A 72,089-nucleotide genomic window follows, 5' to 3' on the forward strand; every position below is an offset into this window, starting at 1 on the left:
GTTGGGTCTCATTTTCTTATCTAATCATTTTTTTATACTTTTATATATTTTTCTCGCATCCATACTTTTTATCTAGAATTATAATAATAGAACATTCAATTTTAACTCTCTTACCCCAACAAAAAAAAGTATTTACATCATATGGTCCTTTTCTTTTTCTTTTTGAAGGATGCTCCATTGGTTGATTATATTAGAGACGCAGCAATAGTTGTTTCTTTGTTTGGAACTGTTAGTCCATTTGCATGTTGAAGCATGCTTGCTGATCCTGTGGGTGTTGATAGAATCACTACTACAAAATATGGAAAAAATAGCGCCCTTTTCATAGCGCTTTTAACACTAAAGCGCTATATATAGAAACACGGAGACTTTAGATAGCACTTTTTGTAAAAAGCGCTACCTTTGATACTAACTCAAAATAGCGCTTTATTTAAAAAACGCCATCATAGGTTCATTAAAACATAATAAATATAAAAAAAATTCATGATTAATTGAATATGGCGCTCATTTTAGGAAGCGCTATTTATTACGATACCTGAAATGGCGTTTTAAAAGCGCTATTGTATGTTCGAATAAAATAGCGTTTAAATATCCTAAAAAGCGCTATTTATTAATTGATGTTATTCACCCAAGTGGTAATGCGCGACTCCATTTGCCTGGATGTCCCTTGTTCGATCCCTCTTTTGAGGAAAAATGTGTTACTTTTTTTTAAAAAAATAATGTTCGATCCCGTTCGATCCCTCTTTTGAGGAAAAATGTGTTACTTTTTTTTTAAAAAATAATGTTCGATCCCTTCGATCCCTCTTTTGAGGAAAAATGTGTTACTTTTTTTAAAAAAAATAATGTTCGATCCCTTCGATCCCTCTTTTGAGGAAATTAAAAATAATGTTCGATCCCTTCGATCCCTCTTTTGAGGAAAAATGTGTTACTTTTTTTAAAAAAAATAATGTTCGATCCCTTCGATCCTTCTTTTGAGGAAAAATGTGTTACTTTTTTTTAAAAAATAATGAGGAAAAATGTGTTACTTTTTTTTTTAAAAATATTAATTTTTTTTTTGCAGATTAAAAAACACTATATATTAATAAAACTATTCGATCCCTCTTGAGGAAAAATGTGTTTTTTTTTTTAAAAAAACATTAATTATTTTTTTTTGCAGATTAAAAAACACTATATATTAATAAAACTATTGTATACGTGCGCGTTTGCCTTCCTCAACTCCACTGCAGATCGTGATTTTCATTATCACCATCAATCTTACTGACCCTCTTCGGTATCACTCAATCGTTCCAGAACCCTTTTCATTCTCACAATCTTTCTTCTTCTTCTTCATACGTCTCAAGGATTTTGCCATAGATACGTTTTCCCCTTTTATGCTTTTGTGACTAATTTTAGGGTTTCTTCTTTTCTTCAATCGATTCAATCACCAATTTAGGGTTTCTCCTTTTCTTCAATCGATTCAATCACCAACTCTACAGTGATTATTAGTTGCGTTGAGAAGCAAAAACCAGATGTTGCCGCAGGTAAGTACAGCCCATAATTGTTTTTTTTTTAACGTATGTTATTTGTCTTTTAATTATTAGTAGTTTATTTTTGACATAATAAGACTCTATTTGATGTTACTGTGCAAGTGTTTGTGATCTCTTTCTTGCAAGTGTTTGATAAATTGCTATTTTTAATTTTAATTTTTATAATGGAAATTACTAGTTATTTAGGTGACCAAAGTTTGATGGTTAATGGTTAGTTTAAATTTTGCTTAGGTACACTTCTCGAATTAGGTGTGTTTCGGTGTAGACACTCCTTGAATTAGATGTATTTCAATGTCGCACACGCGTCGGTATCGACGCCGACACAACATGACATATTTGGTTACACTTATGTCATTTTTTAAAATATTATTGGTGTCAACGTGTCAGTTTCACTATTGTGTTTCGTGTTCATGTCTATGTAGATGTTTCCTAAGGTTTGGCTCTGAATTGTAAAAGTTATTATATTTGTGACAATTGCAAGTTACTTAATATGTATATTTGTCGTTGGTATTATCAAGGATTACTTGTACTTGTACTAGTAATTCTTGAATGTGTGGTACTTATTTGGACTATTTGATTTTTTTTATTGTGATATAAATTTAACAACATATCATGGGTTCGAATACAGGTTTAATAATATAACATAACAACCTTAAAAAATTAGTGTATGAATATAATATATATAATTTTATTGAGACAAACTTATTTTATTTTTTGTAGTATCCTCGTCAAGAAAATGGTATAGATTGCAGGTACTTTGTGAGGCTTATGAAAGAGATTCTCATTTCAAAACTAAATGAGATTCTAAAGGTGGTATGTTATTTTTATATTAAAGTATAATATTTGTTTATAATTAAGTTTATTAAGTAACATGGTTATTTTTTGCTATAATATATGCAGTACATTGATGGTTTCAAGTGTGTGACATACTAAAAAGATAAACTAAGAGAAATCCAAGAAGAATGGTGTCAGTTCGTGATCAGCCTAAAAGTTATATGATATTTTTATGATAAGGTGAGTTTCATGTTTCTAAATATATTTGGTAGAAGTGATAGTGTTTTTAATTTATAATCTTGCTTTAATTTGTACTAATGTTCAGTAGTACTTTGAATTTGTCTCTAATATAATATAGTTGATTATTGCTTAATGGTGTTTTCTGCTATATATGCAGGTGGTAGAGAGTGATCGAAATTTGGAAATGAACAATGATTTGCCTGCTTGTTTTGGATAAAAATGTTGGGACTACCAAGAAGATAGATGTAGACTGCATGCTACCATAGAAGATTTTGATCTTTATGTTAACTAATTAGTTGTAACTTAGAGATATTCATGTTACCATATTAGTGGCTATACATTTCTGACTTTTATGCTATATACACATACATTTTTTATGATATATGTTTAAGTTTTATTTGATAAATAATAGTCTCAATTGTAATGTGCCAAAAATATATATATTTCCCTTAGAAAATTTATATATATATATATATATATATATATATATATATATATATTAAATTAATAAAAAACGCTATCTGTCAAAATAAAAAAAAATTAATGCTTTTCCTAGCGCTTTTTTCATGTATAAAGCGCTATCTAAGGAGAACCTTTGCTAGCGCTTTTTGACAAAAAGCGCTATATAAACCCTACTTTAGATAGCGCTTTATACACGAAAAAAGCGCTATATTACTTTTACCAGCGCCATTTACAGTAGCGCTCTAAAAGCGCTAGCTAAAGCCAAAAAAAAGCGCTATATAAGCTCATTTTTGTAATAGTGAATATAAAATCCAGCGACTACTCCTTTGGCTTTATTTGAGAAAGTCAATTTATATTCCTTTTTATGGTTGAAAGCAAAGCAGGCCTCATTTAATTACTGTTATCATAATTGGTGGAGACATCCGCTATCTTGTATAGGCATTCATTAGTGCCTTGTTTTGTCTGTTTTGCTGGTGCCTCTTTCTTTGGCCTCTTGTAATTTGTAATTTGTAAACTTTGATCGGTGTTGTTCTTTTGCACTTCTTGTGCAGGGAGCATCACCGTTGCTGTTACTAATATATATCTCATTTTGATTTGTACAAAAAAAAATATTTTTTTGTTCTTATGTATATATGAAAATATAATAGTATAAACAAATAAAGACTCTCTGATCAAAACTCTTTATTTTATTCACCAAAAAAAACACTCTTTATTTTTTTATTTTTTTTTTGACAAAAACAAAACGATATTCATTCATTCATTCAAATTGATAAAGTACATCATATACAAACATCGCTAAAAACGTAAAGGGTGAATCTGTACACAAACTCACAACACCCAAGTTAATAGCATACAACGGAAAAATGTCTACCAATAATATGATAAAATCTAAGTCACTGAAATACCCATGTTTCCGGATCTGCAACGTTGACGCCCAAATCATTGATTGAATTTATAATTGACTGATGTTGATCTTTCAATAGGAACTAAACGAACACCGCGACAAGACGCAAAATCAAACGCTGCATAAGACGATGAACAACACAACGCCACACTTAGACGACGAAATAACAAAAAACACAAAACGAAAAACTTGATACATGTGAAAACCATTTATTTAAATTGAAAGAAAAGGGAAAAAAAGATGTAGAGGGATGGTTTCAGGTAAAAAAAAATGACTTAAAACCATCCCTCATCGATGAACGAAGGAGAAAGAAAGTTTAGAGAGAAGTTTGGAATTTCTCTCGGTATAAAACTAAGTTCGGCTGTTGTTTATAGAATTATTTGTGTCTCCTCAAAATTCAATTTTTTAGTTGATTTCATATATTGTTCGTAGAAGTCAATCAAAACTCTTTATGAAGGCTGGAAAAATGTTGTAAATAAAAGCAACTAATTTTCTCACACGTTTTTTCTTCTTTTATATTTTATATATTATATATTATATCTCTATTTCTTTCCACATCACCCATTATATGTCTATTGTCGTTTACTATTAAATAAATTAATTCTTTTTTATACGCCTCTCACATCACATCTTACTGAGGATCTGGGTTTCCATTGTATGCCACCATGCCCATTGTCTTTTATTTTTAAACTCACATCTTATATAATTCAAATATAATTAATTTTACAGTGGGAAACGTTCATTTGTATCATTCTTAATCAAACGATCATCGATATTTTAATAATATAAATTTGAAAAATTCACAATTTCATTGAAGTCGAATCCATTGTATTGAGGTAATCCGTTAATTTGTATTTTTTTCAATTTTAAATAAATTGTTAATTTAATTTCTAAATTATTCTCTATCTTAAATTTAGACATACTATTAAGATATTATATATAAACTAGATTACCTTAATCCAAAGTTAGTTTGGAGGGAAGGCATTTCTCAGCTTTGCGTTGAAAGTGATTTAAAGTTGCTTATTGACATGGTAACAAATAATTGCAAAATGAATGAGACAACCCAGTTGCTTATTTAACGTATGCAAAATGAATATTTTGAATCGTAATTGGCGCATTCAGGTTCATCACACTTTGAGAGAAGACAACATAAGTGTTGATTGACTTGCCAACTTCAACCTTACCATGAATTCTTGGAATAATATTCTTTTGGAAACCCCTCCTTGTGAGCTCAAAAGACTCATCTTAGATGACATCTATGGGCTTGAATGTCTAGAAATGTTCGTTTAATTGTTTCTTTTTTTTTTGGGGCTTCCACCCTCACTTGTACCAAAAAAAAACTAGATTGACGGATTTGCATATTATTTAGGATTAAATTAACGAATTTCCTATAATATTTACATAATTTAGAGAATAAATTTGAGAGAAAATGATTTTTGTGAGAAAATTTTAAAATATGATTTATGTTTTTTGGTCAAGTAAAAAAATGATTTTTAGGTTTATTTGTTAACTTAAACCTCAAAAGTGAAGGCCCACGTTTTTTGTTGTTGTCAGTTCATGCCTTTGCCTTGCTGTACAGTGAAGCAAGTAGCCCATATGCCGTAATAATCGCAAACAAATGCTTGTTGCTTTTGAATATGCCCGATTAGATCTAGAAGCATATTCTCTCAAGAAACCTCTTGGTTGCTTCTATATTCAAGTTAAATACTAGTATCATAATGTTCGCATGCTCAGGATTTTTTTGACGTAATATATATGATGATGACTTACTTAATTTGATGAATTTTGACAGAAATTTAAGTTGTGTGGAGTTGATGTTAACTGCAAACAGAAGAATACTTGTACATTATAATAAAGTCTAGGTGTATACTAGTACAATGGTTTGTTATTATTTCTTAGAGTGGTTGCTTTGCAACTTGCAAATATAAAAAAGTAATGCTAGTTGGCCCGTTGCCAAGCAAAATTTTTGTCGCAACTTGAGCAACGCATGAAAGATGCCAATTACGTTAAGCAACATGCCGATTCAACAAGAGAAATACATTATGGCTGCTACTAAATAAAGTGTGTAGGACATAAATAATACCGAGGGACAACCGTTTACACTATAACAACAGCATTAAACGTGTTTAAGTATAAGTATATTTGATTGCAAAAGTTGTTGGGTTGAAGTATGAGCGAATAGTCTTACGTCGTAATGAATGAGTTTAATCATAGATATATAAGAAAGGTGTCGGATACTTTCAATGCCTTAATATTTTGGATGAAGATATGACATCCAATCTCTTGGTAGTCATGAATCATTGGTTTGGTTCCTTAAAAAAAAGGGTTAAATATGTTTTTGCTCCCTATAAATATGTCAACTTTTCGTTTTAGTCCCTCTAAAATTTTCCTTCAACTTTTAGTCCCTATAAAATTTTCAATCTTCATTTTTGGTCCCTCTTTTAAAGTAAACTCATATGTAGAATTCATATTTTTTAATAAAATTTTTCAGAAAAATTCAAAATATTATAAGAATCACTCCCAAAAAAATTTAGAATTTTTTAACAAAACATGAATTTAATAAGAATTTTTATATTTTTTACGGTTAAAAATTCATATTTAATTTGTGTTTTGTTAAAAAATTCTAATTTTTTTTAGGAATTTTTGTAAGAATATTTTACACATTTCTGCACAATTTATTAAAAAATACAAAAATTAAATTAAAAATAGGGACCAAAAGTAGTGATTGAAAATTTTATAGGGACTAAAAGTTGAAGGAAAATTTTAGAGGGACTAAAACGAAAAGTTGACATATTTATAGGGACCAAAAACATATTTAACCCAAAAAAAAAATGAATCATTGATTTGTTGTTGCTTCCTTTATTATTTCAATTTTTTATGTTCATGTACTTTATTTTATGCATTTTACATATTTCAGTCAAAGCTTAATTGTTTTCTTTAACTTTCCTGTCATTGTGTATTCAAAATCTTTTCACATTTGAGTTATATACTTTTTTACGTTAAAATCGTTCTTTGTTCAATTTTTGCAATAACCAAGTGCATGGACACTTTTTTTTTGTGGTGGCCGGGGATCGACCCGGACCTTGCATATTTTATGCATTGTCCATACCAACTGAGCTAAGCTCACGAGAACACTTTGAAAACAAGCAAATATAGTCCATGAACTATATCACTTATTACCAATTTAATCACTCAGTTGCATCACTTTCAGGTAAATTAGTCTATGAAGTATGTCATTAATTAACTAGTACATTAGTCTATAAATTATATTTTATGAGGAATCTCCTTTAATATAAGAAAAAAACATGTTGTGGAAAACCCACTTATGCCCTAATCTCTTTTTAATGCAATCATCTCAAATTTTGGGGTAAAACTGATATTTTCTTCTTAAATATGTGAAATTTCCCATTATGTCCTATGCTTATGAACTACCACGTACAGGAATAAAGGGCAAATGAAGTCTTAATATGTTTTTAAAGTTACTTTGTTGAATATAATATGTTTTTAAACTTGCTTGCACATGCTGAACAATAAAAAAATCATCATGCCCATACCAATGTGAAACAATAATTACAAATATAGTGATTGTGAAGCACCAACCGCATTACATGGGAGAGCTTCTCAGCTGTCTTTTCTCCCAATAAAAAAATCACATATCATGCCCATACCAATGAGATAAGTTGTATAACTAATAAACTAATATGCCTATATCAAATTATTTTGGCTCTCAAATATCAATTTCAAATTTCAAATTCTCATACATAAGTTTTCAACATCTTTCATTCTTTCCTCAAACAATACCTCTTTCGCAATTTATTTCTCTCTCTCTACTAACCTTTCATTTCAAATTTCATTTACTTCCTCATGTATCTTCTTCTATCATTTTGTTCTTCATTTTCATCATGTCTTTGTAATCTTAAACTCCAATCTGTTTTTGCAGAAAAGTTGAAAAAAACATTCTTCTCTGCACAAACAAAAAAAACACCGGTAAGTACAATAACACCAATTTTGTATCTATACATATTCATTCTTTTTTTATTCTATTCATATCATCTTTAACAAACAATCATGTTTGTTCTTCCTTAGGTTCATAACCACACAAATTCTACAAATAGGTAAATAAGTTTCTATTTTTCTTCAACTTCTTCCTTTTCAATATTGATGCAACACAAAATTCTAATAACTGAACATTAATTAAAATACACGTCACACTTTCTTCTTTCTTCTGTAAATATAAAACAAAAGATGACAAATTATTGTTACAATACCTTTTTACGAATCAAATGAAGTTTTTATCTCTCCAACAAATGTTCTTTTTGCAGGTAACTCAATTGATGTTGTTGTTGTCCATCCAGGTAACTCATTGTGATATTTTTTTTGAACAAGAAACATGTCCATTAAGAAATCCGGAAATAGGAAAAAAGATAAGCACCAAATTTAAGTCCATTTAAGTTTAATTAATGAGTATTTTGTTCCAGTAGCAGGCTAACAGCAACACCATTTTTTCTCTACCAAATTATGTCTTTTTGTTAACAAATCATAACTATTAACAAAGAAAGTAGAGAAAAATAACGAGATAACAACATAAATCTAGATGTTTATTGTTTTTTACAGAACTCTAAAATTATTTACTGTGAGGGAAAATTCATAACATGTTATTACTTATTACTATATGATGAAGAAACATAGATCCAAAAAAAATTTCAAGAATAAAATCTTACACTTCTCTCATTAAGAGCTTTTGTTCACTTTATCCTCTTATACATTTTACTAAACTTCATATTCTGTTCTTCCACTTAATGTTGCAGGAGATGTACAAGTTGCTCATTCTCCAGTCAACAGTAGAGCCCGATGTTCTGTAAAATAAGCCGATGTTAATTTAATTGATTTAATCATAGATCTGAATTTAAACAAAAAAATACATATAGAACAGTTGAAAACAACAAATTTATTTAAACATGAGATCATTTAAACATAAAATCCAAAAAGAAATTATTTATTTCTGTTTTTAGTGTAGATGTAAATATTTTATTTTTATTGATTTAATCATAGATCTGATTTTAAACAAAAAAATATATATAAAACAGTTGAAAACAACAAATTTTTTTAAACATGAGATCATTTATACATATGAATATGAAAGCTGACCTTAAGGGCATATCAGCGGCGAACACGGTTTTTGCCATGGCGGTTTCTGGTACGGTGGTTGCCGGCGTACTTGCTTTGTTTAAAAAAAATTCTTCATGGGTTTTGTAGAGGAAATATAATAGAGTATTTCTATGGTGAAAGTTTTGTGAAAAAAGATTTGTGTTGTTCAAGATCTGCGTTAGAAGTTGGTGATTGAAAAATTAGAAATATCTCAGATATGAAAATAAATTTGATAGATAGATAGAGGATGGAGATATGATACAGATGACGCTGTTATGGTAGCCATCGGTGACCGGAATATGGTGGAGAACGTCCAATTTTCACATGGTGGCTGATGGTGGTGGCTGTTATCACTAAAGAGAAAGGAGAAAAAGTATCTAATATGAGAGATATATAAACTAAAATGTCACTGACTAAATTAATACTAATACACGAGACATGTTATCGTTGATACATAGTTTATAATAATTATAATGCACGGCCATGTGTAAAACTTGAAGACTATTACATTACAACACGTGCCATGTGGTTATTAATATAAATTTTTGAATAATTTAAGAGTAAAATCAATTGTAGAAAACAAAAACTATAAATTGTAGCTTCAAGTTGAATAATTTGTACAATCAAAATCAATTATACTTTAAATCATCCCAACATCATAAAATCAATTATACAACATGTGATAAGTTGTCTCTAATATAAATTTTCAAATAACTATTATACATGAGAAGAGTTGTCGTTAATAAATATCCATCAATAATTATGTTACACGGATAAATTATCGATAATAAAAATTAGAAACAAATATTATACACGGGATAAGTTGTTCATAATAAAAATATAACAACTTCTTACTCTTTCATAATGGGAGAAGTTGTTCAAAATAAATATTATACACGGGAGAAGTTTCCTCTGATATGCCTTTTGTACATGCTATTAATGCATTATTATCTAAATTTTCCATGAAATAATTTAAATATTAAACTCTTACTGAACCCGTGCGTTAGTAAATACAATACAATACAATATTTATATACAAATATCATATATTTTAGATAAGGACATAATTGTAATTGTATTGTATAGACGGGACAAATTGTCGTTAGTAAATACAATACAATACAATATTTATATACAAATATCATATATTTTAGTTTTAAGTGTATAAACAATCAATATCTAAACTATCATTATAAAATAAATTATAAATAAATACCATACATTCAAGTTTTTAAACAATCAATATTTTTATAAATAAATACCATATATATATGTTACATATATCAAACAAATTTTTATAAACTATCAATATCTAAACTATCATTATCCAAAAAAATTATAAAAAATAACATATATTCAAGTTTTTAATGTAAAAATCGTCCACCCCGACAGGTACCCGTGCGTCAGCACGGGTATTCTTACTAGTGAAATATAAGCAAAAAATGTTGATGAAAAATTGATGTATGTGGATTAAATTTTCCACTGTATGCATTATCTTTTTAATTACTATTTTTGCTTATATTTCATTCTAAAAGAATAATAAGCGATCGTCAAATTAGTCCTTAAAAGTTAATAGAATGATCAAATTATAAGGGGAGAGGTCAATCAGAATCATTTATATCAATAATTTCAAAGGTGTAAATGTTTTATCCCTACAATCTCAATGGATGAATCGGTAATTTACTCAATTATAAACGACTTTGGTCATTAAAAAAAAAATGTCCAACTTGTTCCACTAACGATTATGGTGCCATTTCGATCTCCCAAAAGCCAAATAAGGTATGTGGGGGCATAGCAAGGGTGTCCGTGGACCGTACATTATTTATTTTCCGGAAAAGTTTAATTAATTAATCATACTAGTATAGTGACCCGTGCCAAGCACGGGGAAATTAAGTTCTTATTAAAGTTTAATAAAAAGAAAATTTTACATTGAATTGAAAATTAATTTAAAGCAGTGTTTTAAAATCCGGACCGACCCGGCCGGACCGGTCGGCCCGCGAACTGGAGGGTGCAGCGGTTCCGACAGGCTACTGGACAGGATATGCAATTAACCCGTTGAAACATGTGTGACCTGTTCGGGTCAGTGGGCAGACCGCTGAACCAGTTGAGCCCCGACCCGTTTTTCATTTTTTTAATCAAAAGGCACGACATATATACAGACAAAAACTCTAGCAACACGTACTCCCAACCCAAATGCCATTTTCAACTGTCGTTCTCCTCTCCCATCTCAACCGATGAAGATGATGAATATGGATATCAAGACTATGACAATTTGACTCCATGGATATAAATAGTTTATTGATTAGTGAATTGTTATAACTTATTTGAGTTTCTGTTTTTTGTTAACTATGCAACATACTTGGATTTGTAAGTCAGTTATATATTGATTTCCAACAATGTTTAGAACATACTATGTTTTAAAGATGAAATCTGAATTAGAACTTATCTGTGAGGTGTTTTATGCAGTACTTTTGTTTAATGTATGAGCTAATTTGAATTTGGATTGGAATTAGCTTGAATTGTGCTGCACTTAAGAAATTAACTTGCAAACTTGCAGCTGTGAATATAATTTTTTTAATGTACGAACTTTAAATAGAGAAAAAAAAGACAGGATTTTTTTTTATCAAAATTTCATTCATAATGTAAAGTTTTGTCATAAATTTTTTTATATTGATCGGGTCAACTGTCATGCGGTCTGACCAGTGACCCACTGGTTCGACCAATGACCAAGCACCTTGATCGGGTCGATCACCGGTCCGGGTTTTAAAACATTGATTTAAACAATGTCTTTTTAAGAACAATTTAAACAAAGTTAAGAAATATGTAAGTTATTTGACATATACAATAGTATAAATTTAATATAAGTTTAGTATAAATTATAAAGTTTTTTGACGAAAAGTATAACTTGTAATGATGTGGATTTTTGTAAATAAATATTATATAGTTGTATTAAGATATTTGGTTTTACAAATATAAAGTATATATTCAATTTACAACTCTAATTTATTTTAAATTGTTTTGGGCAGTTGGGTAGCTCAAATGGTTTGAGTTAAGGAATAATGAGTTGGTGGTACATGGGTCAAACTCATACGAAATAGTAAATATTAATCTAACAACTAATTAATAACATTTGTCATCAAAATAAGGACAATTGTTTCAATATTTCCAACATAATAATATTTGGACCAAGAATATATTACATTGATATTTCAAATTCACCTTATATTTTCTTATATTTACTATTGTCAAATTTACCTTTTTGAAAATGGTTTTTCGATAAGATATATGGAACCCCATGTTCCTATTATGATTGGTTTGTGGAACCTATGTATGGATCAAAACCCGTACCCACAGATATACCTGACCGAATCCATCCCAATTTGACAGGTAAGACCCGTTTGATTGGGTTTGGGTTTTTCCCAATTTCAAAATACGTGTATGGGGCGGGTAATGGAGGTATAGATACCCACTTCAAACCTGTCCTGAATGTTGTAATTTATTGATATGCAACATGCAAGTTTCTAAATGTTATCCATACTTTTGAGATATTTGTGAACTTTTAATCACTGTAATTAGCTTCATTTTTCTTTCGATTTGGTTGTACATTGTTAGGCACTCCCTACATTATTGTATGTTTTTTGCTCGGATCCTCTGCTCTCTTTTTTGTTTTAATACCAAATTAGCAAATTAACAAATTATATATACTTGGACAGTTGTGCTAAGCGCGTGTCAGAAATTTTGCTATTTAATATTTCTGACAGTTTTAGTAAAATAATAAATAAATTGTTTTATCTCCATCTGTTATTGCTTCATCACTCGACGTAGTAAGTAGATCTCTTTTAGAGTTCACCTTCCAATCATAAAGCCAAAATTGATTATCTGTAACTCGAGTTTCTTTCCTTAGTGTTTGTTTAATCACTCTTTTCCATATCTTTATGGTATGACTCACAAGTTTAATTCCTCCATAAATTGCAAAATTTTGCATATTCCCATTCTTCTTACCAATCAAAATTAAAATGCTTTTTCTTCACTCATCTGGTATTCGCTTTGACTAATTTCATTATAAAAAATTGGTGAGCCACCCAATGCCTCTTTCTCCAAGGCTTTTTCACACTTATATAGGTATGTTTTCAAGCTCAATTGCCTTGTCATTACTCATCCTTTTCAATGCTTCTTTTACCTCGTGTTATTGAATTCGACGATAGTTATGATTTCTATCCTCCTCTCTAATGTCTATATTGCTAGAGTATGGTAAGATCTCATAACCTTCATTAAATAAGTTTTGAAAATACTACTTCCATTTATCCTTTAAATCTCTTTATTGAGCAATAAATTTACTCTCTTCATCTTTAATACACTTCACTTGATCTAAATCACTTTTCGTTCTTTCATGTCCCTTAGAAAGATTATATATAAACTTTTCTCCCTCCTTTGTGCCTAAGGATTAGTATAACCCATTAAAATGGTGTGTTCATGCTTCATACAATGCCTTCTTGGCCCCCTTTCTTATTTATCTTATAACTTTCCTGAATTTCTATACTTTTAACCGATACCACGTTTTAAAACATTCTCTTTTGATTCTCACTTTACTTCAAACAATTTGGTTCCACCAAGATTCTTTACTCCGAGGTCCAAAACCTATTCATTCTCCTAGTGTATCTTTTTCTAATTTTCTAATCTCATATGCCATCCTGCCGCTAGCTATGCCCTGCTTGGTCCCCCGGCACGGTGGAGGTCCCGTAGCGCGTCACGAGCACCGGGCTAAGGGGCGGTTGAGCAACTCAAGCGAACCGCCCTACCTTACTACAACATAAGGACAGAAGGGAGAAGGCACAACCTAACGATGCATCCAATACCAATGATCTGTGCCTAGAATGTGTTGCTAGATCTCTGCTCTAGAAAGCTATCCAGGCAACAACAAAGGCGGTTTGCGTGCAACCTTCCTTTAAAATCTTTTCTTGGAAACAACATTGTTTTTCATCTTTTAAATTCCACCACTTGATCCTAATAGCCCAACCGTGGCATCTCCTCTTTTCCCTCCTCTTAAGTCTTACGTCCATAACCAATACAATATGTTGGATAATCAAACTTTCTCTAGATAAAACTTTAAGTCCAAACAAATCTTTGTCATAATTCCTAATAACAAATAAAATTATCTGATAAGATAACATCTCACTCTTGTATGTAATAAGATTTCCCTTTCTTTTCCTAAAGCACGTATTAACTATAATAAGATCAAAATACAAAAAAAAAAAAAAAAATCTAGGATAGAATATTGTATTAAGAAATGAATTTTATTGAAATGTAATGATATAAATTTATTTAGAGACTCACTTTGTTAAAAGATCTTGAGATGATGAGTTGGAGAGATAAGGTTGTTGAGTATTAACATTAAAAAATAAATAAAAATGAGTGAGATGTACTTGTTGGATCCAATTAAGCACCCAATTTTGGGAGCTCCGTTGTTGACCGTCTTAGTTTATATTTTGACATCACAATGTTAGGCGTGTTTGAAGTCTAATTCGAAATGTTTTTGAGGCAAAATATCATATGATCCAAATATAAAATCAAACACGGTTAACTTTAACTTGGATGAATCTTTTAAAGAAAAAAAATCCAATCAGATTTAATGCAATATAATTTGGATCAATTTTTACATATCCAAAATAAAGTTTTAGAAAAATCTTTTAATGTTAATAATATAAAGGAACAATAGATTAATAGGTTTGATACAAAAATAGATTAAACTAATAAGTATTATTGAAAAAAATTGGAAACCTTTTTCATTTCATTTTATCACAAGTTGATAAAATTTGACACACGCACACACACTCATAAGGTAAGATGAAGTATCATAAAAAAAAAATAGCAAATAAAAGATTAATGTAATAAATTTGTAAAAGTTTAATCTAGTGGTAAAAAGACATATCTTAGATATTAAAGACGTATCACCAAATTAAATCAATTTGTGATAAAATGAAATTGACCGATTTTCCAAAAATGATTAATAGAATTGTTTTAAAAATGTCTTAGGTTTAATTTTTTTTACAAAAGATCAAAGTATTTTTATTCATAAATATTTTGTTTTTTTATGAAAAAAAAAGTTAGTTAACAAATTAATCAATTAATTCATAAAAAATCAAATACATTATACATAACAATTATTATTAGAATTTGTCATTAAGGATAATCTTCTCATTAAAGCTAATTATTATTTGAAATCTTATAATAAAATGACTTATTTGAAGACATCATTATTCCTTAAGAAAAATATTCTCATAAAAATTAATGTTTATTCAAAATATTACAATTCAATGACTTATTTAGGAAGTTTGTATCACATTGATTTTTTTTTTCGTTACAGAGGGAAATATCGCATTAATATATTTTATTAAATAATTTTATTTTTGTTATTACTTTATTACTTGCATTTATTTGATTGGTTGTGTATAACTTTTTTTTAAGAAATATTGGTTGTATATAACTATTAATTATTATGTGAGAGTTCACCGTAGAATTTCTTACGTAAAAAGTGTTACTGAGGGTGAGAAGTTGTTAAAATAGTTTTTAAGAAAAAAGGCACGTTAATGGTGTTAAAAAAAACTCGTGAAAAAAAATCTAAATTCATACACATGTATTAATATATTTGTATTGTTCATGTACATGTGATATACAATAAATTAATAATTGCAAATCATAAAGAAAAAAGGGCATTCACGACACACAACACTAAAATTTCCAATATAATAAATACAATCTTCAGTCAATTCTTTGTCATTCTTGTATTTGAAAAAAAAAAACAATTAAAGAAATAATGCACTATTTCTTATACAGTAAATTCAAACTCCTCATTATCAATGTCTTTTGCAATGCTCCATCATATGACTCCTTTTCCTCATAAACAAATTTTTGTGCGTCACAATTTCTAATCACTTTGTCTCCCTGTCTAAACTCAAAAAACAATAAAAGATATAAAAATAAAAGCTTTATGTAATCTAAATTAAAAATGAAAACGACAATATATGTTAATGAGAATGAGAGATTAACATTTTTCAATCACATAAACCAAAGTCTACCAACGAAAACAATGAAAATTGAAATGATTATTCGAATAGGAGGCATAGAAAATAATATGAAAATAAGAAAACAAAGAACAATTCAACAAACAAAAATAATAGGGGCCTCCCTTCCAAAATTAAAAAAAAATTGGGTTTAGAGAAGACTTTCAGAAAGTATCATAAACAATATTTATAGAAAAAATCATCAAGTAATAACAATAATCACTCCCTTGATTTCTTCAACAAAAAAAAATTAATCACTCCCTTGATTTACGGATAAAATAAATGTGAAAAATATCTATTAATTTTCAAAAAGTCACACATTTGAAACATCTTAGACAAATCTTAGACAACAGGTAATATCCGTAAATTTGAGCTCATATCTTAGCTATTAAGCAAAATATAATATATTTTTTTTAAATGATTGCATTTGAAAAAAAACTAAATAGCACTATGAATTTTACGCCATTCAATTTGTTTAATGGTTTTTGCAATTTTAGAGGAAAGGTCTCGAAATATTATTTTTTTATCAATTAAGCAATTCCGATTTTTTTTTGTTTAAGACTTTTTTTAAGGGAAGGTTTAACGTTTTTTTTAGCAAGTCCATTAAATAGAATCAACTGAATCATATTTTTTATATTTTTATATTCTTTGCCAATCACCCATTTATGATTTTAATTCCAATTAAATACCTCCAATTCCAATTTTTTGTCTGTCCTAAAATAAAGTATCCGATTCTTTTTTCTTTCATAAAATAAATATTCAACGAAATTTATTAAAAGAAAAAATATGGTGGATCACGGTCACTACTTGGCATAGGGAATATTATGATTTAACAAAGGTTATTATGGGTGATTTACATTTTATAAAAATGTGACTTACATTAATATTCAACGAAATTTATTAAAAAAAATATGGTGGATCACGGTCACTATATTATACAAATAATATAATAATACAATATAATTGGTCTTAAAAAAAATACATGGTTCCATATATTAATTAGAAAAATTAATGCACAACTCATATCTTAACTATTAAGCAAAATATAATATATTTTTTTTAAATTATTGCATTTGAAAAAAAAAACTAAATAGGACTGTGAATTTTATGTCGTTCAATTTGTTTAATGGTTTCTGCGATTTTAGAGAAAAGCTCTTGAAATATTATTTTTTTTAGCTATTAAGCAATTCCGATTTTTTTTTGGTTTAAGGCTTATTTTTTTTTTTTAGGGAAGGTTTAACGTTTATTTTAGCAAGTCCATTAAATAGAATCAACTGAAATCATAATTTTTATATTCTTATCCAATCACTCATTTCTGATTTTAATTCCAATTAATTACCTCCAATTCCAAAATTTTCTTCTATCCTAAAATAAAGTATCCGATTTGTTTTCTTTCCTAAAATAAATATTCAACGAAATTTATTAAAAAAAAAATGGTGGATCACGGTCATTATACTTGGCACAGGGATTATTATGATTTAACAACGGTTATTATGGGTGATTTTCATTTTATAAAAATGTGACTTACATTTTATATTTTGTCATAAAAATATGACTTATATTTTATATTTTGCGATAAATTATAAATCTGATAATCTTTTTAATAGGTTAAAAATATATGCAATTTATTCCGCACATATTTTTATTTATTCTGCACATATTTTTATGTTATAATTGAAATATCATATTATAAAAAACAATCTCGTTAAAATTTCATTCCTTAATATCAACTATAAAATATATGATACTAAAACAGTACATTACACGATTATACAAATAATATAATAATACAATATAATTGGTCTTAAAAAAAATGGTTCGATAGAAAAAATAATAATACAATATAATTGGTCTTCCAAAAATAAAAAACACATGGTTCCATAGGAAAATTAATATATAAATGCTTGAGAATGGAGCAACATTAGAGTGCCACATGTCGCTAGTTGAATGAAACTTTAAAACCTTGAAATCTAGTGACACATGTCAAGAATTGAAGAGAAGAAAAACATTTCCATAAAGGGCTATGGAATAGGCCGTAAATTTATATTATATAGATAAACGATCTCGTGTTCTCGACCAATTAATATCATGGATCTCCTCCCTCAAAAAAAAAAAAATATCATGGATCTCGTGTTAAAAAAAAATATCATGGATCTTGGACGCGGCAATCATTTCCCTCCTCCTACGGGACATCGTTTTAATACATAAATTATTAAATGTATGAACATGTGCGTCTTTTTGTAATTTTTTGTTAAAAGTGAGCTTATAGCGAAACAAAAATTAAAAGTAAGCTTAAATACAAACATCTTTTTCTTTAACAAGAATATAAATAAGCTTGTACCAAAAAAAAAATATATATAAATAAGCATGTTCGTCCTTAAATCTAACTAGATCGACCACCCATATTGTCGTACAGGTCTAACCGAGTAAAACAAACACAAATAAGTTATATCATGATAAAAAAAATTGTAGTGAAATGTCATATAATAAAAATGAACTAAAATAGTCATATCTTTTTCTTTGACAAGCATCTTTTTCTTTGACAAGAATATAAATAAGTATCTTCATCCTTAAATCTAATGATAAGATCAATTTCATCGATGCATAAGTATGGTATCTGTCAATTTTGCAAATCGTTCATCTTTGTCATGAAATTTATTTGACCATATTTAGTGGAATCTCCTTATCAACTACTTCTGCCAATCCCTGCTATGTGAACAAAATTATTTTCAGAGTTATTGAATAATTTATGTATTAGATATATATATATATATATATATATATATATATATATATATATATATATATATATACCAAATATATTAGTTATTTAACGAATCTAAAAAAAAATTATAATAATGATCGAAAGAAGTACAATTGATCTTTGATAAGGTTCGAAACTAAAACCTACCAAATAAGAGAGCATTTAATACATTAAATTTATAAGGAGAACGACGGTGCCCTTAGAGCATTGGTTAAAATACTAAAAGTAGTAAATTTGTCTTAAAAAGTTGTGTAATTATTGACAAAAATAACAACTTGTATTTTCAAGACAAAATTTTCGTTAATAAAATTCTTAAACAATGTCTTTAATGCACTCGTTAACAAGATTCATTCATAAAATAACAATTTTTTCATTAATAAAATTCTTAAACAATGTCTTTAATGCACTCGTTAACAAGATTCATTCATAAAATAACAATTTTTTCATTTAAATAAAAAACATAAACTAGTATAACAAACACGTTATAATTAGTGGGTCATAACTCATAAGCGATGTTCCAAAATTTTCTATTTAAAACAAGACTTCTTCTATAAACTTAAGGTCATATAGTTTTTTCTTTGAATATATGAGTCTGGCTGAAATTGTCACCCCTAGTTTAGATCTCATGAGCTCGGCCACTTTCCAATTTGAGTGCATCAAAGGAAGAAAAATGCACGTATTTGTCTTCGTGAACTAGGCATCTAGCAAACGTTTGAATGCTGAGTAAATAAGAACTAGTGAACATAAACGTTTTAATTCCCAAGAACGTAAAAATGGGTAGACGCATGAATCCGGTTACGATGTTTCGGCAAGAGTGTGTTTTGTGAACAAAATGAGTCCTCTTGTGAAAGGGAATATGAGATAGACTCTCATCTATTTAAAATGGTTGTAAGAAAAAGGTACTTGATAGTGAGAAAATTACATACAAAATAAGATTATTATGGTTTTATATGTTGGAACATGTGTGGAAATTGAGTTAAAAAGACTAAACACAAATTCCCATGTTGGGTAGAACTAGTGTTGTGTGAATTAAAAAAAGTGAAAGTCCTGCATCGGATGGAACACACACATTAGTAGTGTTTATATAGTGGGGGTGTACCTCTAATTAATGGGGGTACATAAGCACTAGAGAAAAAATATATATTGATATATATTTTATTATTTGGAAATGATAAATTAAATAATTAATTTAATCATTATTAGAAAGTGTTTTCTTAGTCCCCAAGTTTTGCTAAAATATTTTGGTACATAATATAATATATTTTTGTACTCAATATAATATATTTTGGTACTCAATTACGATATTTTTGTACTAGATCTAATATGTGAATTACTTAATCACAAAGTAATATGTTACTTGTTCCCAAAGTTTCTCACTTATTAGTTGTGAATTTTTCCTATAAATAGAGAACTCACATAGTGCATTCCACACACCGAAAAGAATTTCATTGAGTTGTCGGGAATTCTTTTCTTCTCTTCTCCCTCCGACTTGTGTTAACAAGTTTCTTCTGCTTCTACTCCTTTCTGTCCCTTTCGGTATCAAATAGAGCGGTTACGTACCGTATCGAGTGGCTTCGATCAATCGATTGAACCATATTTTAAGAGTGTTCTTAAGACCATAGTCCCTTTTTCGGTTTAATGCCCCTTCGAAATTAAGAGTGGTCTTAAGTTCATAGTCCCTTCGGAATATAGAGTACTATTAAGATCATAGTCCCTTTTCGTATAACTAATGTCCCGTCGGAATTAAGAATGATCTTAACAGTATATAAATTATTTCAATAATTTTCTATTTAATGAGAAATGGTGGTATCACCATATTTGAGTGGTCGTAGTGCCATATTGATGTTTTGGAGAAGTTAAAGTTAGAATGGTGGTAACATCATATTTGAGTGGTCTCAACACCATAATAGAATGGTAATAATACCATATTAATTTGAGTGGTTTCAATATTAAAGAGTGGTCTTAGTACCATATTTGAAGGTGTAATTCTCGAACGATTAACTACAGTGCAGTAGTTAATCGAACAGTTGTAGCTGGGCTTGTTTTATCCTGGAGGTGGCGTGGTTGATAGTCTACCTTGCACAATTTTGGGTAGTGCCACGAAACGTCTTAAAGAGAGCGACCTGGTCGTGACTCAACCTAGTAACAACTTCGGTAGATAATAGAATTTGGAAAATCCAAATACAACAGTTTGGAAATCCAAAAACAACAATTTTAAGACGTTTGGTACTGCTATGTCTACCGAAGAAGTTACTTATTGAGGTTAAGTTGTCCCTAAATACATTAAGGATAAATCAAGCTATAGAAATACATCTTTTGACTGAAACGATGAAGTGATTGTTGTTTTAAATAACAAACACAAAAAAATTCAAATACGTTGAATTTGTTTGAAATATGGTTTCGAAATCAGAGACATATAGTGAAACAATAATTTGTTACAAAACAAATTATTTGTTACAGAACCAAACAAGACGAGTTTGTTACACAACATTAGAAAAGGCATGGACCGAAAAATAAAATAATGTGAGGTTTGCCATTTTATTTTGATGAACTCAAAAGTCTTTCGGATGCAACACATCCTTACGTGTTGTTTTCTTTTGAAACAGTAACATGAAATGGTTATGTAAAGTTTATATATAATCATCATGATAAGAAACAAATTATCTAAAGTTGATCGGTCATTTTGTTTCTAACTAGAAATTATATGAGATATTTTTCCAAATATTTTTTATAAAAATAAGAAAGAATCTGAATCTCAGATTTCTATTGAATAAGACTGAGTTGACTCGGACTTAAAAAAGAGAGACTTGTGTATCATGCATTCTTGTGGGATAAGACTGCACTTTGATGGTATGTTAAAAATTAAATTCTCCTTCTATTTTACTAGTTGTGTGATTTTAATATTTGACATATCAAAATTTATCACGTGAACAAGCTTTTAATTTTAAATTTGAATAACTTGGATTTAATTCCAAAGTTATATGATTAGACAATTTTATTTGTTGCAGTCAAGATATATGAACCAAAAGTTCATATAAATGAATTTAGAGAATATGAATCTCTAAAACTTAAATAAATTATGATATGTGTGAACTCGATGACACATAAACTAGAAATGATAAAATGATATTTTATCATATTTATTGATGACTGTAAATTTTGGAAAATAAAATTGATACGCTTGATATGTTCAATTTTTATAACAAAAATTGAAATTTTTGTTGTAGAGAGAACCCAAGTCTAAGAACAAAAATTCTAATTAAGAAATTTTTGAAGAAAATACAACTCAACTTGTCTTATTTTTTGAACTTGGGATTGTCTGACATAAGTTCGGACTTTGAACCCAAGAGAGTTAAACTCACTAGTAGAACCTATGAATGTGTATTCATCGGGTATGCGATAAATAACGAAACATATAGGTTTTATGACCTAAATGTTAAAGTGATCATAGAATTTAAAAGATGTTGATTTCTATGAAGTAAGTACCCCTGTAAATTAAAGAATAGTGGGGGCACTAGTGGGGGTAAACAAAATTCCCCTTGTATATTAAGAACTAGTGGGGGCACTATATCTAATCACATTCATGTAATTAGAAATAGTTATGAAAACATCATACGAGATGTTATAGAACCTCAAGGAGGTAAGAAAGCTAGAATTGCTAAAGAGTATGAACTTGGTTTATACATTGGAAGAAGATCCATTAAGCCTTAAATAAGATATATCCTCATTGGATGCTGAATTATGGCAAGAAGCAATAAACGATGAAATGGATTTTCTAGAGTCTAACAAAACATGACACTTGGTTGACTTGTCTCATAGTTGCAAAACTAATCGCTTGTATTTGGATTTTGAAAAAAGGAACTAAAATCTGATGGTACGGTTGATGAATACAAGGCTCTCCTTGTAGTCAAAGGTTTTAGACAAAGAGAAAAATATAGACTTCTTCGACATTCATTCACCAGTCACGAAAATCATATCCATAAGAGTACTAGTCCCTTTAGCCGCCGTTCATAACTCGATAGTACTCCAAATGGATGTGAAAGTTGCTTTTTTTTATGGAGAACTGAAAGAAGAAATCTATATGGAACAACTTGAAAGTTTTGCGATTCATGGACAAGAAAACAAGCTATGTAAGTTAGATAATTCTTTGTGAGGTTTAAAAATAAACTCTTAAGGAATGACATGAAAAATTTGACATTCTAATGTTATCGAATGAGTATAAAGTGAATGAAAGTGACAAATAATATTTGCACGATCATATGTCTCTATGAAGACAACTTGCTCATACTTGGTTTAAAGATTCATGTTATGAATTATGTGAAATCATTGTTTATCAACAACATTGATATGAAAGACCTAGACAAAGTTGAAGTAATTCTTGGTTTCAAGATTACTAGATCAGAAAAGAGAACTTTTTTGATAAATCTCACAAAGTTGAGAAGATCTTAAGAAAATGTTATTATTTGAATGTAAACTTGCAAGCATATATTATGATCCAAGTGTAAGAACACTTGAGATGAAATTAAACAAATAGAATATGCGAGCATCATTGGCAGTCCTTAGGTAAGCCAGTGAATGTATTAGACCCGACATTGTCGATGTCGTAAAAATCTTGTGCAAGTTTACTAGTAGACAAAAGAAAAGCATTGTCATGCTATTGAAAGAGTCATGAGGTGCCTTAAAAGACTATGACTCTAAGATTACATTATGATAAGTATCCTATTGTACTTGAATGGTACAAGATACAAATAAGAAGTATCATATTGTACATGAATGGTACAAGATACAAAATAGAACATCCTTCAGATGAGTCTTAAAGCGACTAGTGACTGTACATTGAGCATCACTAGAGGAGTTGTTTGTTAAAACAAATGATATTGACTCAGTCCACTATGGAATTAATCTGGGATGAGAACACTAGAGAAAACTAGTGAAGAAGCAAGTTGATAAGATACTTGCTAGCTGAGAACCCTTAGTGGGTAAAACTGTTTCCAGAAGTGTTAATTTATTGTGATAGTCTGCAGCTATTACAAAATTGAGAATCGTTACTACAATGGCAAGAGACGATTATTAAGGCACAAAGACATAAAAGATTAGAGAGCTAGCTACTCTCAAAAGGAACAGTTGAAGTAGATCGTGCACGTACTGATAAAGAATAGTCAATCCTTTGACGAAAGGAATTACTAAAAAGAAAGTCCTAAACACATCCAATAGGATGGGACTAATGCCCAAAGGTCACAAGTGATGGTAACCCGACCTACATGACTGGAGATCCCAAGAAATAGGTTCAATGGGTAATAACAAGTCACAAGTGATAGAACATGCTATGATAAAAGTAAGAAAGCATGATTCCTGCAGCGATAGAAGGATGAGATAATAGAAACTCTTAATGAGATCTATACTCTATTTGGAGTAGAGTACATAGCTACAGGAGTGCTCTTGATAGACTCACCTATATGAATGTGGAACTAAGGGCCGGTTCCTATGGGATTCGGGGCAGAATACCTAGAGCGTTCGTTAAAAATGGGATACACGTGCAAGGCCATAAATGCACGGGCTTTTAGAATACACCTTATGAAAAGGTTTGTGTGTGGGTTCTATGTCTGAGATAGAGTTCGATGCTGTAAGCAACTCTTGTTAATCAGAATTTTACTCGCTATGCAAAGGTTCAAGTCGTAGGCGACACCTTTGTTTACTAGCAAATCTTATGGAGACGTTTTTGACGTTACTTCTGAAACCATTTTTTAAATTCAAGTGGGGGATTGTTGGAACATGTGTGGAAATTGAGTTAAAAAGACTAAACACAAATTCCCATGTTGGGTAGAACTAGTGTTGTGTGAATTGAAAAAAGTGAAAGTCCCACATCGGATGGAACACACACATTAGTAGTGTTTATATAGTGGGGGTGTACCTCTAATTAATGGGGGTCCATAAGCACTAGAGAAAAAATATATATTGATATATATTTTATTATTTGGAAATGATAAATTAAATAATTAATTTAATCATTATTAGAAAGTGCTTTCTTAGTCCCCAAGTTTTGCTAAAATATTTTTGTACATAATATAATATATTTTTGTACTCAATATAATATATTTTGGTACTCAATTACGATATTTTTGTACTAGATCTAATATGTGAATTACTTAATCACAAAGTAATATGTTACTTGTTCCCAAAGTTTCTCACTTATTAGTTGTGAATTTTTCCTATAAATAGAGAACTCACATAGTGCATTCCACACACCGAAAAGAATTTCATTGAGTTGTCGGGAATTCTTTTCTTCTCTTCTCCCTCCGACTTGTGTTAACAAGTTTCTTCTGCTTCTACTCCTTTCTGTCCCTTTCGGTATCAAATAGAGCGGTTACGTACCGTATCGAGTGGCTTCGATCAATCGATTGAACCATATTTTAAGAGTGTTCTTAAGACCATAGTCCCTTTTTCGGTTTAATGCCCCTTCGAAATTAAGAGTGGTCTTAAGTTCATAGTCCCTTCGGAATATAGAGTACTATTAAGATCATAGTCCCTTTTCGTATAACTAATGTCCCGTCGGAATTAAGAATGATCTTAACAGTATATAAATTATTTCAATAATTTTCTATTTAATGAGAAATGGTGGTATCACCATATTTGAGTGGTCGTAGTGCCATATTGATGTTTTGGAGAAGTTAAAGTTAGAATGGTGGTAACATCATATTTGAGTGGTCTCAACACCATAATAGAATGGTAATAATACCATATTAATTTGAGTGGTTTCAATATTAAAGAGTGGTCTTAGTACCATATTTGAAGGTGTAATTCTCGAACGATTAACTACAGTGCAGTAGTTAATCGAACAGTTGTAGCTGGGCTTGTTTTATCCTGGAGGTGGCGTGGTTGATAGTCTACCTTGCACAATTTTGGGTAGTGCCACGAAACGTCTTAAAGAGAGCGACCTGGTCGTGACTCAACCTAGTAACAACTTCGGTAGATAATAGAATTTGGAAAATCCAAATACAACAGTTTGGAAATCCAAAAACAACAATTTTAAGACGTTTGGTACTGCTATGTCTACCGAAGAAGTTACTTATTGAGGTTAAGTTGTCCCTAAATACATTAAGGATAAATCAAGCTATAGAAATACATCTTTTGACTGAAACGATGAAGTGATTGTTGTTTTAAATAACAAACACAAAAAAATTCAAATACGTTGAATTTGTTTGAAATATGGTTTCGAAATCAGAGACATATAGTGAAACAATAATTTGTTACAAAACAAATTATTTGTTACAGAACCAAACAAGACGAGTTTGTTACACAACATTAGAAAAGGCATGGACCGAAAAATAAAATAATGTGAGGTTTGCCATTTTATTTTGATGAACTCAAAAGTCTTTCGGATGCAACACATCCTTACGTGTTGTTTTCTTTTGAAACAGTAACATGAAATGGTTATGTAAAGTTTATATATAATCATCATGATAAGAAACAAATTATCTAAAGTTGATCGGTCATTTTGTTTCTAACTAGAAATTATATGAGATATTTTTCCAAATATTTTTTATAAAAATAAGAAAGAATCTGAATCTCAGATTTCTATTGAATAAGACTGAGTTGACTCGGACTTAAAAAAGAGAGACTTGTGTATCATGCATTCTTGTGGGATAAGACTGCACTTTGATGGTATGTTAAAAATTAAATTCTCCTTCTATTTTACTAGTTGTGTGATTTTAATATTTGACATATCAAAATTTATCACGTGAACAAGCTTTTAATTTTAAATTTGAATAACTTGGATTTAATTCCAAAGTTATATGATTAGACAATTTTATTTGTTGCAGTCAAGATATATGAACCAAAAGTTCATATAAATGAATTTAGAGAATATGAATCTCTAAAACTTAAATAAATTATGATATGTGTGAACTCGATGACACATAAACTAGAAATGATAAAATGATATTTTATCATATTTATTGATGACTGTAAATTTTGGAAAATAAAATTGATACGCTTGATATGTTCAATTTTTATAACAAAAATTGAAATTTTTGTTGTAGAGAGAACCCAAGTCTAAGAACAAAAATTCTAATTAAGAAATTTTTGAAGAAAATACAACTCAACTTGTCTTATTTTTTGAACTTGGGATTGTCTGACATAAGTTCGGACTTTGAACCCAAGAGAGTTAAACTCACTAGTAGAACCTATGAATGTGTATTCATCGGGTATGCGATAAATAACGAAACATATAGGTTTTATGACCTAAATGTTAAAGTGATCATAGAATTTAAAAGATGTTGATTTCTATGAAGTAAGTACCCCTGTAAATTAAAGAATAGTGGGGGCACTAGTGGGGGTAAACAAAATTCCCCTTGTATATTAAGAACTAGTGGGGGCACTATATCTAATCACATTCATGTAATTAGAAATAGTTATGAAAACATCATACGAGATGTTATAGAACCTCAAGGAGGTAAGAAAGCTAGAATTGCTAAAGAGTATGAACTTGGTTTATACATTGGAAGAAGATCCATTAAGCCTTAAATAAGATATATCCTCATTGGATGCTGAATTATGGCAAGAAGCAATAAACGATGAAATGGATTTTCTAGAGTCTAACAAAACATGACACTTGGTTGACTTGTCTCATAGTTGCAAAACTAATCGCTTGTATTTGGATTTTGAAAAAAGGAACTAAAATCTGATGGTACGGTTGATGAATACAAGGCTCTCCTTGTAGTCAAAGGTTTTAGACAAAGAGAAAAATATAGACTTCTTCGACATTCATTCACCAGTCACGAAAATCATATCCATAAGAGTACTAGTCCCTTTAGCCGCCGTTCATAACTCGATAGTACTCCAAATGGATGTGAAAGTTGCTTTTTTTTATGGAGAACTGAAAGAAGAAATCTATATGGAACAACTTGAAAGTTTTGCGATTCATGGACAAGAAAACAAGCTATGTAAGTTAGATAATTCTTTGTGAGGTTTAAAAATAAACTCTTAAGGAATGACATGAAAAATTTGACATTCTAATGTTATCGAATGAGTATAAAGTGAATGAAAGTGACAAATAATATTTGCACGATCATATGTCTCTATGAAGACAACTTGCTCATACTTGGTTTAAAGATTCATGTTATGAATTATGTGAAATCATTGTTTATCAACAACATTGATATGAAAGACCTAGACAAAGTTGAAGTAATTCTTGGTTTCAAGATTACTAGATCAGAAAAGAGAACTTTTTTGATAAATCTCACAAAGTTGAGAAGATCTTAAGAAAATGTTATTATTTGAATGTAAACTTGCAAGCATATATTATGATCCAAGTGTAAGAACACTTGAGATGAAATTAAACAAATAGAATATGCGAGCATCATTGGCAGTCCTTAGGTAAGCCAGTGAATGTATTAGACCCGACATTGTCGATGTCGTAAAAATCTTGTGCAAGTTTACTAGTAGACAAAAGAAAAGCATTGTCATGCTATTGAAAGAGTCATGAGGTGCCTTAAAAGACTATGACTCTAAGATTACATTATGATAAGTATCCTATTGTACTTGAATGGTACAAGATACAAATAAGAAGTATCATATTGTACATGAATGGTACAAGATACAAAATAGAACATCCTTCAGATGAGTCTTAAAGCGACTAGTGACTGTACATTGAGCATCACTAGAGGAGTTGTTTGTTAAAACAAATGATATTGACTCAGTCCACTATGGAATTAATCTGGGATGAGAACACTAGAGAAAACTAGTGAAGAAGCAAGTTGATAAGATACTTGCTAGCTGAGAACCCTTAGTGGGTAAAACTGTTTCCAGAAGTGTTAATTTATTGTGATAGTCTGCAGCTATTACAAAATTGAGAATCGTTACTACAATGGCAAGAGACGATTATTAAGGCACAAAGACATAAAAGATTAGAGAGCTAGCTACTCTCAAAAGGAACAGTTGAAGTAGATCGTGCACGTACTGATAAAGAATAGTCAATCCTTTGACGAAAGGAATTACTAAAAAGAAAGTCCTAAACACATCCAATAGGATGGGACTAATGCCCAAAGGTCACAAGTGATGGTAACCCGACCTACATGACTGGAGATCCCAAGAAATAGGTTCAATGGGTAATAACAAGTCACAAGTGATAGAACATGCTATGATAAAAGTAAGAAAGCATGATTCCTGCAGCGATAGAAGGATGAGATAATAGAAACTCTTAATGAGATCTATACTCTATTTGGAGTAGAGTACATAGCTACAGGAGTGCTCTTGATAGACTCACCTATATGAATGTGGAACTAAGGGCCGGTTCCTATGGGATTCGGGGCAGAATACCTAGAGCGTTCGTTAAAAATGGGATACACGTGCAAGGCCATAAATGCACGGGCTTTTAGAATACACCTTATGAAAAGGTTTGTGTGTGGGTTCTATGTCTGAGATAGAGTTCGATGCTGTAAGCAACTCTTGTTAATCAGAATTTTACTCGATATGCAAAGGTTCAAGTCGTAGGCGACACCTTTGTTTACTAGCAAATCTTATGGAGACGTTTTTGACGTTACTTCTGAAACCATTTTTTAAATTCAAGTGGGGGATTGTTGGAACATGTGTGGAAATTGAGTTAAAAAGACTAAACACAAATTCCCATGTTGGGTAGAACTAGTGTTGTGTGAATTGAAAAAAGTGAAAGTCCCACATCGGATGGAACACACACATTAGTAGTGTTTATATAGTGGGGGTGTACCTCTAATTAATGGGGGTCCATAAGCACTAGAGAAAAAATATATATTGATATATATTTTATTATTTGGAAATGATAAATTAAATAATTAATTTAATCATTATTAGAAAGTGCTTTCTTAGTCCCCAAGTTTTGCTAAAATATTTTTGTACATAATATAATATATTTTTGTACTCAATATAATATATTTTGGTACTCAATTACGATATTTTTGTACTAGATCTAATATGTGAATTACTTAATCACAAAGTAATATGTTACTTGTTCCCAAAGTTTCTCACTTATTAGTTGTGAATTTTTCCTATAAATAGAGAACTCACATAGTGCATTCCACACACCGAAAAGAATTTCATTGAGTTGTCGGGAATTCTTTTCTTCTCTTCTCCCTCCGACTTGTGTTAACAAGTTTCTTCTGCTTCTACTCCTTTCTGTCCCTTTCGGTATCAAATAGAGCGGTTACGTACCGTATCGAGTGGCTTCGATCAATCGATTGAACCATATTTTAAGAGTGTTCTTAAGACCATAGTCCCTTTTTCGGTTTAATGCCCCTTCGAAATTAAGAGTGGTCTTAAGTTCATAGTCCCTTCGGAATATAGAATAATATTAAGATCATAGTCCCTTTTTGTATAACTAATGTCCCGTCGGAATTAAGAATGATCTTAACAGTATATAAATTATTTCAATAATTTTCTATTTAATGAGAAATGGTGGTATCACCATAATTGAGTGGTCGTAGTGCCATATTGATGTTTTGGAGAAGTTAAAGTTAGAATGGTGGTAACACCATATTTGAGTGGTCTCAGCACCATAATAGAATGGTAATAATATCATATTAATTTGAGTGGTTTCAATATTAAAGAGTGGTCTTAGTACCATATTTGAAGGTGTAATTCTCGAACGATTAACTACAGTGCAGTAGTTAATCGAACAGTTGTAGCTAGACTTGTTTTATCATGGAGGCGGCGTGGTTGATAGTCTACCTTGCACAATTTTGGGTAGTGCCACGAAACGTCTTAAAGAGAGCGACCTGGTCGTGACTCAACCTAGTAACAACTTCGGTAGATAATAGAATTTGGAAAATCCAAATACAACAGTTTGGAAATCCAAAAACAACATTATATGCCGAGTAAGTAAGCCGGAAACGAGAATTATAAGCTGTTTTGTCAACAAAAAACATAGGAATTATGCTCTTCACCCAGCAAATTTTGCTCGAGCCCTGCAGCCGTTTCAAATTTACCCTTGCGCTAGTTAACTCACGCAAGTGTAAAACTATGCGCTAGTTAACTAACGCTGCGTCAATTAAGATGCGCAAGTGTAAAACACTGCGTGAGTTAACTCACGCATAGTGGTAACACTTGCACGAGTTAACTCATGCACTATTGATATATTAATACAACAATAAATGTTGTACTGATATGCATTGAATGCAATATGTGTCATGAAAGACCCGTAACCTTAAGATGCTCGTAATTGAACCAACTTATGCCAGTTTAACAAGATTATTGGATAATACGACACAATCGATCAAAATTACACAAAAACATCGTTTTTTCACAATCACATAATCACACATAACGATCCAAACGGTCCAAATTACACAAATTCGCCGGTAATGACTCGTAATCAATTAAACACACTTAATGACACGTAAACGATCCAAATTACACAAATTTGTCCATAAATTTATAAAATTACATAATCTCACATAAACGGTCAAACATTACACTATTACACTTAAATAATGATTACACTTCAACGGATCGGACAAAAAGATACAAAGTATTATTCTCAACCATTACCCTAAACATGAAATTAACGTCGCTATCATCTTTGAGAAGTTGTGGATAATACACGGTCTTCCAGAAGTCCTCTTCCTTATCCTCCCCCAAGTCCAGGCCTGGCACATTTACTATGACAAGATGTGTTCTATGATTTGAACCAATTTGGATAAAGAAGGCGCCAAGTTTTGCCTTCAACTCGTCCAACTTGTAGCGGGGTTTACATTCAACCAAGCCCTTTTTTTCACATCTACATAACGAACTTCAAGTTTAACCGGATCTTGTGCATCTTCTGGCATGTTTCACTTCACAAAAATATAATGAAAAACAAATATGAGAGAAATGATATAAAATAAGTAGTTGAATAATTATTGACAAAGTAAGTAATGCGAGCAATAATTGGTGTGACATAACCGGCCGCAAAAAAAATAATTCATTTCATTTAATATATATAATATTAGTTACATATTGGTAACAAATATCCAAATTACATAACCGGTCACCAAAAAATACGTCGGGGTGTAATACCACCAAAAAATAGGACGAACACCGACCAACCTATAACTGTCCTAACCTATAATAACCTATCTAAGAGGTTTAGTGACATTCCTAAATTGTCGTCTTCTTCCATGTCTTCCGTCCATTCAAATTCTTGTTCCTTTTTTTTGCGGAGTGGGAGTATCATCACAAACAATTGGATTGTGCTCATTTCTTGGTTTCTTTGGCGGTTTCGGCTCCTTGAACATGAGTTCATTGTAAGCGTTTTGTCTATCCAAAAACGCAAAATGCCAATTCTCCGCCTCACCAATCTTGTTGTTCATCCACTCCTTACAACTCGGTGGTAACGGACAACCTTCCTTCAAAATAACATGAAGATAGTGGTTGGGAATTAAGCAAAGACACATGATATTGGAATGTGGATTAAGTGGAGAAGCACTTCGGATTGGGAAATATATCTCACATACACCACCCATTTCGGGCAAAGTCAATAGAACAACGGGTCTTTTGTAGCAAGAAGCAATAATGTGACCCATATCCGGAGTGGTCATCCACTTATCTACCCGGCGCAACACCAATTGTACATTTCCTCCTTGGAAGTGACCTCTTGGGTTGTGAAGGTTGACTATCCGGATTTTGAGAGTCAATAGTCTCCCATCTAGAGGGGATTCGACCCGATGATGACACTTTGAGTGTAGTCCTCTTCCTTTTAGGTGCTCCCTTGGTTACCTCCTTTTTCAAAGGCGGAGACAAAATTGTGGTTTCCGGAAATGTTATTTGACGCATCATCTCTTTGATGTGGAGTTTCATATTGTAAGGGCTTTTCTTGAGAAGTTCTTGAATGTCATTCCACTCCTCCATTATGGAAAAATCATCATCAATCTTTTCTCCTTGTACACACAACCTTTTCCAATGAGGGTATATATCATCAAAGACAAGAGGCAATTTTTGCTTGCTCTTCATGGCAATAATACACGCACAAGGTAACCCGTACGATGTCTTTTGCACACAACCACAATCTTCCTCACCAAAGTCGAATGTCTTGGAGCGTTTCAATTCATCATAGATAAATTTCAATGCGTGTCTAGATACATAACCCTCCAACTCTCATCATCTTGATTTTTTTGTATTTGTGTTCAAAGACCGTTTTGTTCCTCCAAAAACTTCCTTGTATCTCACCAAATTGCACGGCCAACATCTTGTGAATTTCATCCCAACATGCCAAATCACCCACGCTACTCCTCAAATATCTTTTCAACACTCCATGAGCCGATTCAACAATGTTGGTGGTTCTACACCCTAGATGCAAGACTTTATTCGTCCATGCCCTCACAAATTTTTCCTTAAGGTTTAAAACCGTGGTTTCAACATATTTAATGAATTCCGGAAATGGCATGCATATCTCTTTGAATTTCAATAAATTACTTGCACATGATTCCTCCGTAGGAGATTCGACCAACTTTCTCCAAGCGATCACGACTTTCTCAACAACTTCTCTATTCTTCACCTTGTTCTTCTTCAATTCTTTCTTGTCAACCTTTGCACCCTTAGGAGGCTTTGGGTGAACTTTACAATCCGTGATGCACTTAACCCTTACATTCTTCCCAATATGAAAATAACAAAGCATGGTGTATATTTCAGGGAAAACTGTGCCAACGGCATTCATCAAAGCACCATCCCTATCGGTGACAATCACCTTAGGCATGTTGTCTTTTGAGGACAAGAGACCTTTCAACATCGTAAGTGCCCAAGCAAAGTTATCCTCTAGTTCAAAGTGAAGAAAGGTGAAACCAACGGAATACGTCATTTTTGTAGAGGTGCAACCAACTATCTCAAACAACGACATTCGGTAGTTGTAGGTTTTGTATGTAGAGTCCATGACCAAAACGATCGGAAAGGTGTTGAGCAATTTAATTGACTCCGGATGAGCAAAAAAGATGTCTTCAAGAGTGGTTTCCTCACTATTGCATCTTGTGTAATAGACATATTTATGCTCCACCAACTTCGAAATCAAGAATTGCAACTCTGTCATGTCACCTCTTCCCCCTTGCGCCATCTTGTTCGCACATTGTACACTTGCTTGATTGTTGTCACACTTTCTTTGTTATTTTGCTTCAAATTGGTGAGAATATTCCGAGGCACCGTCAGGCTCTTTGTCATTTCGATAACTTTTTTCTTCTCCTCCGCACTAAGTCTACCCGCAATAAGGTGTCCTTGTAACTTTTCCTCCAAGTCAAGGTTGTGCATTCCACAAAGCATTGCAAGCCACCGATCATTTGTATCTTTATCAAAGAAACCTTTCAACCTAAACAGACAATTACATTTCCTTGAGCCGATGCCTTCAAGGTTCGGTTTCTTCCTTGTCTTAGGTGACTTGTATATCCCACTCCTTTCACATTGCATCGTCAAGTACGACCTTTTTAAAACGGATTTATCTATAAAAACACCAAATCCGGCCTTTACCCCTTGTCGACGAACCCAAGTAAGTAACTCTTCTCGCTCTCTCCATCTTGCATTTGTTGTAAAAAATGAGGCGGTGTCGCGAGCTTCACAAATAACACCGATAGGTACCGGTCTAGGTTCTTCAATTTTACCAATTCGAGCTTGAATTGGAATTTGGACTTTAAACGGTTTCAAATTAACGGTTGGTTTGACATCGCCGGAACCTTTGCCGGAACCTTCACCGGAAGCTCCATTTTTGGCCGGTTTCGATTCAACGTCATCATCCGCGACATTGTCAACCATCTCCCTATATATCTATTGAATAAAAAAATTACAAAGGAAGAATAAATAAATTACTTGCGGAACAAGCTAACCAAGAACAAATGTGGCGCACAAAATTCAAAAAACATGACTGCACAGTGGCGTGACTTAAGTCACGCAACACATTAACCTCTGCGTGACTTAAGTCATGCATCCTTCATCACTTGCGCAAGTTAACTTGCGCACCTAGCCCTACTGTCTGCGAAAACCAGACGAACCAAGAACCGTGGTTTCAACATATTTAATGAATTCCGGAAATGGCATGCATATCTCTTTGAATTTCAATAAATTACTTGCACATGATTCCTCCGTAGGAGATTCGACCAACTCTCTCCAAGCGATCACGACTTTCTCAACAACTTCTCTATTCTTCACCTTGTTCTTCTTCAATTCTTTCTTGTCAACCTTTGCACCCTTAGGAGGCTTTGGGTGAACTTTACAATCCGTGATGCACTTAACCCTTACATTCTTCCCAATATGAAAATAACAAAGCATGGTGTATATTTCAGGGAAAACTGTGCCAACGGCATTCATCAAAGCACCATCCCTATCGGTGACAATCACCTTAGGCATGTTGTCTTTTGAGGACAAGAGACCTTTCAACATCGTAAGTGCCCAAGCAAAGTTATCCTCTAGTTCAAAGTGAAGAAAGGTGAAACCAACGGAATACGTCATTTTTGTAGAGGTGCAACCAACTATCTCAAACAACGACATTCGGTAGTTGTAGGTTTTGTATGTAGAGTCCATGACCAAAACGATCGGAAAGGTGTTGAGCAATTTAATTGACTCCGGATGAGCAAAAAAGATGTCTTCAAGAGTGGTTTCCTCACTATTGCATCTTGTGTAATAGACATATTTATGCTCCACCAACTTCGAAATCAAGAATTGCAACTCTGTCATGTCACCTCTTCCCCCTTGCGCCATCTTGTTCGCACATTGTACACTTGCTTGATTGTTGTCACACTTTCTTTGTTATTTTGCTTCAAATTGGTGAGAATATTCCGAGGCACCGTCAGGCTCTTTGTCATTTCGATAACTTTTTTCTTCTCCTCCGCACTAAGTCTACCCGCAATAAGGTGTCCTTGTAACTTTTCCTCCAAGTCAAGGTTGTGCATTCCACAAAGCATTGCAAGCCACCGATCATTTGTATCTTTATCAAAGAAACCTTTCAACCTAAACAGACAATTACATTTCCTTGAGCCGATGCCTTCAAGGTTCGGTTTCTTCCTTGTCTTAGGTGACTTGTATATCCCACTCCTTTCACATTGCATCGTCAAGTACGACCTTTTTAAAACGGATTTATCTATAAAAACACCAAATCCGGCCTTTACCCCTTGTCGACGAACCCAAGTAAGTAACTCTTCTCGCTCTCTCCATCTTGCATTTGTTGTAAAAAATGAGGCGGTGTCGCGAGCTTCACAAATAACACCGATAGGTACCGGTCTAGGTTCTTCAATTTTACCAATTCGAGCTTGAATTGGAATTTGGACTTTAAACGGTTTCAAATTAACGGTTGGTTTGACATCGCCGGAACCTTTGCCGGAACCTTCACCGGAAGCTCCATTTTTGGCCGGTTTCGATTCAACGTCATCATCCGCGACATTGTCAACCATCTCCCTATATATCTATTGAATAAAAAAATTACAAAGGAAGAATAAATAAATTACTTGCGGAACAAGCTAACCAAGAACAAATGTGGCGCACAAAATTCAAAAAACATGACTGCACAGTGGCGTGACTTAAGTCACGCAACACATTAACCTCTGCGTGACTTAAGTCATGCATCCTTCATCACTTGCGCAAGTTAACTTGCGCACCTAGCCCTACTGTCTGCGAAAACCAGACGAACCAAGAACCGTGGTTTCAACATATTTAATGAATTCCGGAAATGGCATGCATATCTCTTTGAATTTCAATAAATTACTTGCACATGATTCCTCCGTAGGAGATTCGACCAACTCTCTCCAAGCGATCACGACTTTCTCAACAACTTCTCTATTCTTCACCTTGTTCTTCTTCAATTCTTTCTTGTCAACCTTTGCACCCTTAGGAGGCTTTGGGTGAACTTTACAATCCGTGATGCACTTAACCCTTACATTCTTCCCAATATGAAAATAACAAAGCATGGTGTATATTTCAGGGAAAACTGTGCCAACGGCATTCATCAAAGCACCATCCCTATCGGTGACAATCACCTTAGGCATGTTGTCTTTTGAGGACAAGAGACCTTTCAACATCGTAAGTGCCCAAGCAAAGTTATCCTCTAGTTCAAAGTGAAGAAAGGTGAAACCAACGGAATACGTCATTTTTGTAGAGGTGCAACCAACTATCTCAAACAACGACATTCGGTAGTTGTAGGTTTTGTATGTAGAGTCCATGACCAAAACGATCGGAAAGGTGTTGAGCAATTTAATTGACTCCGGATGAGCAAAAAAGATGTCTTCAAGAGTGGTTTCCTCACTATTGCATCTTGTGTAATAGACATATTTATGCTCCACCAACTTCGAAATCAAGAATTGCAACTCTGTCATGTCACCTCTTCCCCCTTGCGCCATCTTGTTCGCACATTGTACACTTGCTTGATTGTTGTCACACTTTCTTTGTTATTTTGCTTCAAATTGGTGAGAATATTCCGAGGCACCGTCAGGCTCTTTGTCATTTCGATAACTTTTTTCTTCTCCTCCGCACTAAGTCTACCCGCAATAAGGTGTCCTTGTAACTTTTCCTCCAAGTCAAGGTTGTGCATTCCACAAAGCATTGCAAGCCACCGATCATTTGTATCTTTATCAAAGAAACCTTTCAACCTAAACAGACAATTACATTTCCTTGAGCCGATGCCTTCAAGGTTCGGTTTCTTCCTTGTCTTAGGTGACTTGTATATCCCACTCCTTTCACATTGCATCGTCAAGTACGACCTTTTTAAAACGGATTTATCTATAAAAACACCAAATCCGGCCTTTACCCCTTGTCGACGAACCCAAGTAAGTAACTCTTCTCGCTCTCTCCATCTTGCATTTGTTGTAAAAAATGAGGCGGTGTCGCGAGCTTCACAAATAACACCGATAGGTACCGGTCTAGGTTCTTCAATTTTACCAATTCGAGCTTGAATTGGAATTTGGACTTTAAACGGTTTCAAATTAACGGTTGGTTTGACATCGCCGGAACCTTTGCCGGAACCTTCACCGGAAGCTCCATTTTTGGCCGGTTTCGGTTCAACGTCATCATCCGCGACATTGTCAACCATCTCCCTATATATCTATTGAATAAAAAAATTACAAAGGAAGAATAAATAAATTACTTGCGGAACAAGCTAACCAAGAACAAATGTGGCGCACAAAATTCAAAAAACATGACTGCACAGTGGCGTGACTTAAGTCACGCAACACATTAACCTCTGCGTGACTTAAGTCATGCATCCTTCATCACTTGCGCAAGTTAACTTGCGCACCTAGCCCTACTGTCTGCGAAAACCAGACGAACCAAGCACAAAAACCAGCAAAATGAGATGAGTTTTGATGATACAATACTTGATATTTGGTGCTTGATGAGCGTAGAAACTTGCTTCATGACGATTTGCAATGATTTGGGATGAGGATTTTGACCCCAAAAATCGCACTTTTTGGGTTTTTGAAGGTGGAGGAAAAGAAATGGTGCTTGGAGTTTGGACTGATGGGTTTTGTCCAAAAACAGTAACACTGCGTTACTTAACTTGCGCTGCGTCACTTAACTTGCGCAGCGTGAGTTAAGGTGCGCAACGTTACTTAAGGTGCGCAAGGGTAAATTTCAAACGGCTGCAGGGCGCGAGCATAATTCAAAACATAGGCATAATCTAAAGGGGTTTGCTAGGATACACCCACTAATTTTTATTAAAGTGTGTTTTAGCAAAGATATAACTAAAAAGTTGTTAAATACACCTTAAGGTGAATGTTGCTAAAACACTCCTTCTAAAAAATAAGTGGGTGTATGTTAGCAACTCCTATAGGCATTTGCTAGAATACACCCACTTATTTTTTAGAAGGTGTGTTTTAGCAAGTTATAACTAAAAAGTAGTTAAATACACCTTAAGGTGTAGCTTGCTAAAACACTCCCACATAAAAACTAGTGGGTGTGTTCTAGCAAATCCCTAATCTAAAAATGTTATGTTGAAAGTTTGACGTGGTGTAAAAAAAAAGTTTCACGTGAAAAAATTATAATGTGTCGTCGCTTGGTGACAATAAAGTGCCGTACGTTTAAGTATTAGTAACTTATAGGCGGAGCATCTTATCTTATCATTTTTATTTTTATTTTGAGAGATCTTATCTTATTATCATTAACAATCTTCAAAAGCAAAATCCAATTCTTCTTCCTCAAATATATAAGTTGTGAAATGTAAATGATTAGAGTGCTTATCGCTACATGGGTCCACAGGTTACAAATATTTTCGCAAGTTTTATCATGTGGCTGCTGAATCAAAACAGTCCACAGTGCATGGGCTGTCTTTTAGACTTTCACGGCCGAAACACGTATATATGACAGCAGTATTTGTCTCCACTGTCCGGGTGATATAGGAGTACACATAAACGTGAAATTTTTGAAATTCAAAAAAAAAAATTGGTTCTTATTTATAAAAAATTAGGCATGACAATAGACGGGCTGGGGCAAATTTTACCTTTCCAGTTCTCATAGATTGCTCTTGTATACTTATTTATTATCTTACTCATATCTAATAGATATGAGAAATCAAATCTCATCATCATCTTTGACGGATTTGGATATCTCCATCTCATTTCCATCTTCGCAATAGATAATTTTTTTTTTAAATAAAAAAAGTATTTTTCAGCCCTAGAGGCAATTTTGTAATGTATTATTTAGTAAAGAGATTGTGATCATCGATGACTATGATAATGGAGAAGAGAGAGACTGAAAGTGTGAGATAGCAATCACGGTGATGATGGAGTAGCCAAGGCACTCATATGACGTTTCAAAGTTTGAATTCATTTGAAATGTCTCGGGTCATATCTACCTCTTTTCTTGTGATTATATACCACATTAAAATCATTGTCAAGGGGTGGAAATAAAGGTGTGGATCTTGGGCTTAATAGTGTGCAAAATGAGTTCAAGACCATATTTGCAATAGTAATCAAGTAAAACCTAATAAACTTGTTTAGCTTTCCCTCGTCGATAAGTTGGTATGCCTTGCCTCCTTGATATATGACCTCAGAAACAACATCAATGTCATGGTTACCTCTAGCTTCGTGTCTTGCATAAGCATACATCTCATTACATATATCTTGAAAAGGATTGCAAAGAATGTCATTTGGTATGTGTTGATCATAAGAGCGAAGTTTAGTGAGCTTTATAGTGTTGACTGCGAGTTAGGGGTACACGCAAGAACGTTGATGCTCAAGTTTGTAAGAAAGCAGGAGTGATAGGTTTGGTTTATATTGAATTGTACTTGACAAGACAACAAAAGGTGCCTTTTATGGGTTATAGCGCAGAGCCTAATGGGTTCAAGTATGAAAAATGTTGGGAAGCGGTTACGGACGATGAGGTATCGTAACCTTTATACGTTAGTCCATTATGGAGGGTAAGAAGCGTTATGGATTCTTGAGAATTTAAAACTTATGTCTGTTGGAGGAGCATTACAGATGTGTAGATAACATTTTGGGTTATCACATGATTGGGCATCTGCATGGTAAAAAAACTTGGTGGACTAAAGACATGATGTAGGTCCGCTTCTAGTATTCGACTCATGTTTGGAGTATGGACTGTCGAGCATAGCCTTTTGGTCAGACCAGAACAATTGTCCCAAAAGTCATCATTCTTATAATGATATATTCCAATGCATTGTTAACTACATCATTCGCGCTTGCCCCCAAGGCAAGTAGCAGTAAACATATTCGAAGAAATCATTGGTGAAAATTATGCATGAACACATGGTTATTGTTGCATTGTAAAAATGAATGGTGCATTCACCTTATTGGTCCTATTAAACATGGCAATTATTTTTGTCATGCAAAATTTCTTGCCAAGCTGGTTAGCCGTGTGATAACATGATCAATCGCTTGCTTGCTTGATTTGTCGTTTTCTCAACCGATAAAATGATATGTAGACTATTTTGCACTTGTGACCATTATCCCTTTTATAATTAAGCGATTATGCTGAGAAATGAATTTTGTTTCTCATTCGTGGGTTCATAGACTACTCCAAAGAGTGTCTAGTGTTGACGGGTGAACTGTTATCTAATAAAACATGAAAAAGGAAAGCGATAAAGGAAAACAATAAAAGAAATGTAAATATTTATTTGATTGATTGAGTCGAAGTGATGTTTTCAATGAGGTATTTATAGACTTAAAATAACTAAGAAATCTACACTAACATTGTTTGCCACATTTTTGACCCACCAACTAACAAGGCCGACCCTGAACATACGCTTGGGGTTGGGACCGCCTAGGGTCTAGGTTTGTAGGGGAAAACAAAAAATATGGGGGCATATATAACAAAACATTTTTTTATAGTAAAGGCTTATATACCAAAACACACAAGGGTCCAAAAAAAAAACAAAAATAATGTATTAAAGTGTATTATGTAGGGGGTCATTTTCTCACTTTTAGCCTAAGACCCATAAAATGTCAGGAACGAGACGACTAACTACCATATTACATTATGTAAAGTAATGGCTAACACCATTAATGCAAATAACTATCATGTAAGCTGAGTAACAACCCAAAACTATCTCGTCGGTAAGTTATAATCTTCCATATTAGTCGTCCATCACCTTATTATCGAGGGAATAGGTCTTTTACTTGTGATGAGTACGATAAGAGAACCTAGTCTACGATTTGCCAGACTAAAGCTATTAGGTTTTATGTATCTGGTTAGGTCCTTTTTTGAGAATGATCTCAGGGGTTCCGTTTTCAGTGTTTGTCCCTTTTTTGTCACAACAGAGCCTCTTTTATAAGCTTTAGCCGATTAGTTCCTATAAGGGGGACATATGCTTATCCTTGTCTGTAAAAAACAACCTTGTGGGTCAATTATATATAATTTTATCTATGTTTAACTACTTCCTTTATCATGCACATACGTAGGAATATGAATATATAACCTTTGTACTGAATCAAATCCATGTTGTAGCCTCTTAAACTCTCATCAAACATTACCACAACCCTAATAAGATATAATAATATCATGCCCTTCAAAATAAAATATAGTAATAGCCTCCATTAAGATTTAATGACCATGTTGAGTCGTCAATCGATCTTATATTAACTTATTCTAATGTTAGTTTATTGTGATGCAGCTGATAGACAAACACTTTCAATTTGGCCTATACAAACCCTCTCAATCGTCGATAATTGATTAACTTGTCGCCAAATCTTACATCATTTAACTCCAACTCAATTATTTGTGATGCGGTTGATAGCCGAGTACCCTCATTTTAACATAATGGTCACCATATAATTCGCCGATTTATTTTTTGGTGTAAACATCTTATTAAAAAACAATTAATGCACGTGAAAACCTAAATTTGTAGTTAGGTATATTAATTAACTTAATAAGATTATTATCAAGTGGAAGAAATGGAGTTTGTTGTCCCTCCAAGCTCACCAACTAAACAATAATAGTCAAATAAATATCAACTTGAGATATACAAATTGGTACGGTCGACTATCCTCTTTTTTCCTTTTGAAAGGACGGTCCACGATCCATCTTACTCATGGGCCCATTTATAAATACCGACAAAAATGACGACTCCTCTTTTATTTTATTCAACTTTTTAAAAAAATCCTTAAAAAAAGTGCAATTTTTTTTCTCCGTACGCGTTTCTTTCATCTATTTATCTTGTTTGCTTCAAATAATATTATAATAATAATTTTGAGTATCAAAAAAGAAATTAAAACCCTCGAAAAGAAATTAAAAAAAAAATCTCTAAAAGTGAACGACACTGATCTTCAAATATCAAGTTGCTTATTTTTATTTTTTGAGTATAAACCAAGTTGTTGAAAGACACACATTTTTTTTTTTTGAGAGAGAGAACACATTATAAATGTAAAACAAGCGTGTCAATCAAAAGGCACATTACATTAAATTCTTTTTTCCACTCAAACTAAATCAATGGGAATAATCTCCGATACTCCTTCCGTTTCCACCGCTACAAAATGGCTCGGTTTCGTCGCCGCCGTTTGGATTCAAGCCATCTCCGGCAACAACTACACTTTCTCAAACTACTCCGATGCTCTCAAATCCCTTATGCACCTCACCCAATTACAGCTCAACAACCTCTCCGTCGCTAAAGACGTCGGTAAAGCCTTCGGTCTTCTCGCCGGACTTGCCTCCGACCGTTTACCCACCTGGGCCATTCTTCTTATCGGTTCTTTTGAAGGTCTTATCGGTTATGGTGTTCAATGGCTCGTTGTTGGTCAATACATTCAACCCCTTCCTTATTGGCAGGTACTTCACACAACCCAACATTGCTATTCACTTTTTCCTCTTAATCAATTAATACTAACTACAAACAAAATTAATTCATTCATTTAATATGATATGATGTATCTAGTCCATATTATGAACCACATACAAATTAGTCTCTGACATTCTTATAACTGACAAATTAGTCTTTCGACTCGATAGACTATTTTGTCATATGACAAATTATTCTCTGAGTCGGAGGACTTATTTGTCATGTCAGAGACTAATTTGGAGTCTGAGACTGAATTGGGTCACGAGAAAATTGTGTGACGAAATTGGATCTTTAGTATAATTCTTGAATCCTGATTAATTCTTATTATGATTATCTTTTTTTGGTAGATGTGTGTGTTCTTGTGCATGGGAGGGAACAGTACAACATGGATGAACACTGCAGTATTGGTGACATGCATTCGAAACTTCCGGCGAAACAGAGGACCAGTTTCAGGGATTCTAAAAGGCTATGTTGGATTAAGCACTGCAATTTTCACAAATCTTTGTTCAGCTCTAGTAGCAGATAACCCTGCTTTTTTTCTTCTAACACTTGCTTTGATCCCATTCATCGTTTGTCTCACCGGTGTGTTTTTCCTCCGTGAAGTTCCGGTAGCAAAAACCACCACCGCGGCAGAAGACAGTGAAGAAAGTAAGTATTTCGGTATCTGCAACGCCGTTGCCGTTGTACTCGCCGTTTATCTCTTAGCTTATGGTTTTGTACCTAATGCTAATACACTTGTATCAAGAGTTTTCGTTGCTGTTTTGCTTGTTCTCTTGGCTTCACCATTGGGGATTCCGGTTTATGCATATTTCAAGGGTAGAAATTCGGGTCGGGTTGGTGGTGATGTAGAGGGTCAAAGGGTTAGAGAACCATTGCTTCAAAATGGTGAAAAGGAAAGTGAAACAACCGTCACCGACGCTCTTGTGGCGGAGACGGAGGTGGTGGTGATTAAGGGACAACCGGCAATAGGGGAGGAGCATACCATTATGGAAGTGATGAAGAGTTTGGATTTTTGGATATTATTTGTTTCGTTTCTATGTGGAGTTGGAACGGGTTTGGCAGTGATGAATAATATGGGTCAAATCGGGTTGGCTCTCGGGTATACGGATGTATCATTATTTGTTTCATTAACTAGCATTTGGGGATTTTTTGGAAGGATTGTATCTGGTTCCGTTTCAGAGCATTTCATCAAGTAAGTACTATTCTCCCTTTTTTTAGCTTATGCTTTTAATTCTTGTTATTATTACCTAATCATAACTAGCCTTTTATGGAAAGCTAAATTAAATATTCAACTACCACCATATTTATAGGCTCACGTTTATACGATCATTGAGATAACTGAAAATGATTCGCATAATCAAATTTGCTTTAATATATTTTGAGTATAAAGATAAAGATTGATATTATTTTTTTTAGAATTAATTATGCCTTTTGACCCTCTTTTGTAAGAGATGTTCAAAATAAACTCATTATTTTTTTGAAAGGAAAATTAACTCATTATTATTACAACAATTTTTTTTTTTGAGGGAATCATTATTTTTACAGCCTAATGGTTTGACTATGAAGAAACATTCTTTGAGTTGAGTTGAAGAAACTTCTTTGTGATGATGATACCAGGGTTTCGTTCTCTAGACTTGTTAGATTTCGTGTTTAGTTTGTTTCTTGTTTTTTTGGCTGAGCTTATAGGCCCTCTTTTGTTCCAAAGAAGAAAGTGATTAGTTTAATTTATGATATAGTTGAAAAGTTTTAAAGTTTAATTTAAAACCACTCAATTTAACTTATTGGATTGGTTATGTGGAGTTTCGTGGAATTGACAATATATTTTTAGATCTCAATGTCATGAGTGTGAATAGAATTTGGAGTATACCTAGTTGCCTTGTGGTTGACTTTACTCATTTGCCAATTGTGGTCAAGTTTCGTGTAAAGTGGAATATGTGCTTTTTTTTTAATTTACTACTCCCTCCGGTCCTTATTATAAGAAAAAGTTGACTTTTTAGGTTCATTGTGTAAGTGATGTATCTAGTCTATATTTATAACAAGATACATTAATTATTCTATGAACCAAAAAAGTCAATTGTTTCTTATAATAAGGACCGGAGGGAGTACTTGCCTAGTTGCAAATTGCAATGCCAATTCCTTATTATATGTCCTCATGTTTTGTGTGATCCCATGTAGCAAGACAAAACAATGAGTCTTTTTTAAATTATATTGACTTCTATTGTTTGTTCATCAATTATGAACTGTCTATTATATGATGTTTATTTTTTCTGACAAATTTTCTTGTTAACAGGAAATCTGGAACTCCTAGACCTCTTTGGAATGCAATATCTCAGATTCTGATGGCTGTTGGCTACATACTCTTAGCTCTGGCTATGCCCGGTTCACTTTACATCGGTTCCATTATTGTTGGCATATGTTATGGAGTGCGCCTTGCTGTTACCGTCCCAACAGCATCAGAGTTATTTGGACTCAAATACTACGGTCTCATTTACAATATTCTCATCCTCAACCTTCCACTTGGCTCTTTCCTCTTTTCCGGTCTACTTGCCGGTATACTCTACGATATGGAAGCAACAACAACAGAAGGAGGAGGTAACACGTGCGTCGGAGGTCATTGTTACAGGCTAGTGTTTATTGTCATGGCCGGAGCATGTGTTGTTGGGTTTTTCTTAGATCTTCTATTGTCAGTAAGAACCAAAACTGTCTACAACAAGATTTACATGAGTAAGAAATCGAAGAAATCCTCAGTGACATCAAGTAGCCAATGATCCTGAATAGGGGTGTTCACTATATTGTTTAGAACAATTCTGGGATTGATGACATTTTTGTTCAGTGATATCCCAATTGTATCCCACTTTAGTTCATTCAATTTTTAAAAATTAAGCCGGTTTGTTTGTTTTTTATTCCATTATGAAATGTAAGCATTCTACTGGCCTCAGTTATTCTGTAAGATGTTAGTAAATTGCAAGGATTAGTAAATTCTTTTCAATAGCCTATTCAATTTTGTGTAGTTTTTTATTTTTTATTCTGTGAACTGATCTGAAACTATAAGTTGTAGGTTGTTTTGTCGAACTCTTTGGTCAGTGTTGTTTAGTTTGTTAAGTGACTGTTGTATTCAGTAGCATGTTTGATAAAAAGATGCAGCAAGCAAAATGATATAAGAAAGAAATAAAAATATTTTAAAACATTTCCCTATATGAACAAGCTTGCAGGGTAGATGCCAATTTGAATTTAATGATGTTAAACGAGCCACGTAACAACATGTGGTGGTTTGCTAAAGTTGATCTTGATGTGGCTTTCAGGGATTTATTTCGCTTTCCCTCGTTATCTGTTTCTTTGAATTGATCTCCATAATTGGATCATATGGTCCTTAAATTTAAGTGGAGACCACTCTACAGTCTACAATTTAACATCGTGCAGATCAAGCTGGAATCAATAATATGTATCTTGTGGTCCTTAGGAAGATGAGGAAAACAGTAAGATAGAAATATCCCATCCAAGAATATCATCAAGAATGGACAAAAATAAATGATGAAGGATTGGCAATGAAATATGACACACTGTTGAGACAATGTTTTCAACCGTTAGATTTAATAATAAAATATTTATTTGATCATCATGGTGAGATACTGGCAACCAGTTAGATATAAGTTAACTGTGCTGGAATGGCTATGCTTATAAACAATGTGAGTGAATTGGTGTCGCTTAGAACTGATTTTGTGAATGAATTGGTGTTGCTTAGAACCGATTTTGAGTGAATTGATTCTGTAAAATTGATTTTGACTAAAAGTAAATTGAAAGTAAAATAATTTGTGTTTAGATAAATTTATGTAAAAATGAATTCAACTTTAAATTTGTGTGTAAAAATCAACTATAGAATCAAAATCTACAAATCTTATCTTCGAGTAGAATCAATTCTAAAGGCAAAATCAATTATAATCCAACCAAATGTCATAATAAATTCAACTCCTATGTAATCAATTTTGGCGCCTCTAGAAGTGGAATCAAACATATACTTAATTAGACGCTTATCTAGCATAAACATAAACATTTATAACACAAGTGTGTTTATATAAAAGTTATTTTTATAACAAAAGATAAAATAAGTCAAACAATTTCCATATAAATTATACATTGTTTTCATAACCATCTTGGAGAGTTCATACATATATTATATCATAAGCTGTTATTTACCGTTATTTCAAAGAGTCTAACAAGTGTTTGTGTAAGTACTCAAATAAACTCTTAGAAGGGGAGGATGCACTTTTGCCTTTTGAAGAGACACGTTACGCACATCCTTTAGCTAGGCTAGTCTTTGGAACAAGGTGTAGGTTTCACACAAAAATGTTATAGGTTTCACTGTTAAAACAAGTTGCATCAGTAATTACTTGCACCTTTGGAATTGAGTTTTGTGTACTCGTAGTCAATAATAGGATAAGTATAAGCCAGTCCATATAAGCTGAATGTCCTGCTGATTGTTGAAGGTTGTTATCACTTATCAGTCAGATATGTACAGCTGCCTACGGATGTTAGTGCCGTATTAATATGGCTCTACATTATTCTGTAATGGAAAAGATGAGTAGTTCTAACGTTGTTTTCTGCTGCAGTACTTTAATTTTCTTGGTGTTGCAAGGTGACAATTCAAGTGTCTATTCTTCATTTGACAATCTCATGTACCTATTTATTATTGTACTATTGGCTTTTTCTGAAATCTGATGTGTAAAGGTTTATTAGATTAGATATTATGTTGCACTTGATAATTTATGGCTGGTGCTCGTTAAATATTCCTTGCTTTTCCAAACATGGGTTTTGTTTTGTTGCTAGACAATATAATAGGACAATTATAAGCCATTCAATCTACATATCAGCTGGATTTTCAAATTGAAGTTGAATGGATTTTAACTTTTACTGCGTAAAGTATTTCTGCAAACCAACAGCAAAAAAAAAAGGTTAAATTACTTACCGGCTATTATCAGCTGTTACATTCTATATCCAGGGACTCTTTGCCCGCCTGCCCACATACTATTTCAGATACATCACCTTATCAATCGCCATGGATAACACATAACTTACATATCATGGAACACACGTTTAATTTGCAGAATTAGAAACCATGAGGCCGAAATTGCAAAATAACCTTACCAATACAAAGATCAATGAGTAATGTAAAGAAACCTCAACAGCTTTTAACGACAATTAGCAAAATGAAAATCAACAGAGTAAACAAAGATAAAAATAGCCCGCATACAATAGAAACAACACAACCAATTAAAAAACAAGGACACAACAAATCTAATTGTGCATTTGAACATTCACAATACCAAGAATAAAATAAATTAACCCTAGTAAAGCGCAACTCCACAAGTGACCATGTAATTTGTTGTCATAGCTTTTTTCCTTAGTTTATTTTCCTTCCCGGTGTTGATGAAGAATGATAAGCATTCTAAGGCCTCATTGGTTTGACATTCCTGGGTGGTAAGGAAGATAAAGAGAAAAAATTGCATTATTTGTCACCATTGAATTAGTTCTTTGCCTTCAGAGAGTTATTCTCCTTGATTTTGGCTCGATTATCCAGCTTAACATAGCTTTTTAGATCTTCATAAAGGAGTGTGTCAACATTCTTCCTACGTAATTTACTTAATGCAGGGCGTTTATCAATCAGTTGACACAACCAGTCAGGGTATTTTGAATTAGGCAGGATTTTTGGATCAGTTCCATCCTTGAGAATGTTAGCACCTACAACTGTACTTGCCTTGACTTCTTTGCTAAGACTGGATGCTTTGGGTGCATCAGAAGGTCCAACCCCTTTAGATCCTTTCTTTGCTTTACCAGTTGCAAAAGTTCGCTGGCATGCAACACTAACTGCATCTTTGGTGCTTAGAATGCGTCTAACAGATCTAGCACGGTTCATTAACATGATTTTCTTCTGTGAGAATACTGTTTATATCACTTCAGGGAGGAACATGAACTGCCAAAAAAAATCAGTATTAGGCCTTGTTTGTATGAACAGCTTAAATAAACGTTTATAGCAATAAGTGTTTATCATATACTCATAAATGCTTGTGTATAAACTATTTCTACAAGCAATTATCATATCTGCGTTTATAGTAAATATTTTAATATAAACCTATAACTTGTTTTCATAAGCTGTCATGGAGAGCTTATGGAAATAAGCTGAAAACAGCTTATAGACATGTCATAAGGTGTTTTCATAAACTCTCTCAAACAGTCTCACAGATACCACTGTACTAATGCCAATACATAAACACAAATAATTCAATCCAAAGATGCTCCAAGTACAAGTACAGAACTAAACAAATTAACCACACTGCAATACTGCAAATATATTTCTTCCAATATCTGTGATGAATAGTGGATCTCTTAAGATCTGAATTCAACATTTTGACTGCTTGGTTTTTAGATTTTAGTACAACCTATGATTAATCACAATAGAGTTTTGAAGTTAAATAATAGCACATACCAATAGTCTCAAATTTTTAGGATGTTGTGGATCTTAAAAATGGGTTCACACCAACTAACATGACATACAGACTACAGAGTCACACCAAAGGAACATCAGCAGCAATAAGTTTGGCTTATGTACATATTATATACTAGTAACTCTAATAGGCTACAACTATGCCTTTCAAGCTCAAAATCATTACACTAAAGAGGGTCATTGATTATATACTATATCATTTTAAACTTAGATTAACGTGCTAATGGACCAACTTTACTCTAAAAATGGGACTAACTCAATACATGGTTCAGAAACAATGCATATTAAGCATAGAATATCAGAAAACTTGAGATAAGTTTCAATAATGTTGTGGATGTAATTCCAATAGACAGGAAACAGAAACCATTTAAAAGTATAGGCACACAACATAACAAAACCCTTCAACTTCCATGAATACTACACCAAGACACACTACAAAATCTTAAGTGTTGAACATCCTAAACACACTATATTAGTACATGTGACAGGAAATTTTTGACGAGGGGAGTAAATAAAACCTCAGAAATGTAGCAAGGAGTCTAAGAAGAAGAAAGCTAAACTATAGGGTGCGGTCATTTACTCATTTTTCTTCCCTTCTTTTTTGAAAATAAATATAACAATATTCAATAAGGCTGCTAAGGAGCACTATAAGCAGGGACGCGTCCAGAAAGCTTATGTTGTGGCCTTGTGGGGGCAAAACTTATATATAAATTTGTAACAACAAAAACATAACAAATCATTTTTTTCAAGTATAAATATGCATCACAACTCTACTCTGAGATTTATATTTTGAAAATAAGGAATGATTTTCTCATTTTAACACTCTAAAATATATAAGACGTCAAATTATCTATATATGATGCAAATGATTATTAGAATTTGAGATGTTGACATAGTTAATATTTCTATCTAATTTGTTTTTAACCTACAATTACTATAAATTTGTACATAAATATATGTAATAATAAAAGCTCATATTACTTAAAGAAACAGACTCAAATAACTCAATCTAAGAATGCCTTACGTACAAAATACAAATGCAGAACTACATAAATTAACCACACTCCAATAGTGCGCATATATTTATTCCAATATGTGTGATGAACAGTGGATCTCTTAAAATTTGAAGTCAACTCCTTGAATGCTGCTTAGCATATAGATTTCAGTACAACACTTGTGTAAATTTCATGTTAAATATGTTTAATCATAACAGAATTTTGAAGTTAGACAAGCTCACATCAGCAGTCTCAAATTTCTAGGATTTTCTAAATCTTCAAATGGGTTGCACCAACTAACAAGACATAAAGAGTCACTCACACCAAATGGGTTTCAATAATGTTGTGGAAGCAATTCTCATAGACACGAAACAGAAACCATTTGAAAAAATAGCCTGTAGCCACACAACATAACAAAACCTTTCAACTTCCATGAAAACCTCAAAAAGACACCAAATGAAACTTAAGTGTAGTACATCCTAAACTTTTTCCAAAGAGGCCAAACTAACCGACCAAAATTGACACCGCGCAGAATCGAACCAGAGACCTTGAGAGGAGCAGACTCCAAGGTCCCTGGCCAACACCACCAGACCAATCCAATTGGTTTTAGTACATCCTAAACTAAAGTGTATGACAGGAAATTTAGACGAGCGGGTGTAAATAAAATCTCAAAATTGCAGCAAGAAGTCTAAGTAAAGAAAAAAAATATTTAATAAAAGGCTGCTAAGGAGCACTGAAAGCTAAATCTGTAACAAATTTCTTACAAATCCATGAGCAATGAGGAATAGGGTCCAAGCAAATAAAAAGTTCAATACAAAATTGATTAATTTAGACATGAAATAGTGACCGGCAAACAAATTGTAACGAATTTGATAAAAATACGTATAAAACTAAAACTTTTAAAACTGAATGATATATATATATATATGACAGTTCTTTTCACTGTTTGAGCACATTCGAAGGCCCACTTGCATTTTCCACGATAATTTTGTCCTCCCTGGTTGTGCATGTATACTTCAGTTCCAAGTTAAAATCTGTAATTGTTGCACCATCTACCTCTATCCATTCATGCCCCATACAATCAATCCGAAGAGTACTAATTAATGGAATTGTTATACACTAACCTCTAGCAGTGAGTTATATTTTCATTAATTAATTTGATTAGTATTTTCTTTTTCTAGCATTCCCATCCCATTCCCACGTGAGGACTGCAATGATGAATGATTCAGATGGAGAATAAATCTTGAAAGGACCTTGGCATCAATTCTATTCCACGATCCTATCATTATTATACAACAGAAGGACCCACATACCTTGCATATCTTCCTTTCCATCGCACATAATTAGAGAGATTGCATTGTGAAAGTGGGAATAATAAAATTACCACAGATGCCTTTAAGTAAAGAGTATGTATCTTTTAGGATTTAAGCATACAAGAGAGTTAAAACCAGGAGATTAGTTCGATATATGGGAGCGTTTCATGATTTAGGATGGAAAATGTTGATCATTTTTATTTCTTCGATGCAAGACTTCTAACAATATCATCCAGTTTGTACGTATTATGTATATGCGAACCTTATTGTCGTATTCAAATTTAATGTTCGATTTACATTTACTCATAAGGTATTTGAGCAAGACTTCTAACAATATCATCCAGTTTGTACGTATTATGTATATGCGAACCTTATTGTCGTATTCAAATTTAATGTTCGATTTACATTTACTCATAGGGTATTTGAGTTCACATTAGAGCCATGCTTTCTCAAATTAGGAGACTTATTTCGGGGCAATTTCTGAAAGCTACAAGTTTGAGAGATATAATAAGCACATGCAGGCAGTGCGGTCGTGATTTTGTATTTCTCCAAGCATATGCCTTAACGTGGTGAAACATAAATCACTTTTTTTTCCTATAAGTGTCAAAATTGTCTCACTTCAAGTCAATTTTTAACCAAAAACGATTCACTCAAAATCAACTTTTCTGAAATTGAACACAAATTTGTTTGATTTTTCTTAAGCACTGAACCTATTCTCTCAATCACATGTTATTATATGGAGCTTCTCACATTAACATATATTGGGATGCAAAAATGGAAAACTAGAGGTGCAAGTATATACAGGAAGAGAAGACAATAGTCAAGAGATAAAAAATAAAATAAAAAAGGAAGACAATAGTCAAATAAATATCCAACTTAGTCCCTCCCAATTATAGAGTGAATCAATGTAGTCCCCGACTTTTATAAATATTTCACTATAGTCTATTGTTTCTCACTTGGTAAAAGTGAGCCAACTTAATCTATCCATCTCAAAAAGTTTGCAATATCACATTAATCCTAAGAATTACATACAAATTATCAAGTTGCAATGTGAAACTATAAATTCACCGAAATACTAACTTGACAAACTTTATGTAAAGTGAAAGACAAAATTACTAATTAGTTGGACATTCACTAGACAAACAAACTACGTATGCCACAAAGTCAGTCTTCAAATTGTTCACACTGCGCCGAGAAACGTCTCTCTTTAGCAACATAATTTATACTTATGTTATTGTTAACGTTATGTCACACTACATGTGAAACCAACAAAGATAGCCCGAAATTGGAGAAATATGTTGGATTATTGGCTTTTTTTTATGGGTCATGTTAACCAGTGCCCCGGGGCACTGGTTAAGGAAGCCAAAAGAAGAAATTGCAAGTCAAAAAAGACACTTTTTAAGCTTTTGATGCATTGATTACACAACTTTCAATGTAAAAATTACTACTATATTTGCTCCCTTAACTAATGCCCCGGGGGCATTGGTTAACATTTCCCTTTTTTTATACCCTCAACAATCATTGAACCTCAAAAAGCTTTATGGGGGGGGAGATAAATACGCCCAAGATTAATACTAATAAAACAAAACACAAACCTTTAACGAATAAAAGACGGAATAATTTTCCCAACGAATCTTAAGGTGGGTGGTTTACAATAAGGAGGACGAATCTGCCAGCTTTAGGCTCTGTTTGGATTATCAAAGAAAGAGTAAGGAAAGAAAGAGTAAGGAAAGATTATATGAGGAAAGAAAAAGAATAGAAAGTGAGGGGATTGTTTTGGTTGTTTGGTATAAAAGAAAGTAGAATAGAAAGTTAAAGGAAAGAAAGATCCATATTTATTAATTGACATAAATACCCTTGAAGACAATATATATATATATGGGATTTGCTAGAACACACCCACTAGTTTTTATGTGGGAGTGTTTTAGCAAGCTACACCTTAAGGTGTATTTAACTACTTTTTAGTTATAACTTGCTAAAACACACCTTCTAAAAAATAAGTGGGTGTATCCTAGCAAATGCATATAGGAGTTGCTAACATACACCCGCTTATTTTTTTAGAAGGTGTGTTTTAGCAACATTCACCTTAAGGTGTATTTAACAACTTTTTAGTTATATCTTTGCTAAAACACACCTTAATAAAAACTAGTGGGTGTATCCTAGCAAACCCCTATATATATATATAAAGCATAAACATGTGTCTAAAGGAAAAAGAAATTATGGCCATAGAGACGGGAAAAAAAATTAATAAGTGAGTTGAAAAAATAAAAAGAGGTAGTATATCCTATAAAAGAATGAATAGTAAAAAGTATATAAAAAAACAATATAAATTGGGGGCATTTTAGACTTTTCAAACAAATATAGTTGTTTCTCAATCTTTCCATCCACATTAGAGCGGAATGTTTTTTAGGCATGGGTCCCACATTACTTTCTTTCCTTTCTCATTGTTCCCTTGAACCAAACTATGGAACAAATTTTGGTTTCCGTGCTTTCCATCCACAACCAATCTTTCCTTCCTCAATCTTTTGAACCAAACATAGTGTTAGTGAGCAACAAGCCAAAATCCATAAACCCAAAAAACCCGAAAATCTAAGTACCCATTTACATTTCATTTAACAAACCAAAATACCACGAAAACAGTGCTACAGCCTACAGCTAGCTAAAAACTAAAGCAAGAAGAAAATAAGAAAAAAACCAAAAGAGTAAACAAATGCAGATGAAGTTGTTGTAGAGGAGCCTCCCATGGCCAATCCAGCTAAATATGATCCATCTGCAAGCATGGTTTCTCCTCTTGATCCTGAATTAGATGCTGATCCAGACCCTGAATTTACGGGAACTGAATACCCAATGGGTGTGTCTGTACCCGTGTATTGAACTCCATTTTCAGATCCTGTTCCAACCTCAGGAGTCCCTATCACTGTCCCTGCTCCTGGTATTGGTGTTGAGGTCATTGGAGTTGTTGGATATTGTGATGATTTTTTGCTGCAAAACCATATCACAAGTTGTTACAATCAACCAATTTCTACAATCACAAAATTGTAAGTACTACTAAGTACTAATGATATTACTTACACTACCCTTTGAGCAAGTGGGATTTTATCAACAATGTCAAATCTAACGTTACTCATTACACTCATTAGACTTTTTTAGATAATCTAGTTACATGCACACCATTTAACCGTTTGCTTAAGATGACTAGTTAGACTCGTCATTATGATTCACCTAACAAATTAAATGCCAACAATAAATCTACTATTAATATCACAACCATTAAAAACTAAGTTCCCCTTTGGCTACCCATGGTTACATGGAAACAAACCCTACAAATCTGAAAGTGGAAATTCTTACACTCAAATAAAGTAAAGCGTGTCCATGATGACATTACATGACTTTTCAACATAACAATAAATTAACAAATTATATGAACAAATATTCACAAATGTCAGAAATTATTCTTCAAAAGGTAAAATATTTAACACTTTATCACTATTATGTTTTACTTTTCAATATATAAATATATCACTTGTTGATTTTTTTAACAACATTGTCGTATAATGGGACCCTAATTAACATACTTTTAACATAAAAAAAGAGATTAGTGTTGATTAATTTTACCTTGGAGAAGATGGACAAAAGGTAACGGTATAATCCGCAGCAGTACAAGTAAAAGTACTCGAAGCATCATCGTAAGCGTAGCTATACGATCTAGGGCAAGCAGCTTTAAACATTTCCGAGTAAATCGACGGCCTACAAGTAGCCGGTGAACCATACGCGCCACTACAACAATACTCAGGACTACCAAAAGCCTCACACGCGCTCTTACACGCGCTTCCATCTGAAGCTCTCAACTCCGCCGGACATTGCTGGTTCAGATCCGACGTACACCCGGTGGACTCACACATACCCGACCCACCAGAACCTTCAACAATCATGGGTAGATTGTAGCCATCAACGAGACTCACGTCGTAGAAATCTTGTCCTATAGTGCCAAGAGTGAACTCAGCTAGGGTTGCTGGTGGTGCAGCTCCGGCACCGTTGCATTCTACCATGTTTGAGCCACAGTCTCCGGTGAGACATGAACCGGTGCCGGATCCGTCGAAGTTGCAACCGGTTCGAGCCCAGAACCGGCCGGACCAACCGGCTGGAGCTTGGAAAGTGCGAGTGGTTTCTTGTGGAAGCTCGAAACCGGTGCTTCCGAGTGTTGGGCTACCAGCATTTGCGAGAATACCTGGCCATACTGTGTAGGCACATTTGTTCACAAATGTGAAAGTTGAACCAGTGATACCTGAACAAAAACATGTTAAAAAATAAGAAAAAGTTAGCGTTTTTTGTTTTGAAGGTGAAAATAATTAAAAACATAGACAAAGGTTGTGTTTTTACCTTTGGGAGTGAGGAAAAGAAGAGTAAAGAGAGTGATATAAGTTGAGGCTAGTAGATCCATGTGTGTAATGTAAACTACTAAGCTTGTTACTTTTTTTGTTTGTCTTAGGTTGTGACTAACTAACCTAGTTAGTTGTTGCTTGGTTTTTTTGAGTGTTGAATGGAGAGAAATGTGTGTGAGATGTGAATATGATGATTGTGTTGTGGAATGGTGGTGGTTTGTTGTTGTTACAAGTGAAGTGAGTGAGGAGTTTAGGAAGGAGAGTGTTGTTGGGATTTGATAATGAGTGGAGTTAGCAAGAAAAGGACAAAAGAGAGTGTTTTGAGGGTAAAAGCTGCTGGACAATGAAATGAAATGAGGGAACTATGGGGCTATTGGATGCCCATGACCTGGGTCGACGGATTAATAAATTATTATCATCAACACACTGCACGAAACACACACTTACCTTGTGTTTCTTTTTCCGATAATACTTGGGTGATATTGTGTTGGGTGACATGATCAACCACAATATCACAAGTGTATAAAAAAATAAAAAAATACCGTAAAAGAAAAAAAAGAAAGATGTTTGTTACATTGTGGTTGATTAATATCATCAACCACGATATCACTCAAGCGCTATTTCTTTTTCCACGGAAAATGTTGGGGAATAGGGAGGATTGGATTGTGATGATAAATGAGAATTAGTACATTTTTTTCTAATGCTAATGTAGGCAAAGAAACATTAAAATATTAAAGATAGAAATTACTCCCTCCGTCCCGAATTAATTGAGCCCTTGGCTCATTTCACACTTATTAAGAAAAATGTATAAATAAAGGGAAAAGTGAAATATATTGAATTGGGAATGATGAAAGTAGTATTATTTAGAGTTATAAAGGGGAAAAAGTGGAATATATTGAATTGAGAATGATGAAAGTAGTATTGAAAATTGAAATGACTCAGTTATTTTGGGACACTTTTTTTTAGTAAATGGCTCAGTTAATCCAGGACGGAGGGAGTATGTTATATCTTAAATTGTGTCAATTTATTTTAAATTTCTTTTATAATTACTTCTGTTTAATATATACGTATTATTTATAGCATTACCTTTGTTTTTCTTATCGAACATACTCCCTCCGGTCCTAAATATAAGCAAATTTCACTTTTTAGGTTCATTCAATTAATGATGTATGTGGTTCATATTATGGACCACATACATCATTAATTGAATGAATGTAAAAAGTCAAATTTGCTTATATTTAGGACCGGAGGGAGTACTTCATTCGGTCCTATTTATAAGAAAAAAGTTGACTTTTAAAATTTATTGTGTAATTAATGTATCTTGTCTAAAATATAGATCAAATACATTATTTATACAGTGAATTAAAAAAGTCAAATATTTCTTATAAATAGAACCGGAGGGAGTACAATATTGAAATTTGCAAAATAGTAAAAAAAAATACTTTTGATTTGTTAAATGTGTGTCACTTTAATATCTCTGTTACTCCCTCCGTCCCTTATTAGATGATCTAGTTGACTCTGACACACATACTAATGCATATTTTCATCTTTAATTATCTATTAAAAAATTATAAAAATTTAAAATTTTGAAAATATTCATCGAGACGAATCCAACAACATCTTATATAATGTTATTTATCTTTGTATATTAGTATAAAAATTCGGTCAAAGTATGATGGGTCAAAAATATACATGTGATTCCACTTGTGTACCATTAAGGTACCTTTGTATATTAGTGTAAAAATTCGGTCAAAGTATGTTAGGTCAAAAATATACATGTGATTCCACTTGTGTACCATTAAGGTAGCAGTGGTATATATCATTGGCCATTTAGAGTGTGCCACCTATCAATGTTACTTTATAAATGTTTTATTTGATATGTTTTTTTAAAGGATATGTTACGTGGCATATTTTAATTGGACAATGGTATATACAATTATGCTACACAAGTGTTATCCAATAGAGTAATGATATTTTGACATCCATTTAATGACAACTTTGTTGACAACCTTGTTTTTCTCACTTCTTATTGGTCAAAACCAATGGAGAGAGAAAAAGGAAGAGAGAGAATAACAACATCATATGAGTATGAGAGAGAAAGTTGTCCAAAAGTTGGAGAGAGTAGTTTCAAAATATCATTTCTCTATCCAATATACATGTTTGGAGAGAGTAGTTTTCGTCGTTTTAGAGTATGATATGGTCGATGACTGACGACCTCTCACGTTATAGGGGATTTTGCATATTTTTTTGAAAAAAAATTATATTGTTTTTGCTGGATTTTATTCTTCCACATTAACAGAACCTCACCCATCTTATGTCATCACTTCGTCTTCTTCCTCATAATTCACGCATTCGACTTCCTCATCCCTTTAACACGCAAAAATTCATTTCATTTCAAATTGTTTGTCATTAAATAAAAATATGTTTCAAGTCAAATTGGGATGGCATCATATTTTAGGTACTCGGGATGACATCATATTTTAGGTACTCCATATATTTTGCACGTTACATATATGTATGGTATAATTGAAGAATATTTTTCAATCAATTATATATTAACTGCATTAATAACACACGGTTGCAAATTTCATTCAAAGAAAAAACACACGGTTGCAAATTAAAATAATCTGCTTCAAGTCAAATTGGCATGACATCATATTTTAGGTACTCCATATATTTTGGACGTTGCATATTGTTATACCCTAATTTTGGACCTAAAAATACTAATCAATTTTTCCTTTCTTGCATTTCAAGCCATTTGATATGTCTCTGATCAATTGCATCTCTCTCTGCATTTTATTTCAATGTTATTTGCAAAATTTACATGCAAGGGTATTTTAGTCATTTCCTATGTCAATTTTCTCTCAGTCTTTCAAAATTTTGTTTGAGTCCTTTCAAATAGTCTGAATAAGCCCTTGCTTCAATTCTATGTCAAAATCCGTTTTAAAAATTGCATTTGAAGTCATTTTGAGTCAGTTTGCCCCTAGGGGCATTTTAGTCATTTCATGTGTTAAATCACTGTTTAAATCCTAAAAATTGTCTCTGAGTCTTTTAATTTTGCTTGTATGAGTCTTTGCTTCAATTTCTTGTAAAAATCCATTTTAAAATTTGTATCTGAGTCATTTTCAGTCGTTTTAGCCCCAGGGGCGTTTTGGTCATTTCACACGAAATTTCGGCAGAGAGAGGTTACTTTAAAGTACCTCATTTAGGCCATTGGTTCGTTTTAGTCCGTTTTGTCAATTTTAATCGTTTCACTTTACGTTGTTTTCCATCTTACCAGTTTTAATCCAATTTTATTTTAAGTTTCTTTCTAAGTCCTAAAATTCTAAAATTGCATTTTAGTCCCTTGAAGTCACTTTATTTTCTTTTAAGTCCTTTTTTTGATTCGAATTTTTTCTAGGTCAAACTTTTTAATTCTTTTTGGTCAAATTGCAACTAAGGCCTTTTTGTCCAGTTTATTGTTTTTTAATTATTTGCAGTCCAGTCCTTTTTTCCTCAAATTACAAGAATGGTCCATGAATTTTCAATATTTGCAGCAAGGTCCTCAAAGCAAGAACCCAGCAAGGCCGAGTTTCTCAAGTCCAAGCACAGGTGTCGAATGTTCATTGGATCAGAAATCACAAGTTGACCTATAAATTCAAGCCAACTCATCACAAGTGTCAGAGGGGAATCAATAATCAGAAGCCACATCACACAAACACGTAGCCACTTTCTCTCTCTTGGCAGTTAGATCAAAAATCCAGAAATAACCAAGAACATGAAGAACATTCATCAAACCCTAGCTTTACCAGAATCCAATTAAGCTCAAATTGAAGCAATTTCTTCAAAAGTTCTCAGAGATTCACCACTGAATCATCATCATCGAACTTCAGAAACTGCAATTCAAGCACGAATTTGAAGGATTCGTACGATCACAGTTTGAAGAGGAGAGAGGAAGAGAAATTGAAGCAAGAATCAAACCAGTTCGAAGAAGAAGAAGATCAAACACCGATTTATTTTCGGTTTCGAAGCTTACCAGAAGAATCAAAGGCTCGCAAGGATCTATTTGTTCGAACCTCCAAACAAATTCAGGTAAACACGTAACACCTTCTCGTTTTTTGCTATAATCATCATCGAAGGTTTGAAATCAAAGATAAACGGTGAATCGAATTAAAAATCCTGAAAAGCTTTTGAAAAATTTTGAAGCCGAAACCCTAATTTCAAAAATCACGAAGATTCACCGTTTGTTTTCCAAATCAGAGTGTATAATCATCATCAGTGGAGGAAATAGAACGATTTAGGGTTTAGTTTCAAAAGAAATTAGGAAGAAAGTTGAAAACCCTAGAAGCCGTAAAGTTTCAAAACCAAACCTGTTCGAATCAGTGTAGAACGAAACGCTTCGAACAATTTCCTTCGAAAAACATCCAGATCGAAACGATTTCGAACAAATTTCTTCAAGAAACATCAAAGACGAAACGGTTTGAATAACTTCTTTCAAGAAATGGCGAAATCGAAGCGTTTTGTGTATAAGCTATACTGATTCATGGTTAATTTGTGGTTTACGGCTTGAATCCATGTGTTTTGTGAGAAGAAATCATGAAAGAAGCCATGAGAGAACGAGAGAGAACGAGAGCGTCTGAAGAGAAGAAAGAGAGATTAGGTTTAGAAATGAAACGAACCAGTCTTGCTTGCTTTTATACAGATGTGAACAGGATTGGTTCATGGAAACCGGTCTGGTTCACTTCTAAGCTTCATGTTAGCCATTGATCTTGCTACGTGATTAGATGAGTGGTCCTGATTCGTTCTGGTTGTGTGTCTCTTTTGGCTTACCATGCGCTGCACACTCCCAGCCCTTGGATCTAGGTTTGTGATGGACTTGGATCAATCCAACGCCTCTGAGGCATCTGGATAATCCAAGATCCATCAAGAACCTTGGGCCTGGGTCACTTTTTACTGGTTTCCTCGTTTTTGCTCATTTCTTGCTATGTGCACCCCTGGACTTTGTTTCCTGCACCTCCTGTGTATCGAAATCTTTTGCAAAAATTCCAAAACATTCTTCCATGTTTTCTTGATGTGTTCTTGGTTTTTTTTTTCTAATATTTTTACACTGAAAATTTTGATAAAAAAATATATGGACAATTTTAGTGTTATTTCTTGAATTTTATGTTAAAAAGGTGGTGAAAATTGATTCAACTTTGTTTCTTGTCCTTGATGCATACTTGTGATACATAATATGTGTTCCTATAATTTTCAGCCACTGTTTGAACATGATTTTGATACTTGTGTGTGAAATTTAGTTAGTTGCTTAGCTTACAAGTTAGTTGTGTAGTTAAATAATGCAAATATGCTTAAAATTTGTTTTAAAAATGCCAAGTAAATCATGATGCCTTAATTCCCATTCCAAGGTTTGATTCTAAACCTTTAAAAATGTATCGGGATGAGAGAATTATAGTTCATATGGTTCTTGCATTTTATGAACAATTTTTAGTCGTGTTTACACTCATTTTGCCCTTACTTTGGTTTGTTTTCCCATCCTTTATGTTATAGTGTCTCTCTTGCTTTATTTCCTTTGATATTGTCATGTGCTACTAACTCCTTTCATTTCATGTTTCATCATTTCATAAGCATCTCCATTTCATCCCATATTCATCTCTATTTCTTTTTTTGCAATTTAATTTGTACCAAAGTTAGGATGTAACACTTAGGAGTTTTGTAATATTTTTCCTTTATGCACTTTTAATTTTCTTGGCAAAGAGGCCATAGAATGTATCTAGGGTATGATGTAAAGGACAATGGACTCTAATAATGTACACCGACACAAGCACCGACACATGCACACACCTCACTTTAGGTATATAGCTAGAATATGCATGTTTAGATGTATGTTTAGGATTGTATGTTTAGATGAATGTTTAGGCTTTATACTTAGAAAAATCAATTTTCCAAAAAAATGTGAACAACATCACTCAAACCATTTTCTAAATAAACCTTGGGATCAAAATCCCATTGTAATTTTCCCTTTTATTTTCTTAATCAAATTTCAATGAACCTTAATCATACTTTGACTTTCTTTTGCAAATAACTAATTCCACCTCACAATTTCATATCTCAATGCTCATGAAGCCTCTCAATCTCCATTCTTTAAACTCCAATTTTCAAACTTAAAATCAACCAACAAAAACAAAAACATTTTTGGAAGAGAACTACGGTGGATTTGATCCCTTAAACGGGTACGTAGGCAAGGAACAAAATTCCTTCAATTCAAATAAAATAAAAATCCAAAAACATTCTTCTCCCTCCAATTCTTCACTTAGAAACTCTTTAGGCTTAATAACATCTTTCAAATAGCATTTAAAAATAAAGCGCGCGCGTAGAAATTAAAGACGGTTCCTATAGGATACTATAGTCGTTATGGGTGCCTAACACCTTCCCGTAGCGAAAACAACTCCCGGACCTCGATTCTCAAGGGTTTTGCTTACTTTTTCCCTTCCCAAGAAAAAATAAGATATCACCGGTTTAAAAGGTTCAAACGTAATCAATGTTTGACACCCGAAAACCAAGATAAAACACATATTTGTATGGTATGATTGTAGAATATTTTTCAATCTCACGCCCCTTTCACTCTTGCCGATCTGACTTTCTTCTATTGCATTTAATCCATTCAAATCATTCATCTGTTTTGTTTTCCCATTATTACTGCGTCATTTGCCTTTTTTCGAAACAAAATCCTCACAAAGAATAAAACTCTATCTCTTCTTACCATAATTTCTGCTTAATGCTTTTCCTAATCAACATTCCACTTTAAATTTCCTAAGAAGCAGTAAATGCTTATAAACCCCAAAATTAGGTTTGACTTTCTCATTTAAAGGAGATTACCCTAATTTTTTTCCTCCCTTTGCCACGCATTTAATGCTTACAGTTGACCTTCTCATACCATTGTTACGCATTAAATGCTCCTAATCTCTTATTCTAATCATCATCCATTCATTTGAAATTCAAAAATTTCCCCCTTATTTAAAAGCAATTGTTTGACCTTCTCATTTAAAAGCCATAAAATACACTTAAACTCTTATCTTAATCATCATCCATTCATTTGAAATTCAAAAATTCCCTTCTGTCATCATTCATAATATCATTCAACTTACTCATTTAAAAGCAATTGTTATTGTTAGAACAACATTAAAGCAATTTTAAATTATGATTTACCTCCCTCCTATTTTCAAATCTTTTTAATGCAAGTGAATTTGTGTTTTAATTGTACATTGGAATATACATACTCGATATAAATGTGTACTAATGACATTCAAACCATTTTTGGAAGTTATATAACAAAATAATTAATTAGCATTGGAAATTGACATGCACTTTAAGTATCATTATTAGTGATGAATGCCTATGAGGAACACGAAAGTAATGAGCTTAATGGACAATTGACTTATTTCAAGTACTATATATACACACATTGAGATTTGTTTTTCCATAACAACAAAGATTTCGCCCTTTACATAAGAGGTAGCCATGATGGACCGTCAATCTACCATAAATGTCATAAAATTCCCTATTCGCTGCCAAAGAGGGTTTTTTTCCTCAAAAGATGCTATCTTTATCTGCATTTTCGTTTTCATATGGGTTGAGGTAGCCATGATGCATTTTCGTTTTGTTAAAATTGAAGAGGTTCTTCCTTAAAAGGACATCCAAATTCAGTTTTTTATGTTGTCAACTTAAAGCAAGGAGGCAAAGATAATTGTCTACCAGGTTATATAATTGCTTTTGATATGTATTATTAACTTTGTACTCTATATATAATTAGTTTTTATTCAGTTTTGGCTTAATTAATGATTTGGTCCCTTAAGTTATTTGTTGGTTACATTTTGGTTCCATAAGTTATTAATGTTACAATTTGGTCCCTTAAGTTATTTGTTGGTTACATTTTGGTCCCATAAGTTATTAACGTTACAATTTGGTCCCTTAACTTATTTTTGGTTTCGTTTTGGTCCCTTAACTTATTTTTTGGTTTCGTTTTGATCCCTTAACTCTAATAACATAAAGGACCAGAGTGGTTGACGGAGGAAGAGTTAAGGTACCAAAACGAAACCAAAAAATAAGTTAAGGGACCAAATTGTAACGTTAATAACTTATGGGACCAAAATGTAACCAACACATAACTTAAGGGACCAAATTGTAACGTTAATAACTTATGGGACCAAAATGTAACCAACAAATAACTTAAGGGACCAAATCATTAATTAAGCCTTCAGTTTTTTAGCTGCAATTTGACCACATTTTTAGTTCGAACTTTTATTATTGTGATGCACTTTGTCCTTATTTACCATTTTCATTTTTTATATGGCTATAAACTGGGTTTACTCTAAATTAGGTAATAGTTCTTATTTTTCTTTTTTATTATCAAATGCAAGAAAATCATTTTAATAAATTATGTTTTCAAATACGTGACAAATATGGTACGATTTGTATGTCGTTGAAGGACATATTAAAACACATTTTATCGCTATATTGTATATTTAATAAGGATTTGTCTAATATGTGCAACATTGCACATGTTAAAACAACTAAAAGTAACAAAACAAATTGAAAAATATATTTTTTATTATAAAATTATATATTTAATATAAAATGACGTTTCAATACAAACTTACTCTTTTGTTTTAAAATAAAATACAGATTTATTATTTTAAATTTTTTAATATGTGCAAATTTGCACATGATGGAAACAATCATCTAATAATCACATTTGTGTTTTTCGACAAACACATACATGACATGTCAAATATAACTTATTGATCATTGCACGGGTCAAAAGTCTAGTTCAAATGTAAAGAAAACGAAAGGAAAAAAAACTCTTCTTCGAGGGTAAAAACATGAACCCTAGTATTCTGAAATGGTAATGTGAAAGTATATCACAGCAGTTACCGGAACTAATGCTAATTTTGGCAGAAAATTTTCTCTTACCCATTTACAAAGGTAATTGAACTCTAACTTTGATTTCCTTATTTTTTTCTCGATTTAGTTTCCCCTTTGTATAAATATTGGTTTTTTCTAGATTACCCTCTCTTATTTAGAGGGTATTTACCCCCTCATGATATCAACCAATCAAAATGCAATATACATTGGCAACATTAAATGTCAAATAAATGAGTAAATTTTTTCTATAAAAAAAAAATCAATTTTAGGTAACTTTTAATACTTTTAATTTTTATTTAATTAAAGACAAGATTACATTATAGGTCATTTATCTTATTTATTTGTAACACTTTGGTCCTTTATCTTTATTTTTTTCGGTTTAGGTCTTTTATCTCTCATAAAAGCACATATACATCCTTTTTCTCATTTTTTTATTGAAAAAATACATAATTTTTTTTAAAAAATATATTTTTATTAAAAATGAAAAAAAAAATCCAGAATAATGATGAAGATGTTCATCATCTCCATCTTCTTTCTTTGAATCTTCATCATCTTCATTGAATCAGAAAAAATTCTACACAAATATATCTCCAAATATCATGAATTAATGTTATGTTCACCTCAAATCTTCTTTTAAACACAAAAATCAAAACCCTATAGAAAAGAGATTTAGTTTCATCACAAAAAAAAAATTAGTTATATAAATTATCACATATTATTATTATTTTCTAACTCAATATTCAAACCCGGCATAAAAATAACCCCAAAGTTGATAGCAGCTTTGCACATCAATTTTGTTGTTTCCAGAACAATCTTAACTTTTGTAAAGCCTAACTCTTCCGCCAGTGACTAAGCCTCCACCATCCGCCTTGCAACATTTGTGAAATTAAGGTTTTGATTTTTGTGTTTAAAAGAAGATTTGAGGTGAATATAACATTAATTCATGATATTTGGAGATATATTTTAGTAGAATTTTTTTATTTAAAGAAGATGATGAAGATTCAAAGGAAGAAGATGAAGATGATGAATATCTTCATCATATTTCTGGATTTTTTTTTCATTTTTAATAAAAATATATTTTTAGAAATAAAATTATGTATTTTTTAATAAAAATGAGAAAAAAGATGTATATGTGCTTTTAAGAGAGATAAAGGACCTAAACGGGAAAAAATAAAGATAAATGACCAAATTGTTACAAAAAAAATAAGATAAAGGACCCCAAATGTAATATTGCCTTAATTATATTTAGTTGTTCAATCTTAATTAGTTTACACGACAAGACTGGATTAGAACAATTAAAATTTCACATCAAATTTCTTTAATCTGAATGTCCTTAAATTTATCCGTTACATTCATAAAATTTCTTCTTCCCATTTTGATTGTTCAATTTTGTCGTTCTAAACCGCCACATTTTTTCAATTTTCGTGAGAATCGTCGTCGTTCGTTTGATTCCAAATATCGTGAGAATTACCGTTATTTCCAGAAGCACGTCAGATATGGTGAGTTGATTTTTCTTTTTGATTTGATTTTTCTTGGTTGTGAGGTAGTTAATTATAACAATTGAGTAAGTCATCCGTTATACTTTAAGGATTGCTAGCAGGTGTTGCTGCTGTGATGTTTTGGGAGTTTGCTAGCATTTTTTTCGGTTGCTGCTGAAATGGTTATGTCACGAGGCTTTTGTTCTTTTGTTTGGACTTAAAGGCTTTGGCTGATAGTGGGGCAGGTCTATGCGTGTTAGCAGATTTTATTAGGTTGGCTACTTAAATAAAAAAAATCACGATACCTGACGCGGTTCTAGAAACAACGACAATTCTCACTATAATTTGAAACTGCAGCAGTTTGAAACGACAAAATTGAACAATCAAAATGGGAAGAAAACGAAAAAGAAACAAGAATTGATCAATAGGGAAGAATAAAGAAGAAATTTGAATGAAGGAGATGTTTTTGTTCTCACGTTCGGGGTTGTGGAATGGAAGAAAATTTATGAATGTAAGTGATGAATTTTATAAGTCTTGCAGTGTAAATTAATTAAGATTGAACACCTTAATATAATTAAATAAAAGAGTAAATTACACTCTTCTCCCCTCAAAGATTCTTGAATTACACTCCCCTCCCCTGTTATGTTAAAATATACACTCTCCTCCCCCCTTATTCCAAACATATTAGAAAACATTTCATTCCCCTCCCTTAAGAGAAGCTTGAATTACATTCTTCTATCTTCTTATGTTAAAATCTACACTTTACTTCCTCAATAATCTAGCAAAAATAAAATAAAATAATCTAACACACTTAAAAAAAAATATATCGCAGGTCTATTTTAACATAATCAAAATTTGAATACATATTTTTCGCTATTTTTTATTCACAATTACATTAACATATAATTTAAGCCCTATTATAAAATATGAAACAACCAAAAAATAAAATTACAATAATTACTAAATACAATAAAATATGGTTATATAAAAATTAGTTTTATACTATAAATTATAAACTTAATAGCAAAATATTTAAGTTTAATTACCATTGATATTTAAATTATAAAGAAATAAATGTATTTTTCTTAAATGGTGGTTCAAAATTAGTATATATCATAAAAATATTTATTTATGTTAAAATAGATTAAAGTGTAGTACATATTTAATTATTAAGGGAGAGGGTTGTAATTCAAGCATCTTAGAGGGAGAGGAGTGTAGATTTTATTTTTAAAGGGAGGGAAGTGTATATTTTAACATAAGAGGGGAGGGGAGTGTAATTTACTCTAAATAAAAATTAAAAGTATTAAAAGTTACCTTATGATTAAGATGAACTTTTTTATTTTTAGAAAAAATTGATTCATTTATTTGACATTTAATGTTGTCTTTGCATATTACATTTTGATTGGTTGATATCATGAGAGGGTAAATTACCCCCTAAACAAGAGAGGGTAACGTAGTTCTCACCATAAATATTAGGGATTTACCCAAATTTAGGTTTATTAAATTGATGTTTTTTTATACTTATTTGCATGATCATGAGTATAATTGCAATTTCTTCATTTAGCTTGATAAGGTTGAGGACTCGGGACTGTTTAACGGTAGAACAGATCAAGACGTTTGGAAGGCAGAACTTCTTGGGAAGAATGATAATTTGATGAAAACAACTTCATGTTAGGATGGGAAAAACTAAGGTATAGTGATATTTGGAAAGCAAAAGTGATCAACAAATTATCATGTTGGCATTGGTTGGAGATAAAAAGTACAACTTTCTTTAATCTACACCAACTAAAATATTAACTAACAATTAACCGCTTTTCGGTTGAGCATTTCGTCCAGACAAAACTCCAACAACTTGACTCTTTTTAAAATTTAAATTTATGTCAAAATTATGGAAAATCTGAAATGCAAAATAAAAAGTGGATAAACAGGCATGTTGTGCTCGTGTTTCTGCTAGTAATAATGTAATATATAAAAGGAGATACTGTTATAAATATTAATAGTGGATGTCCAAATAGCAAATGGGTTAATGGGCCACACTACTAGGTTATTGGACTTAGTTCATAAGCTACTCTATTTCCTTATAAATAGAGCTCATTTGTAACATTCAGCAGGATATCAATAATCCTTATAAATAGAGCTCATTTGTAACATTCAGCAGGATATCAATAAAATGAGAATACTTCTCCCTATTCTCTCTTCTTCTCCTTCTCTCTATTGCTATAACTATTTACTTATTTTCATAACATGTTATCAGCGCGCTCTAATTATAGTTTTTTTTTGTTGCTATTTTACGTGATTGCATAGAATCGTGAAAAAAATGGTTTCTTTGTTTTCTTTTGGTATTCGATTTTGATATTCATGTATCTATGGGCCTGTTTAATTGTTCCTATGAATTCATATACGGTTCTTTAAAAATAATAATATTATTAAATGAATTCATATATGATATTGGTTTGTGTTTTTGAATCGGTAATAATAATTTGTTATGAAGGCAAGTGACCCTCCTTAATCTATTATAATATATAAATATGTTTTAATTTTGTATCGATGATTATAGGCTACTGTTACAATTCCACCAAATGGAATCAGTGCGTTATAGATACACATAATTGTTTGTTATGCAAATTATATAGTGTTTATTTATTTTAATTCAACTTTCATGCATCCCTGATGGACTCCTTAAAAAAGAAATAAAGAAACTCAAATTTCTTAATGAATCTTGAAGAATTCAATACTAATGTATCCCTGAAGGGTTGCACAAACAAAAATTAAGGATTACACAAACAAAAGTTTTCTTAATGAATTCATGAAGAATTCAATACTAGTACTAATGCATCTCTGGAGGATTGCACGGACAAAATTTTGTTAATGAATTCCTGAAGAATTCAACACTAATGCATCCATAAGAGATTGATAATTCCTGAAGAAATATGTTATATTAAAAAAAGGAAGGAACACATCCCTGAAGGATTTCTTGAAAAAACTCAATGTTGAATGATTTCTTGAAGAATTCAACATTAATGCATCTCCGTTGGATTGCACAAATAAAATTTTCTAATGAACTTTGAAGAATTCAACAGCAGTGTATCCCTTGCTTAAAACCCAATTTTTTTTTCCTAATGAATTCTAGATGAATTCAATAATGATGCATCCTTGAAGGATTGCACAAATGAATTGATTAGATTTATTAATTTTTTAATCAAGATTAGATTTAGTATATAGTTCTTGAAGAACTAAAAAGAATTCAATACATTATTGATGCGTCCCTGAAGGATCGCACAAATAATTGATTTATGTTGATTCTCTATGTTCAATGAATTGGGATCAATTACGATATATGCCTGAAGCAGTAGTGGACTTTTGTGTTGTCTGGATTATTATATTTTTAATTAATTCAAATTCATAAGTATGTTTTCCATTGTGTATTGATATAAGTCTGGTGCTGTGTATACCTGAATTCATTCAATTGTTTCCACATGATTTCTTTTAGTTTTGGATCCAAAAACGTTGGTTTTCGATGTGCTTAAAAATCTAGTATAAGTAACTAAAACATAATATTTAGCCATGAAATTCTAGGCATATCAACTAGGAAATAAAACGGCGTCCAACCTTTGCTAGATGTAAGAGCAACAAAGACACTCAATGATAAATCGTTCTTACTTAATTTAAGTTAAATTTATTTTTCTTTAAGTACTTTTGTTGAAACAAATCTTTTGGTTTAATTTTGTTTCCGAACGTAACAATAAGGATCCGATTTCTCTTCCTAAAAGTAAGGATCTAAATTATATTATCATTTATTTGCTAATTTGATATTGTGGTTATACTTTTTGTTAGGGATGTAAGTTGTTCGGACAAAACCAATGAAACCGAAAGTCCAAACCGAACCAAACCGAAAAAATATCCGACCTTGTTTGGTTCGGTTTGAAACCGATCCAAACCAATCAAAACCGATCTAGTTTGGTTTGGTTCATGGTTTTTCATTTTGAGATCCGCGAAACCGATGAACCAATCCGATGATAACCACACTCCTTATTTTACTAATATTATCCTTCATTCCTACCTCACACAAACTCATGGTTAGGCCCAAAATTAAACATAAAATAATTTTTAATCCATTCACTTTCTCTCATCTTCACATCTCATCAGTCAGACTCTTTCATTTCTACTAAAAAAGAAACCCTAGCTGTCAACTACACCAAACCCATTGTTCATCGTCACCCGTCACCGCTGAGAGCCTGAGATCGTTCATCTGGTTAGTTTTATCATGTTTATGCCATTGATTTATACTCATTATATTTCATTGTTTTCCATGTTCATTTTCTATGCCATTGATTTATACACGTGTGATGTCACTGACGCCATTGTTTTCGATGTTCATCTCTTGGTTAGTGAAGATTAGTAAAAGCCATTCAAAAAAGAAAGCATTTGCGATTTGCGTAAAATTTTGATCGCGTGTAATGTCACTGATGTGTATTGATAAAAATTAAAATAAAACCATAAAATATATATACTACTCAATAAAAATTGCAACCCTAGAAAATTTTCAAATTTGCATGCAAGGTCTGTTTGGCTAAGCATTAAATAAAAAATTGGAAATGTAAGCATTAAGATAATATATATTTGAGTTCGATGAAGTTGTTTTTGAAGAATGATGGATGAATGAATCTTAGATCATATGTATGAAATATTGAGTAAGGTTAGTTATAAAAAATTATTTGAAAAATAGAGAACAGGAAAAAACAAAATATGAATACTATTATACAAAGTTCTATGAAATATTTTATGAGAATATGGTTTTTTTTAATTGTATTTTTAAATAAACCGATCAACCGAACCAATCCAAACCGAACCAAACCGATTTGTTTGGTTCGGTTTCCCTTTTGAAAAACAGTGAAAACCGAACCAATCCGAACCGATGAAGGTTTCATCAGTTCGGACATTTTTTTGACTGAAAACCAATCCAAACCGAACCGTTACACCCCTACTTTTTGTTGTGGTTGCTTTTTTGGTTACTTGGTCACACCCCTTAAGTTTGGATCAAAAATATTGTTTTCTATTTTACTTTCTATATTTTATTTCTTGGTCAGAAAAAAATGCTAAATATATCTATATTACGAGATATACTCTAGAGAAAATAAGTGTTGTGAAAAGTTATAAATTTTTTTTTCTTCTGATTTTTACTACACTTATATTAGTGCAACGAAAGCACGTATTATTGTAAACCAGAAGTTTACATATTATATTAAGTTTGTCGTTGGCAAGACCGGTTGGGTTATCCCGGATTAATTATGATGCGAAAATACTTGAATTTTGATGGATTTATGTTGAAGAGCCAGAAGATTCTTCAATCAAATAATTTTTTTTTGTCTTAATTTTTTTCTTTCAAAGAAGTAGAATTGAGGATTTTGGTCTCTCAATATATATAAATGCGTATGAGGTGGTATTT

General features: G+C 32.4%; 3 protein-coding genes, 4 long non-coding RNA genes and 2 pseudogenes across 8 annotated transcripts; 3 read left to right on the forward strand and 6 right to left on the reverse strand.

Annotated features, from left to right (window-relative positions):
* Positions 1 to 1,029: 1,029 nt before the first annotated feature.
* Positions 1,030 to 2,955, forward strand: LOC146931295 (uncharacterized). Of its 2 annotated transcripts, XR_015008367.1 has the most exons (4): positions 1,030 to 1,517; positions 2,244 to 2,333; positions 2,424 to 2,537; positions 2,695 to 2,955. It is a non-coding gene; the product is annotated as an uncharacterized LOC146931295 (long non-coding RNA). The 2 variants fall into 2 exon arrangements; XR_015008366.1 differs by having other exon boundaries at positions 2,424 to 2,955.
* A 4,656-nt stretch (positions 2,956 to 7,611) lies between these two features.
* Positions 7,612 to 8,306, reverse strand: LOC146931296 (uncharacterized). Its single transcript, XR_015006632.1, has 2 exons — positions 8,172 to 8,306; positions 7,612 to 7,867 (listed from the first exon to the last, which is right to left on the reverse strand). It is a non-coding gene; the product is annotated as an uncharacterized LOC146931296 (long non-coding RNA).
* Positions 8,307 to 8,621: 315 nt separating this feature from the next.
* Positions 8,622 to 9,240, reverse strand: LOC146931297 (uncharacterized). The gene is made up of 2 exons (XR_015006631.1): positions 9,052 to 9,240; positions 8,622 to 8,759 (listed from the first exon to the last, which is right to left on the reverse strand). It is a non-coding gene; the product is annotated as an uncharacterized LOC146931297 (long non-coding RNA).
* A 25,587-nt stretch (positions 9,241 to 34,827) lies between these two features.
* LOC146931298 (uncharacterized) lies at positions 34,828 to 36,248 on the reverse strand (annotated as a pseudogene).
* Positions 36,249 to 36,458: 210 nt separating this feature from the next.
* On the reverse strand, positions 36,459 to 37,879 carry LOC146931299 (uncharacterized; annotated as a pseudogene).
* A 4,811-nt stretch (positions 37,880 to 42,690) lies between these two features.
* LOC146931300 (protein NUCLEAR FUSION DEFECTIVE 4-like) lies at positions 42,691 to 46,064 on the forward strand. The gene is made up of 3 exons (XM_085702779.1): positions 42,691 to 43,065; positions 43,423 to 44,267; positions 45,366 to 46,064. Exons 1-3 carry the CDS (start codon positions 42,730 to 42,732, stop codon positions 45,841 to 45,843), a joined length of 1,659 nt encoding a protein of 552 aa, XP_085558905.1. The 5' UTR covers positions 42,691 to 42,729; the 3' UTR covers positions 45,844 to 46,064.
* A 2,136-nt stretch (positions 46,065 to 48,200) lies between these two features.
* On the reverse strand, positions 48,201 to 49,072 carry LOC146931301 (uncharacterized). The gene has a single exon (XM_085702780.1). It carries the CDS (start codon positions 48,990 to 48,992, stop codon positions 48,597 to 48,599), a length of 396 nt encoding a protein of 131 aa, XP_085558906.1. The 5' UTR covers positions 48,993 to 49,072; the 3' UTR covers positions 48,201 to 48,596.
* Positions 49,073 to 53,425: 4,353 nt separating this feature from the next.
* On the forward strand, positions 53,426 to 54,525 carry LOC146931302 (uncharacterized). Its single transcript, XR_015006633.1, has 2 exons — positions 53,426 to 53,564; positions 54,429 to 54,525. It is a non-coding gene; the product is annotated as an uncharacterized LOC146931302 (long non-coding RNA).
* On the reverse strand, positions 53,479 to 56,650 carry LOC146931303 (Pathogenesis-related thaumatin superfamily protein). Its single transcript, XM_085702781.1, has 4 exons — positions 56,263 to 56,650; positions 55,498 to 56,167; positions 54,429 to 54,864; positions 53,479 to 53,564 (listed from the first exon to the last, which is right to left on the reverse strand). Exons 1-3 carry the CDS (start codon positions 56,321 to 56,323, stop codon positions 54,549 to 54,551), a joined length of 1,047 nt encoding a protein of 348 aa, XP_085558907.1. The 5' UTR covers positions 56,324 to 56,650; the 3' UTR covers positions 53,479 to 53,564; positions 54,429 to 54,548.
* Between the last annotated feature and the right edge of the window lie 15,439 nt (positions 56,651 to 72,089).

The sequence above is a fragment of the Medicago sativa genome, chromosome 4, assembly GCF_051527215.1.
Source record: "Medicago sativa cultivar Bolivia chromosome 4, Bolivia_mono, whole genome shotgun sequence".
Lineage (NCBI taxonomy): Eukaryota > Viridiplantae > Streptophyta > Magnoliopsida > Fabales > Fabaceae > Medicago > Medicago sativa.

Coding starts and splice junctions, on each gene's coding strand:
- LOC146931300 (XM_085702779.1), top strand. CDS start 42,730: ATGGGAATAATCTCCGATACTCCTTCCGTTTCCACCGCTACAAAATGG. Junction 43,066..43,422: donor AACCCCTTCCTTATTGGCAG/GTACTTCACACA, acceptor TTTTTTTGGTAG/ATGTGTGTGTTCTTGTGCAT. Junction 44,268..45,365: donor GTTTCAGAGCATTTCATCAA/GTAAGTACTATT, acceptor TCTTGTTAACAG/GAAATCTGGAACTCCTAGAC.
- LOC146931301 (XM_085702780.1), bottom strand. CDS start 48,992: ATGTTAATGAACCGTGCTAGATCTGTTAGACGCATTCTAAGCACCAAA.
- LOC146931303 (XM_085702781.1), bottom strand. CDS start 56,323: ATGGATCTACTAGCCTCAACTTATATCACTCTCTTTACTCTTCTTTTC. Junction 56,168..56,262: donor TCTTTTCCTCACTCCCAAAG/GTAAAAACACAA, acceptor GTTTTTGTTCAG/GTATCACTGGTTCAACTTTC. Junction 54,865..55,497: donor TTTTGTCCATCTTCTCCAAG/GTAAAATTAATC, acceptor ATGGTTTTGCAG/CAAAAAATCATCACAATATC.